The 72,089-nt window shown below is 39.3% G+C and overlaps 1 protein-coding gene across 1 annotated transcript; it reads right to left on the bottom strand.

The window, feature by feature from the left end:
• Positions 1–13,683: 13,683 nt before the first annotated feature.
• On the bottom strand, positions 13,684–69,234 carry CUL3 (cullin 3). The gene is made up of 16 exons (XM_081956371.1): positions 68,809–69,234; positions 44,938–45,135; positions 43,449–43,562; positions 42,165–42,325; positions 40,630–40,744; positions 40,061–40,289; positions 39,648–39,793; positions 32,905–33,081; positions 30,305–30,475; positions 29,149–29,256; positions 20,919–21,043; positions 20,355–20,451; positions 17,419–17,553; positions 15,983–16,169; positions 15,074–15,219; positions 13,684–14,178 (listed from the first exon to the last, which is right to left on the bottom strand). The coding sequence occupies exons 1-16, from the start codon at positions 68,872–68,874 to the stop codon at positions 14,047–14,049; spliced, it is 2,307 nt and encodes a 768-aa protein (XP_081812497.1). The 5' UTR covers positions 68,875–69,234; the 3' UTR covers positions 13,684–14,046.
• Between the last annotated feature and the right edge of the window lie 2,855 nt (positions 69,235–72,089).

Below are 72,089 nucleotides of genomic sequence, written 5' to 3'. Positions count from 1 at the left end.
AGGGCGGCAAACGGGATCCGGGTCTCCCCCCAGGCCTCAAGTGACTGCTCTGCATCAGGTGACTGTCCTCGAACTCGGGATCCTCGTAGTCGGGGCTTGTGTCCTCGTAGTGCACTCTGGTCTGCCTTGGTGCTGGCTGGTTTACGCTGAAACCTCGTTGTATGGTTACCGATGATTTCTCTGCTGACTCTGACGCTCTTGCTTCGTTTAGCGCTATCTGTAGGGTTAAATTCGGGTTTGCCAACAGCTTCTTTTGTAGTGAAATGTCTCTTAACCCACAGATGAGCTGCGCTAAGATGTGCTCGTCCAGATCCCTGAACTCGCAGTGAGTTGCTGCTTTACGCAGGGCTGCAACATATTGATTGATGGATTCTCCCGCCTTCTGGTTCCGCGTGTTGAATTCCTTGCGGCAAACATGGCGGGAAGGTTTTGGCGCATAATGAGTTTGTAGAGCCTGTTGCAACGCCGTCCACGATACTGCCTGTATTGGAGTAGGCGCGGTGAGGTCTCTGGCCGTGTTGAAGACTTCTTTTCCGCAGTAGCCGAGGAAGATGTTTTTCTTCCGGGCGTCGGTGATCCCCGTGTATTCGTTCGCTTCGAGAAAACACTCGAGACGAATCATGAAGGCTTCCCATTCGTCGTTCGCTGGGTCGAATGGAGCGGGGGGAGTGTGCATCGCCATCTTCTCTCGTTTGAATTTTCCGCGCTGCGGTGACCTGAGATGGCTGCCGGAATTTCTGCCGAATTCCTAGGCTGGATCAAATCCGGAGATTCTGGAGGTAGCGTTCTTCGTCCTATCTGTCTCTCGATCCCATCTTCGTCGCCAATGTTAAATCGGGGCAACGAGAGAACAGACTACGGACACGGAGTGACTTATCAGCTCTTTATTAATAGTAGTAGTGATCCAGCTTGCTCTGTGGTCGGAGGGTTCCCCTTTTATAGGGATCGGGTACGCCCCTCGACCAATCAGAACGATACCTGTTTCCCGCTGTAGCAGCGGACCAGAGAGGAGACTTGCCTCGATATATGCTAATATCTAACATATATCATGAAAGTTCTGTTTGTACAGTAGTAGATATTTCAGATATGGCAACCAACTGATTATCAAAGCCTTGAGTAATGACCATGCACATGTAGATTTCTCCAAAAAGAATTAAGTCTCTGCTTTCAATAGTTTATATTAAGTTATAAAACTATTTATATTTAATGCACATTTAATGTAGCCTGACTCTACTTTATCGTACTGTTGGATTATGTGGAAATTAAAAAGCCAAAGCCTCCTAAAGGTTTGGAATGCTAGAGATACATGCCATCATATGAAAAATAACAGCTTTTTATCTTGTTTCTAGAATTTCTGGATTTATTTAGCTGGCCCTCAAGTCATCCATAAGTTAATCAAACTGGATGGATTCATATTACATACAAAGCTAAAATGTGGCTAGCTGTGGGAGACAGGATATTGGGTAAACTAAGTTAGTGGTTTCAATCTTTCATATTCTACAATCTGTTTACTACTTATTTTATTCTGCCTTTATTATGAATCTACATTCAACCAGAATAAACAAAATAAAAGCAATAAACTTTTTCTGCACATGCATATTCTCACATTATTTTTATTATCAGTTATAGGCAGCCTTAAGAATACAATATGTCCTTTTATTATTACAGCTTAAAATGAAAGCTAATTAGGACTGAAGTACTAATAGCTGTTATTGGATCAATTTACATTTAAATGTAAATGACCATTGTCTTACCTGAAGGGTCGTTTTCAGGACGCTGCGAAGGAGAGTCCAAGCAAGGGTTAAATACAGCCAATCTGCCCAGAACTGAATTGAAACTTTAAGCCACGCCTCTGGTGCTGATTATCTTCAAATTTTTTCAATGAAGACGTGGAACTGTTGCGCGCTGAGAAGTCCAACAATGTAAACAAGTCAATAAGAGAAACCAAACCAACTGGAACCGTAAATGTTTGAACTGTCACCAGCGGAGCCAGACTCCAGGGTGGGGTGGACTCTTCTTCACAGCGCCCTGAAAACGACCAGGTAAGACAATGGTCATTTTCCAGGGTGCTGCTCTGGAGAGTCCAAGCAAGGGACATGCCCAAGCTAATTGTCACTAGGGCGGGAAGCAGCAGCATTCAGAGTCTCTCCGCTGGTGTGGATGCCTTGAAGAACTCGCCTCCCGAATGCCCCTTCCGCTGATGCAAAGCTGTCCAACTTATAATTTCGGACAAACGGAGACAACGAAGTCCAGGTAGCCGCCTTGCAAATTTCCTCAATTGGTGCCTGGTGGCGGCGCTCCTAGTCAAATGTGCTGTAATGTGGTGAGGCACAGGTTTGGACTGCAGGACATGAGCAAGGGTGATGCAGGCCCTCAGCCACCCTCCGATTGTAGAGGAGGACACTTTCCTGCCCTGGGAAGCCGGCTGGAATGATATGAAGAGTGATTCAGATCATCAAAACCCCGCTGTGCGCTTGATGTACCTGCGAAGTGTCCTGCGCACATCTAGCAAGTGCCAGCCTTTCTCCCTCGGGTGTCTAGGATGCGGACAAAAGTCCAGGAGAACTACTTCCTGGGCTCGGTGGAACCAGGAGTTGATTTTGTGGATGAACGACGGGTCCAGCCTGAGAATTACCCTGTCTTGTCGAATCAAGCATAAGTCCTCTCTGACGGACAGGGCAGCCAACTCCGAAATACATCGAGCTGAGGTGATGGCAACCAAAAATGCTGTCTTAAATGTCAGATGTTTGAGACTGGCAGTTCTGAATGGCTCAAACGGGGGTGGGGTGGGGCGATAAGGGCATGTAGAACTACATTGCCATCCCAGGATGGATATCTGTGAACCACTGAGGGTCTCAGGTTAGTTGTGCCCCTGAGAAAACTGCAAATGGTAGGATGCCGGCCGAGCGAGGAATGTCCATCGGGAGCCAGAACGGTTGAAATTGCCGCCACCTGACGCCGTTGAGTGTTAGGTGCCAGGCCCTTGTCCAAACCATCTTGCAGGAAGTCCAGGATGACAGGGACCGAGGCTGAGGAGGCTGAAATCCACGAGCAGTGCACCAGCTGGCGAAGGCTCTCCAGGTAGCGTCATAGATCCAGGTCATGGAAGGATGCCTGGACACTTGGATGGTGCTGATCACTTTGGCTGAGAAACTGCCTCTGCTCAGGAGATCCCTCTCAAGTGCCAGACGGCTAGTTGCAGCCACTGGGGCTCCGGATGTTGAAGAGCCCCCTGGCTGAGGGAGATCTCCTGCGGAGGGATCCGCCACGGTGGTTCCCTCCGCAGGAGATCTCCCTCAGCCAGGGGGCTCTTCAACATCCGGAGAGGCTCACCAGGTCCGCAAACCAGGTTCTCCTGGGCCAGAACGGTGCCACCAGCAGTACCTCCTCCGCCTCCGACAGGATCTTCCGGATGACTCTGGGAAGTAGAGGTAACGGAGGGAAGGCGTACAGTAGTCTCCGCGGCCAAGGGCAGTGCAAGGCGTTGACTCCTTTGGCACGCGGGTCGTGGAACCTCGTGAAAAACCTTGGGAGGTGCGTGTTGGATGCGGTCTACCTGCGGACGGGCGAGCCTCTGTGACAATTGCTGGAACAGGTGCGGATGCAGGCACCACTCCGAGTGGTCGACCGTGGCCCTGCTCAGCCAGTCCGCCTGGGTGTTGGTCGTGCCCGACATGTGTTCCGCCTGTAGGGACAGGAGGTGTTTCTCCGCCCACCGTCCTAGGATTTTGGCCTCTGACATCAAGGATCTGGAGCGAGTGCCCCCTCGGCGGTTGATGTGCGTCTTTGTCGCAACATTGTCCATCAGTATCCACACGTGGCGCCCTTGTATGCTGGTCTGGAACTGGCAGAGGGCCAACCTCACTGCCCTCAGCTCCAGCCAGTTGATGCTGTGAGCAGCCTCGGAAGGAGACCACCTGCCCTGCACCAGCTGATTATGGCAATGAGCTACCCAGCCGTAAAGGCTGGCATCCGTCGTCAAGGTGAGATGGACAGATTCTTTGAAGGGGGACCCCTTTGTCAGGGCAGTGGACAACCACCACCTGAGGGAACACCATACCTCTAGGGAGACCAGGATTAGCCTCGTCGAGCTGCTTTCGTTGGCCCTTTGGTAAGGGAGCAGGAGCCACTGGAGCGGACGGGAGTGGAGTCTTGCCTAAGGCACAATGGGCAGGCATGAGATCATCTTGCCTAGAAGCTGAGACAGCTGAACCACCTTGGCCAGGGGCGACCGCTGCACTTGTGTGACCTTCTCCCTGAGGCTGGTCACCCTCTCCGGAGATAGGAAGACCCAGCAGGAGACGGTGTCGATGATGGCCCCTAGATGTTGTAGTCTGGTTGTCGTAAGAAGATGACTTTTCTCCAAGTTTATGGAGAACCCGTGGTCTTGAAGCACCTGGATGGTGTACTCCAGGTCTCTGGTTGCCTGTTGGTGGGATGACGACTGGATGAGGACATTGTCCAGGTAGCAGTGCAGTCTTATTGGATGGGATCCTAGGAAGGCCGCCGCTGCCGCGAGGATCTTCATAAATATCCTGGAGGCCAATGATAGGCCGAATGGTAAGGCTCGATACTGGTAGTGGCGGCCTGCATAAGTGAATCTCAGGTATCGGCGGTGTGCTTTGCGGATGGGTATGTGGAGGTAGGCCTCTTTGAGGTCTATGGATGTCAATATATCCCCCGGCCTGATGCATCCCAGGATGGACTGGAGGGATTTCATTTTGAACCTCCAATAGGTTACATGATAGTTTAATCTTTTTAGGTCCAATATTCCCCTCCACCCCCCGGAATTTTTGGGAACCAGGAACAGGATTGACTAAAATCCTGTCCCCTCCTGATCCGCCAGAACAGCCTCTATGGCCCTGATATCCCTGAGATGCCTGATCTCCTGTTCCATGAGGGACTGTTTGACTGGGCATGAAGGGACGGGGCACCTGATGAAGTGGTGGGGGGAGGGAGAGGAACTCCAAGGTGAGGCCCATGCGGATTGTTTGTAGGACCCACTGGTCTGACGTGATCTGCTCCCACTTGGCGTGAAATAACTGGAGACGCCCTCCTATGGGAGCTGATCGTTGATGGTCATTTGTATCTCCTGAAGGGGCGTGAGTTTGAGTTTGAGTTTTATTAAATTTATATACCGCCCCCCTCTCCCCGCAGGGACTGGGGCGTGAACCAGACCCCCCCTGAAAGGGACGTTTGGAGTAGTGTTGCTGGCCACGTCTGTTGTGAAAGGACTGACAGTCTTGGGACCGATCGGTTTGCTGGGGATACGCACGATGAAATGGGGCGGAGCTAGTGGAAGGCTCAGTGTTCTGAAAGGGCCGCCTCCTGTAGGAGTTGGGACCCTTCCGATCGGACTTCTTAATGACCAATGGCATCACCTTCTTCTTGTCCTTTTTTCTACTAGGACAGGATCCAGGACCTCCCCGAAGAGCTTGTCCCCTTTAAAGGGGGCTGTGACAAGCTTCCACTTGGAGCGCATATCCACGTTCCAGAGTCTCAGCCACAAGAGGCGTCTGGTGGTGACATTAGACGCTAGGGCTCGAGAGGCAAACTTGGCAGCGCTCAGGGTGGTATCGGCAGTGTACCCTGTGGCTGCCATGATCTTGTTGATATCCTGCCTCAACTTGGTGTCCTTGGCTGGACATTTTTCTCAGCAACTGCCTCAACCTAAGCAGGGCTGCCCTGGAAAGGAAGGAGGCTGAGGCAGATGACTTAATCGCCCATGCTGCCGCCTGGTGAGTTTTGTGGCAAGCAGTCTTGGTCCTCTTGTCCTCAGCCTTGAGCCCCTCTAATAAGTCAGGGGGAAGAACAGACGTAGAGGTGAGTACCGCCATGGGAGGATCAATTGGAGGTAGCTTAAGCAAATCCTCCAGGCTGGCATACTGTATAAAGCTTCTTATCATTGTTGCTGGGGGTAGCCATATTAGCAGGCTTCTCCCATTGCTTTTGAACCATGTTGAGGAATAGTTTGGGAACTGGGACTATCTCCTGGGCCGACACAGGTTCTTCAAAAAGGTCCCCAGATAGATCATCTGGGTCTTGGGCCGTCGGAGCCGAGGGGATAGACCCCATGTGGGTTGCTACTTTAGCTTTTTCCAGGATGGTTTTGAAGTTGGTCAATTTAAATAGGCCCGAAAAGGTAGGCTTTTCGGAAGAACCACCTTCATCCTCCGAGAACTCAGGTTCCTGCCTAGGTAATAAGTCTTCCTCCTCCTCCCAGGCTGAATCCTCCGAGGCTAGGGAGGAATGGGGGAACTGAGGAGGCTGGGAGAAGGATGCAATACTGGGAGCTGCCTGGGGCTCCAGATGGCGGGTCTTGCGAGTGTGTTTGCCTCTCTGTTGCATGCCCGCTTCAATGCCCTGGGAAATAGCCCTGTTGATGACCTCTTGCATTTCCACTGAAAGGTTGGGCCCCTGGTCCTCGACTGGGCGAAGCCTGGGGCCGGACCTGGGGGGTGGAAGTTGCGGTGCCAACGGCCCCACGGGGGCTGGCCCCTCCTCCAGGTCCGAAGGACAGGCGAAGAGGTCAGTCTGATCTGCCATTGAGGGGCCTAGTGAAACTGCCATGGCCAAAGAAGCCGTGGGCGAGAATTCCTGGCCTTCCCCCTTGCTATCGGAGATAGGTTGAGCCTGGGCAAGGGCAACCTCTCCGGAGGATTCCTGAGAGTCCACCAACTGGGAAACTGGCCCTGTTGCTGGGCCTTGGAAAATTGTTTTTCTAGGGCCTTCTGACCGCGTATGGCGTCCTTATCCTGCCCCGATCCCTGCTTAGGCCCGGGTTTGGAATAAGGTTTGTTGCCTCTGATGGCCTCCCTGGCAGCCTTGCCAGCCTGCCTAGCGAAGGCTCTGGAGGAAAACCCCATTGCTTCAGGGTTTTCTGGGGTCTGATCTGCCATGGCGTTAATAAAGGGCCTTAAACGAGACAGGTAGGGAACCACCTCCACTCACCACCTCACAGTAGCCCACCGCAAGGCAAAATGGCCAGCAAGAGACACAGAGGGTTGCAGGAAGAGATTCAGCCAGGCAGGGTTATGGCACGAGCAAATCCAGCTCCCAGCGCCTGCAGGAAGGTAAGGGTTGCGATCCAGGCGACAAGCACTTGCTGCTTCAGTCTGAAAGGCTAGGGGCCCAGTTCGCCGATCTGACCGGTCAATGAGGTCTCCACGCGGCTCCTGCTATGAGTCAGGTTCCAGCAGCTGCGGCATGCGGTTAAATCAAAATCGAAACAGGTGGCTCCAAGTGGAGGTCGGAACTCCCTGCCGCCTCTCCAGACGTTTTAAAGTTGCCGCTAATGCTTAGGAGAGCCCTGAGGGGCCGCGCAGAACGCCAGCTTGTAAAAAGCACGGACAACGGAGGTCTCAGTGGGGATTTCCTCCCGCAGCAGGGCTGCTGCAGCGGCGCTGGCGTCAGCAGTCCGACCCACGCGCTTCGCCAACAGCTGTCTGTGACCCTGCAGGGCCCGTGCAAGATCGGGACACCCGGAGGACCAAGGGGTGAGAGAGTAGCCAAATTGGGATTTAAAGTACATTTCTCTCACCAAGCCTGCTCCAAAGTAAAGAACACGATCTTTTCCTTTCAGTAATATAATTGAGAGTCCAAGCAATCTATCTAGAATTGAAGAGAAACTCGAAGCGCGTCCACTGGGCTAGCTGAATTGAAAAAAACTGAAGATAATCAGCACCAGAGGTGTGGTTTAAAGTTTCAATTCAGTTCTGGGCAGATTGGCTGTATTTAACCCTTGCTTGGACTCTCCAGAGCAGCGCCATGGAAAATAATCTTTCTCATGCATACAAACACCAATGCACCAAAACAAATAATGAAAATTAAGCAGTTTAAAACAGTATTTTATTTTGCCTCTTGAATTCAAAACTTTCAGAGTGCACTCGTCTTAGACTACAGAAAACTCAACATTCAGGTTTTACTCTTGAAATACCCTTAAATTGAATTGCTTTATCTTCTTATAAGATCCTCGTGGGAGGAAGTCCAACTATATTAATTTTGCACACTAACAGTAGTATACATACCACTAGTTGAAAAGCACTGAGTTAGAATAGACCTTTTATACTGTTTCCTTTTATAGTGTGCTATTAAAAACAGTTGGTGCAGAGTTGGCCTTTTAGAAATGAGTATCTCTAGTTTTATGGACAAAGTATTAGACCAGAGGAAATTGTGAGAAGGCACATTTTGGCCAATTTTTATTACCATGTGGTAATCGACTCCTGCATGGAAGGATGGATGGATTTTCTGATGATTGGTCCCGAACCCTGTCTTTTAGGTCTTCCAATGGTGGACTCATTATCACTGTAACCGAGTCTATACATCTTACGGCTGGGCATCATCCCCTTCTTCTCTTTCCACCTTTCATAGCAGTCCAGCCTTCTCTCCAGACAGCTTGGTATTTGCAAAAATAGGATAAACAAAAGTGCCTCCAGTGAGAACTTTAGGTTGATTTGATCAATTTTTAGTTTGTTTTTGTAACTGTCCAAGTATTCTCAAGAGTCTTCAAAATCAAAGTTCAAAAGCATTCATACTCTTCCTATCCTACTTTGTCAAAGTTCAACTTGTCCTTCTGGTTGATTCATTCTTCTCCAGATGAACTATTTGGTAAAATTAAGGATCCCTACAATATGACATGTCTATGTGGCATTGGAAAATGAAAATGAGAATAAAACCCTTCATTCCAGTTTTCCTTTGCAGTCAATGATGATTCCCTTCATTAATGGAGGGAAGCCTTCATCTTCACAAAGCACTATGCCTACTGTAGATCCAGTGCAAGGACTTTCAGTTATCATCTGTTAAGAAACAATATATACATTGCATAATTATTTCTCAAATAATTGTTTCTTACATTTATAATCATGTGTTGAGTACTTTACAAAGCAAAGTTTAAAAAAATGGAAAAAGAGTTTATTTTCAGCTGTAAAATTTTAATTTATTTACTCTCCAGAAGGTGAAATTCTTGGAATTTCATAATTACAAGAACATAGTGATAAAATATTCTGGAAATTAATGTACCAACAGATGGCAGTGACATCAGTTGGCAAAAGGTACACTTGAGAATAAAATTTTGTGGTCTTTAAAAATGGTTCGGAAAACAGAACTTTTGTTAAAACATTTTCCCCAAGTGTTTGGATAAATTGATAAATATTGAGTTGCTGAATCAACTTGTTAAAAGTAGAAAAATCCCTTTTCAGGCTAAGACGTTTGTGGGATAAACTAAAAATCCCAACACCATCTCTCTTAATTAGTGGCAGAAAAATAGTTGTTTGACATAAGGCCCAAAGCACTTCTTTGAAATTATTTTGGAAACCCTTAATAGAATAAATGTCCAAATCCAATGTCCTCCTTTTTAGGAACTTATTAATGCAGTAAAACTTACCTTTGTATACAGCTGCTCTGTTTAAAAAGTTAATTAAAATGCAGATCAAGTTAAAATATGAAAATTTCAGTATATTAAAAAAAATTGTAAGAAATTATTTTGCCTCTTATTGAAAAAGGTAGACTCCTAAGGGTCTATACATTACTTGGTTTAATTTTCCCCTTCAGAACAATATTATAGAATGCATGTGTGTGTGTGTGTGTGTGTCCAAATTAATAGGCCACTTATATTTAATCAAGTTGCTGGAAGGATTAAAGTTGGGGGAGAGTTAAAGCACAGTTAGAAAGTGAGAAATTCTGCCTACTGTTAGGTTAAAAATCTCATTAGTTTTATTAATAGATAGCAAACATAATTGTGTGCTAGCAGTGCCTAATTCAATAAGTTTTAAATTACAAGAATCCAAAGTGATTAGCAATTTGTCAGTTTTAACTGTGTGGCAACAGGATCTATATTGCAATAGATTCTGTTTTCCATCTAGGAAACCTGGCTGCTATAAAAAGAAAGATATGCAGGATCAGACCTGGTTACTATTAGTAGTAGTAACCACTATGGATATATGCATCCAGGAATGGAATGGGTAACTATTTTCATGTTGCCTAGAAAACACATGGTTGCCTCCATGTGACCACCAAATTAGAAGTGTTTGTTTTTATATTTAGATATTCAGGATATCAAATTCTAAAAATGCTTTATATAGTTCCTTTTATTGTGAAGACTTTTAGGTAATTACTAGAAAACTCATGGTTTATTGGGTCATTGTTTCAAAGATATTTCCTTACCTAAACAGAAACAGAATGACCACGGGAGTTAAAAAACAAGAGTAACTTTCAACTTCCTGGTGGCTCCCCCATTGAGTTTCTTTGTGGAAAACTGCCAGGAATCAAACAAACCTTCCTCCCTCTGTTTAAATTTTTTCTGCAGACTTTCCACAAAGTAAATGAGGAAGCTGATAGGAATTCAGGAGGGAATCATGGCTCCCAGATTCTGCAAGTTAGCCTATTTGTGGTACCTTGGTTCAAAAATTATTGCCCTATGATGCACCGTTTCACCCTGTTAAAGATCATTACGTGAATTTTAGTAGTATATAACAGTACTGTGCAAAAGTGTTAGGGAGTTGTGCAAAAGTGTTGTAAATTAAGAATACTTTCAGAAATAGAAGTGTTAATAGTTTTTATCCATTAACAAAATACAAAGTAAATGAAGAGAAATCCAAATCAAGTTAATATTTGGTATGACTACCCTTTGGCTTCAAAATGGTATAAATTCTTACACTTGCAAAAAATCAGGGATTTTGTAGAATAAGAGTCAGGTGTACGATTAACCAATTACATCAAGCAGATGCTAATGATTATCAGTTTCATATCTAGGTTGAAACAATCATTAACTGGAACAGAAAGGAGGCTTAAGACTGGGTGAGGAACAACTAAACTGCTACTAAGGTAAGATTGTGAAAGAGTTTTGTGTCATTGTCACTGGTCATACACCATGACAAAACTGAGAACAGGAACAAGACAAAGTGTAGTTTATATCCTACATCTCTCCCAGGCAAAGATTTAAAAGCAGACTGGGGTTTCAAGATGTCTGTTCAAGCTCTTTGAAGCACAAAAACAGGTAATGTTTAGAATTGTAGATGTAGTGGTTGGCCAAGGAAACGTAATGCAACAGATAAGACACATCATGTTTACTTTTTGACATTGGAAGATGTCCAGCAGTGCCATCATCATAGAACTGGTGGAAACCAGTGGGACCCAGGTACACTCATCTGCTGTCTGGAGAAATCTGGCCAGACTTCATGGAATTGTGCCCAAAAAAACCATACCTCCAACGTAGAAACAAAGCTAAGCAACTCAACTACGAACAAAACATAGGAACTGGGGTGCAGAAAAATGGCAGCAGGGGCTCTGGACTGATGAATGAAAATTTGAATTATTTGATGGTAGCAGGAATAAGTTTGTTCGCTGAAGATCGGTACACGGAGTGTCTGCAGGCAACAGTGACACATGGTGGTGATTCCTTGCAAATTTGGTGCTGCATTTCTGCAAATGGATTTGGAGATTTAGTCAAGATCAACAGTGTCCTCAATGCTAAGAAAGACAGGCAGATACTTACCCATCATACCATGCCATCAGGGGGGAGTATGATTGGCCCAAATGTATTCTGCAGGACATATAGCCATTCTTATTAAGATCTTCAGAGTAAAGAAGAACAAGTCCTGGAAGTGATGGTTTGACCGCCAGATCTCTGATATCAACATCATTAAGTCTGTTGGGATTACATTAAGAGACAGAAGGATATGAGGCAGCCTATATCCACAGAAGATCTATGGTTAGTTCTCCAAAATGTTTGGAACAACCTTAAAAGAACCTTGCCAAGTTACTCAAAAAATCTATGTGCAAGTATACCTAGAACAATTGATGCTGTTTTGAAGGCGAAGGGTGGTCACACCAAATATTGATTTGATTTGGATTTCTCTTCTGTTCAATTACTTTCCATTTTGTTAATTGCTAAAACATACTATTAACACTTTTATTTCAGAAAGCATTCTTAATTTATAGCATTTTTGTACAACTCTCTAAAAATTTTGCACAGTACTGTTGATAATAGTCCATAGGTCTTTGGAGAGTTCATCTTTACTTAATCATCATTCTCTGTATATGAAATCTGCAACCAAGGGGGAAGTCTCCATTGTGTTATATAAAGTTCTGTTGTTCCTCATGTGATAATGAGAATGCAGTATTGGCCACTACTTTGAGGTCAGCTGTAAGTCTCCTTGTTCAGTGCCATCATAACTTCAAACGGTCACTGAATGAATGGCCATTAACCAAGTATTACCTACACATATATTTTAAAAAAAATAATATTCTGAATGAAAACAATCACAATATCAAAAAACAATTAAGTACACATTAACGTATTAACATTATTAACATTAGCAACCCCAACTGCAAGAATATTACCTATATTTGTTACAGTTTTTCATATTGCAGACAATAATCTCCATAGCAGGGGGGTGGAGGGAAAACAGAAATCTTTCACATAGTCGGGGGAAACATTCATAACTAATAGCAACCCTGCAATGCAGAACCAGTTTACCACCTTTTAAGCAGGCTATAAATATTTAGTACTGGGAGAAAAAGTATCTGCTATACAAATGTACAAATAAAGTACAGCAATAACACATGAAAAGCTCAGTGAGAGCTTCAACTTTACAGGTTGAAACAGAATTCACCTAGTTTTCTTTCCTGTATACATGCTATACATTTATTTATTTTTTTAAATGTTACTCTGTTACATCCGAAGACTATTTATGAACTTAAGCTAAAAGTAAATTGATCAGCAGAACTTCACAATTTGTGCACAAAAAGATAGAATCTTTGTGAACTCATTGCTGTAAAACTAGGTTATACACTATAGGAGCTACATAAAATTTCATTTGGTGTCAGATTACACAGTAAAATACTATTGCAATTTTTTTTAAATAATCAAAATTTAAAAGCTTTAGTAGTAGTCAAAACTTCATCCTTACCCACCTTGAGAAGGAGAAAATACTTGTTGCAAGAACTGGAGATTTAATAAGATCAAAGTAACAGTATTTATTGCATTTTAAGATTGCATTTTAAAACAGTAAATTAATAGTGCACAGTGGCTTCATTTGACCCTCCTGAAAAGTGAGAAATTAAAAAGGCATAAAATCCCCTTCTACCTCATGAACAGAGCATAGGTTAATGTGCTTCTCCAAGGGGTAGTATTTGGTTTAATAAATTGCCATCCCTGTGCTGTAATACATTTGAATTAGTGCTCTGTGTACACTAAATCCATTTATTTTAAATTTGTTTTGTCTACATTGAGTGAAATAAAAACATTGCTCTGTACAATCCACTATGAGCAGTGAATACAACAGCAAAAAGTATGATACAGTTTATACAGACTAATGTTTTCCCATTTCTCCTATAAAGGAATCAGAACAAACCTAATTAGTATGCAATTTCATTTGGAAGATCTCAAATGACAAATAGGAAGGCCAAATATTACAGCCCATAATTGTGCCAAAAAAAGGTTCTTCCTCAGATTAACTGGAATATGAATGAGTGTAGATGGAAAGAAAAACCAAGCCAAGATCATCAGGCTTTTATAAATTTACCAAATAGTAAATTAAACACTTTTTTTAAAGAAATGTCCAAACAGAGCAGTATATTTGAAATTCAATCTTACCATCGTGTGTTTTTCTTGTAACCCAACGTATACAATGCACAAAGTGCTAAGCAACACTACAGAAAACACATTTACATCAACACTGAAGATTCGGGGAAATGAAATTTCAACAATTTTATTTTTTTTAATGAGCTGTATTTTCTAAATTTGTTTTTATTTATTTTTTCCTGTTTTCATACAGTATTGAAAACAAAAACGCGGCACATTCACATTTTCCCGAGGAAACTGTAAGGATGATCTCTACAGGGATAAATGCTGAGAAGCTTGAAGCTCAATCATTTTGATGTTGAAAAACTTTCTGAAGGAGTAAAGGCTTGATCTGACTGGTCTAGAACATGTATTGTAATTTAATAGAAGATATGGTCGTCTTAATATTTAATGATTTTTAAAAGAACTTCTCAGTTCATGCGAAGAATATAGTCCAAGAATAAATCATAGTTGTGGGACACGTTTTATGCTACGTAAGTGTATACTTTGCGGTCCTCAGGTGTTCGTGCCAAATATTCTCGCTCAATAAGTCCTTCAATACGCTTTTTAATAACAACTGGACTTGGGAGAAATCGTGCCTTCAGTTGTTGAGTTACCTGGAACAAAAGGTACAGTATTTTAATATTATTTATATTAGCAAGTAAGCAGGCCTGGATATGACTTTGAAAAACAAAACATGTAGAATGCTTTTTCAATTATTAATGCTTTCATAAATTTCATAAACTGAAAAACTAATTCTGTATTTTGGGGGGTCCTATGGTAAACATCACTGACTATAAGCAAATATATGGCAGCTGAAGCTAGGACTGTGTTGTAAGTAAGTGCAAGCACTGGGTTTGGAAGGTAATCAGAGATGGATGTGTTAATATTTACCAGGGCAGTAAATTAAACTCAAAAATATCCTAAAATGTGATGATGACCAGCAATCTCACCATTGTTGTCCAAAAAAATGCATGATTGCATCCATACAGTGAAATATTGAGATATATTTACTTTTTTCCTATCCATGTCAGCTGTAACTGTGTTTATGAAAAGCCTGCTTACACTTATACATGCTATATCACATCAAGACTAGACTGACTATAATACACTATATGGAAGCTAGTGTTTCTACAGCCAACTCAAGGGATGAGTTTTGAGCCTGAAGTGGCCCGAGTCTAAATTATTTACTTACAGGTGGAAAAAAGGTCAGTGTGTAAGTTTTTTTTTAAAAAAAAAACAAGGATCACTAGCTTTGGTGGTCAAACTACTTTTATGGTTATTATTAAGATTATAAACTGGGGCTAGAACTAGAGTACCACCCAATCCTACAGAGAGGTCCGTCCTCAGGGATATGTACCTACCTCCATTTGTGAGTACTTTTAAAGAATTGCTTTAACTCACTTTAATTGGGAGAGTTTTCATAAATCCTTTAACTGTGAAATTTTAATTTAAAATTGTTTAGAAACTTAAATACTTTAATTTCAATGTTTCAGTGATTAATTAAATTACCTCTGCTACTAGCACATTATGTTGCATCTTCTTTCTGGATTTCATTATCCGCACTATAGCAGCTTCTATCTCATGCTTTCTGTCATCATCTACTTTCTGTCTTGTTTCTTTTCTTTCGGGGTCTGACTCTCCTTGTTTGGCAGCAACTGAAAGAATAGAAGAGACCCACACAATTAAAATAAAAGTAGCATTTTTTAAAATAGTAATCATTTGACAATTTGAAAATACAGTCAAAGTGATCCAGTAGTGTAATAATGAAACCTGTTTATTTTCATTCCTTAAACAAGCTGATGTTCTTATGCTCTTCTCAGATAAAATTCCCAGCATCTTTAATTGATTATGCACCCAGAAAATGTTGGAAATTGTCTTTTGGCAATATCTGGAATATCATCCTTTAAAAGAGGACTTATATTTTTCATAAAGAAATACTTTAATGAAAGACATTTTGTTTAAGTCTCCCTGGGAAATATACTAACAGACAAAAATAGACAAAAGGATGAGCCTTGGCAGAAACCCTCACCCAGAAAAAGAGGAATTTGAAAGAATGATTAGACAGAGAATTATATGATATAGAATCACAGAGATCTAACTGATAAATAACAAAACGAATCAAATGGGACTGGATCCATAAATATGAGAATGAAAACTTTTAGATTTGGCATCTTCAGTGGAATGTCTAAGAGAAACTATCAATTCTAGAAAGGAGAATGATATTAGAACGGAAAATAAACTAAGAATCCCCCCTCCTTTTTGTGTGATACAGGACAGTGAAATATTTGAAATTGTTGGATAAGAAGCCAGAGAAGAGGAGTTGTAATGAAGAGTGAGAGTGAGAGTGAGAGTGAGAGAGAGAGAGCAATCAGGAATCAATAAACAGTGAAACTGACAGCTAGCTGAAAGTGAATATACCTGTTTGAATCTTGACTCTGTGCAGTTTGGATGTGAATTGATCATTCACTGTAAATATATGTCCATTTTCTATTTCTTTTGATTTTGGCTCTTTTGTAAGAACCCGTTGTGTAGGTTTGCCACATGCAAGGGACTGCAGCGCTCGTACAAGCTCTCTTTCAGGAATATCTGTCTCTTGTTGTATCTCCTATATATCAAATTGAATAAAAAAATTTACACAGAAAAGCAAAATTTTTAAAAGAGCCCTTGGGGCCCTATCATTCAATCTCCTGATCAAACAGAGGTCATAAAATAGAATCTGTGTTGTGATGTCACCAAAAGGCATTACGGAAACTTCAATCTATATTTAGCATTTTTAAGGGTCTTAGAACTGGGAATGACAAAGAAGCTGCAAGTAGCTGGGGTGAAATGGTTTTCTCTTCAGAGATTTAAGATTCCCATTCTCACTGTTATTGGAAAAAAAATAAAACCCAATCAAAATTGGTCACTTAGTGGTTGAATTTATGTGGTGTGTACTTAAGATTGGACGACCAATTAAAATTGGGGATTTGTATACAGTCTGTATATTTTGTACAAGGGCCTGGTATATTTTTAACACAGATAATAACAGTAATTCTTCCTCACTCTTTTGTCCTTTACCACTTCAGAAAATAGGACACTGAAAATAACCTGTGATATCCATTGTTTCTCAAAATAAAGATGTTTTAAACAAAAATCTGAAAGTGCATTCAAAAACACAATTCTGAATTTCAAGTTCCAAATTTCTAAATTCAGAGAAAGTTTTGTTTTCACTTGCCTAATAATTAGCATTATTCTTAGCAAGATTTTTCACAAAATATTTTAAATAACAAACTAAAACAATATTAAATATTTATACAACAAAATCAACTGATTTAAAATATAATTTTTTTAAAAAAAGTTTTAACTGACCTGCCAATATACTAAATATTCACTTTTAAGATAGCTTTGTTCTTAATTTCATACTGAATTTCAATGCCATGTATGGTGACATTTAAATGCAATCATCTAACTGTTTACACCCATGTCACCTGCATTTTACAGCTTGGCAAAAAAAAGTGAACATTACAGAAAAAATATACAGCATGAAAATGGTAATAGTATCACTAAATACTCTAAATAAAAATAATGGAAGGGAGAATTGTAGCATATCAATTTTATTTACAATGGTGTAATATAACTTCAAGATTATAACAAATGATGTAAAGCATAACAAATACTGCATTCTTAGATTTAATTAACAAGTGCAAATGGTTAGTAAGATTAATTAGTTTACTAGATATTAATATTGTATATTGCATATAGGAATTTGCTATGCAATTGCTCAAGGATATGAAGGATTCCATTGTACCATGATTTGTGAAAATAAAAGCACATTCAAGAGATAAAGGAAAGTGTATAGCTAACAAAGCTCATACCTCAAAAGTGTATTTTTCTCTGTTATTAAAAAGCATGAGTATTGTCATCTGGAAAGTAGACACTTGCAGTATGTGCTTCCTTGTATTAGAGCCAGTTACTTGGGCACCTCCTACACCAACCTCTGAACCATCTTCCTGTTTTAATTATAAAAAAATCAAATGTCATTCTAGGAATATTTTCATTTACTTAGAGATTAGTTATTTAGTGTACTTACTAAAAAGCTTAAGTTGTTACATACTTTTCATTTAAAGGTATTTATTTTTGCTTTTTTGTCACAGGACTTAAATTATTTTGCATTTAATAGTTGGCCTATTTTTAACAAGCTATTGGAAAATCAAAGTTACCAGTATATCTTTTAAAAAAACATTTCAAACTGTAGCTGAAAGCATGAAATGCAAAAGTATCTACATATTAAGCCAAACCATAGTTTGTTGACAAATAATGTAATCTGTTGAACAAGCATAGCAAAAAACTCTCTTTTTTGTCTTAGCTAATGATATCTTGCATGTCTCTGGGTGGTTTTGAGAAAAGAGCAGAAACAAACCACAAAGAAGCCACAAATAAACCATACAGTGCTGCTATCAGTTAAGTTCCCAACAGATCATACTGTCAAGCTGTGCCTTGTTACTCTAAAGCAAAGTAGAAATATACAATTTACAGCTGTGACCTCTACGATGCTATTTGTGGACCTAGAATGCTGTAAAATCACACTATGAAAATTATGAAGTTGTGGGTGGTATAAGGTTTCCTGCTTGAGCAGAGGGTTGAAGTTCTCCAATGTCCCTTCCAACACTGTTATTCTGTTATTTTGTGGCCAATGATAAATATATTTTAAAATAAAGTCAAACAAGATGGGCATGTCAAGCCTGGAAGAAATAACGTATCTGAGACTATGAAACCACCATATAACCTAATGGCCATAAGCACCCAAGACAAGCAAACAAACAAATGTGCAATCCCTGGCTACTGACAGACTATCCTGTGCCAAGAAACAAAACATAACATATAGCTTCTTATAATGGCTGCATTAAAAAGATATAAACAGAATAATTCCATTTGGCACCTTCCAGCTATGCTATATTAGAACCTCCAGCATATCTTTGAAAATAGCTGGCAACTGCAACACAATACATCTGGACACATTTAGCTTTGGGAAGGCTGCTATCCCCATAAAGACACTATGAGGGAGAACAGGTAGTCCTTGCTTAATAACCACAAGTATGGCCAGCAACTCCATCACTAAGCACTGTTGTTGTTAAGCAAGATATTACAGGACCATAATGAACCTACCATATGACTTCCCACTTGATTGTTAAGCAAATCACATGACCACAACTTATGATTTCACTAACTCTGCTTGTTAGAAGCTGGCTGTGAATCTCACAAATTGTGATCATGTGGCCTCAGGGATGCTGTGGCACTTATAAGCATGCGGACCAATTGTAAAGTTATTTTTTCAGTGCCATTGTAACTTTAAACAGTTGCTAAATGGGGCAGAGTTAATTGAGGACTACATCTACTATAGAGAGAAATTTGAAGTTTATGTGATTCTGATTCTCTGAGAATTTTGGCAGAAAAACTAGATGCCTCTGTTATATCACACTGTAAGTTTATCCGCCCATTAGCGATACTTCATATAATAAATCTCCCAAAATATAACTTTGTGTAACATATGATTAACAATGACAGTCTGTGGCACAAATTAAAGGCCTAATTTCTTTACAAGTTTTGCATTTTTTTCTAATTTAAGTGTGATTCACTGTACTTCTATATCTTTTTATAATTTTGATTTAACAGAATACATTAAAATGTCTTCCATTTATGCATATTTTGTATGCAGGTTTCCTAATATACATTTTAAAAATATATTTAAAATATATTTCTTTAATATATGCATTTTTATTACTTTAATAATATGTTCATGTTTATGTCAATTATTTCATAGTCACATTTGTATGCATTTTTTGCTTAAAGCACATGTGAAATTTGGAAAGTGGCTATTCTGAATGATAAATGAATGCCAAATTAAACCTTTTTTGGAAAGTACAAATATAGTAAATTGTCATTAAAAGATGACTCAGACCACATTATTTATACCGCATATACTTGAGTATAAGCCGAATTTTTCAGCCCACTTTTTGGGCTGAAAAATCCACTTCGGCTTATACTCCAGTGAACAAAAAAAAGGAGGGAAGCTTCTGCAAAGGCGAGTGACAACAAGTCTCCCAGGCTTTAATTTGCCGAGCTGTGCGCACGCGCCTGTTTTCCACGGCGTGGAGCAGCGGCGAGATTCTGGGCGGCGAGTGATGATTCCGGGGGCCATCAGTGGGGGGGGGCAGGGTCCCCCCTCGCGTTCCTCATCTTCCCGGATGGCCCCTGGAATCATCGCTCGCTGCACAGAATCTCGCCGCTGCTCCACACCGTGGAAAACAGGCGCGTGCGCACAGCTCGGCAAATTAAAGCCTGGGAGACTTGTTGTCACTCGCCTTTGCAGAAGCTTCCCTCCGAAACGTACCGAGGGAGGGCTGTAAACTTCCCTCCGAAGTCTTGGGATATTCTGAGGAGTCCCCCAAGGCAAAACGCCGCTGCCAGGTAGTTAAAAGTACGTCTCTGATTCACTCAACAAGGTGACCACAGTGTGTGTGTGTGTGTGTGTGTGTGAATGAGACAGACAGACAGAGAGAGAAACAGAGAGAGGGAGTGAGGGAGGGAATCAGAGAGAGACTGACACATACACACACACAATTAAAGCAATTTTATTGTTATCTACCCGTATTTTTATTTTTGAAATTTACCGTGAGCTGCTGCATTTCCCAGCCTCGGCTTATACTCGAGTCAATAACTTTTTCCAGTTTTTTGGGGGTAAAATTAGGGGTCTCGGCTTATACTCGAGTCGGCTTATACTCAAGTATATACGGTAAGCAACGGCACTTACTTTTTTTACAGGGCCATAGAAGGTCGCATTAAGATCTGCAGAACCCATGTGATGTTGGAGTGTTAGCTGCCGTCCACTGTGTTTGGCTAAATAAAACCTACAAAATTCAAAAAAAACCAATCAACAGTTGCCTAACTGTATTGCAAATTTCCAACAAAAAGTTTTTTGAAGCCCACATAAACATAACAATATTTATTACAAAGCATCTTATATTTTGAAAAATTCATTCAAAAACTATAGTTCAAATATTATGTTATCTTAAACATTACATACTCATTATAATCTTAGAATTGTGAACCAATCAGAGTCCACATATATAAGATGAGTAGGTACACAAATCTAATAAATAAATAAGAACTTATTAAAGCAACTGCATGCAATCCAAATAATGTTTCTAAGCCTTCAATGTCTACAATTTTTTCAAAAAAATCTTGCAATAGTAGAATACTATTTTTGAAATATCTAGTGGAAATGCAGAATAATTTAGCACATAAACACTGACAAAAATCTGGGCATTATGTTTTAAAACAAATTCCAAGGAAAAAAATATGAAGAATTCCTTACCTCCTAAATATTTCAAAAGCATGCCTGGGGGCTGGGGGAATGTTGCACTTTGGTGTGGCCGACTGAGTGGGCCAGTAACCCGTTGTGAGAACCCGCACTGTCAGATCAACACCGCCTAGTGAGACCTATAAAAATAAAGGCAAACCATTCATTGTATTTTCTTGAAAATAGGGAAAATCAATTTCATTTGATACTCCAAACATTGGGACTATAATTGTAAATCAAAGTTTAAATATAAAATCCCTTTGAAGCTTTCAGAACTGATAGCCATTCTTAACAGTTTTCCATATAGGTAGTCCTTGATTTATGATCATAATTAAGCCCATAATTTTTGTTATAATTCATTCAGGTTGTAAGCTGAATCACTATGTGACTGGATTTAATTTGACCACAGTTGTTAAATTAGTCACAACAGTTTTTTTTTTTTTTTGTGCTGGAAAATGACAAAAAAGTTACAATCTGTGATCACATGATGCTGCAACCAATTGTAAATATGAGCCAGTTGCCAAGTGCCTGAAATGTGATCATGATGACTGTGGAGGTGGTACGCCAGTCATAACTTTGAGGACAAGTTATAAGTAACTTTTTTCACCTTTTCTGTCATACCTTCGAATGTCATTAAGCAACTGATTATAAATTGAGTACTACCTGTATATTTTTCTTACCTTTCCATGCAATTTTGCTCCAGAGTTTGCCATCAGTATTAACTACTAAACATTAGCTAAATTTCACCTGTTCATAATGCTAAAAATATAACTATTATATATGAAAGCTAACCTTTCACAAATAGCATATCCACCTTAATAGCTGATAAAACAATAGAGGAGATTGAATATAACAATGTGCAAAATATTCTGCATGCCATCTATTTTGTGAAGGAAAAACTGGTTTTGAGTGGTCCATTTTCAAAGTGAAACATGTACATATTGAGTATTTTGTCCACATAAGAAGCAAAATAGAGCTGTTCTGTCCCAGAAGTAGTTTGGGGCAGAAGGAATAGAGAGAAATGCAAGAAGGTAGGTAGCTGATGGGAAGGAGGGAAAGTGCACAGAAAGAACACAGATGGGTCAATGGGAAATGACACACAAATAACTGCTGAAAAGAGAAAGGGAGCAATATACAAGTAGTCCTCAACTTAAGACCACAATGCAGATAAAAATTTATGTTGCTAAATATTTGTTAAATGAGTTTTGCCCCATTTATGACCTTTCTAGCCACAATTGTTAAGTGAATCACTTCTGTTGTTAAGTTAGTAACATGGTTGTTAAGTGAATCTGGCTTCCCATTGACTTTGCTGGTCACAAGGTTGCAAAAGGAAGATCACATGACCCGGTGTAACTGTCATGTATGAGTCAGCTGCCAAGCATCTGAATTTTGATCATGGGGACACTGCAATGGTCGTAAGTGCGGAAAACAATCATAAGTCACTTCTTTCAGGGATGATGCAACTTTGCAGTCACTACATGAACTGTTGTAATATAAGGACTTCCTGTACATTAACCTTGCCCTCTTCATGTTGCCTACATTTTGTTTAATCCCAAATCCAGAACAAGATGAGAAGGTCCTTATATCGCAGTTAGGTAACTTTCAAGTTATTGTAATCTATAAGAGATTTTGTTATATTTTTAAAATGTATGAATTACAAAAAGCTTTCAATGCAACACAGTGCTGCCCTAACTACTATCAGATCTTAAATTATTCAATTAGTTTTCATTACCAAAATCAAAATCTGCCATCTGTTGGTGAAGCAATTCAGTTAGATTTTTGAAATATATATCTAAACAAGGTTTTACATGTAAGGAAAGAGTGACCAATTATATGCAAATTAATGAATACTAATTATGTGTACAACACCCTGTCCCTAAAACCCCCAGAACCACAGCAAGCATTTCTTTTGTAGAATCCAATATGCAACAAGTTATTTTTAGAATGAAGCACTGGACTAACAGAAATTGATTTCTCTTGCTAGAATTATGTACTGCTTTCAGTTGTAGAATTACAGGATTATGAGACTCTTTCGTATCTGGTGTCTTTTGACTTTACAAGATAACAAGCCTTGGGACCATTGATACATAATACTATGGATACTATGGAAATATAGCCTTCAGTATTTTGTTTCTGGAGAATCTTATTTCTTAGCTGATCCAATTCTAATTTAATATTATTCAGCTTTTGAGTTGGTTATTCTAGCTTAGTTCAAAGAATATCATTTTAAATATATGTATGTGGTTGTAATATTGACCAACATATTCCTTTGTCTTGTAAAGCAAATGGCAGCAGCATTCATTTCTAAGTATTTAGAGAAACAGTGTAAAGGAAAAATGTAAGGACCCCAAATTGCAAGCATTGGAAAAGAGAGAAATGAATGATATAATGTACATTGAAAAAGTTACACACAGCAAATATAAGGTGACTCCCAGCTATTATTAATCACAATAAACTGAGATATATTTATTTTAAAATAAATCTGATTTTAAAAAATGGGATCATCAGTATACCATGATTTAAACATGCTGGGTAAATCATATGCATTGAACATATGAATCATTCATATGATAGTCCTGATATAGCACTGATAATGTTACCCAGTTTGGATAATGAAATGTCTGCAAGAAAGCTAAGAGAGGAGCAAGGACAGCTCTGTTACAAATATTATCTTATATTGATATGAATCATTCTTCCACCTGAATCTTTCTTAAGGGATTTAAGCCGTATTACAATTATAGGGTCTCAAAGGAAAAGTGCAGTTATTTTAAATTGGCATTTAGTATTGAACTGTATTTTTATAGCTTGTTTCAGTGACTCTCAAAGACTGTCTAAATGAATAAAGAAAATCTCCTGAAAAAGGTACCAGGTGCACGAAATGAAACACGCTCAAATCAGAGAAGAGATGGAGCAATAACAATAATGTGGGATTGGTTTAATGGTAATTGAAAAATAAGGATTTAGACAAAGAATTTTCATTCTGTTTGCCAGAATGATTTACTTTGCTTTTATTATTAATAAAATAAGTAATTTTGTTATTAACTTTTTAAAGCCTATTAATACATTGTATTTTTCCTTTGTATCTTCTAAAGAAGCAGATGCATGGATATTAATTTCCTATGCAGGAAGATAAATGTAGAAATAGATCGTGGTGTTATGATAAATTTTGCAGTTTTTCTTTAGATGTGTGCAACACCTTGAATACAACCATAACAAGGATTAAACTAACAGAATATTGAATCCACTTCTATTATTTATGTATTCTTTAAAAATGTTAGCTGGCTGAGAATATATTGCAGGAAGTTATGAGAAGAACAGAGTATTACTTTGAAAATTAGTTCTTAGAGAACTAGGTTTTTCATGGGCATGCTAGTCAAAGAGCTATTTTTGATCTTTAAACCTCTAATACATATAGGAAAGGAATATGTCTGAAGGATTCAGACATATAAAGCTGTCTGAATCTAGCCAGCAGCTGGGATTTTCAGCCAAATCCTTTTTCAAGTTATCATTCCTGTGGAAATTAAGTAAGCATCACAATAGGGAAACAACACTTAGTTTTGTTATCCTCCAATTTTAGAATTTAATTCTCAAGATGGACCTTTTTAGTACTTTTATTATCTTTAAAGAATCATATTATTCATATTTTATTTTTTAGGGCCAAAATACAGATAATTTAGGATCAAAGTGGTGAAGACATTTATTTTCTGAGAAAAGAATTAGTGTTGTGTTGTGTGTTTTAAGTGATACAACTGTACACAATAATTTAGGAATCGGAAAGAGAAGTGTTTTGATTCTTAGAGATGTAAATAGTTTTCCCCAAATATTGACAAATCTGGTTCATATAAATGCTAAAAATATTTCAGAATACATATCATTATTCTTTTTGAGACGTAAGGAGTAATAAATATTCTCTAGAGAAAAAATATACTTATTGCTCCACTAATTATATTAGTGGTCCATTGGATTTAAAATTAGTGGTCCATTGAGAAGATCACAGAATACTCATTAATTGGCAAAGTCTACAAGACTGAGAAAAAAAAGGAAAAAGCCAGAAGCATTGCGGTGAGACCGGGTGGAAAAAAGCGGGCTCTACTGAGCCCCATGGAAATCCAGCCAGACAAACCGCTGTCAGGAGGTCTTCGGAGCTGAATCACTATGTGACTGGATTTAATTTGACCACAGTTGTTAAATTAGTCACAACAGGGGTTTTTTTTGCGCTGGAAAATGACAAAAAAGTTGCAATCTGTGATCACATGATGCTGCAACCAATTGTAAATATGAGCCAGTTGCCAAGTGCCTGAAATGTGATCATGTTGACTGTGGAGGTGGTACGCCAGTCATAACTTTGAGGACAAGTTATAAGTAACTTTTTTTCACCTTTTCTGTCATACCTTCGAATGTCATTAAGCAACTGATTATAAATTGAGTACTACCTGTATATTTTATACTACCTGTGGAAATTAGGTAAGCATCACAATAGGGAAACAACATTTAATTTTGTTATCCTCCAATTTTAGAATTTAATTCTCAAGGTGGACCTTTTTAGTACTTTTATTATCTTTAAAGAATTATATTATTCATATTTTATTTTTTAGGGCCAAAATACAGATAATTTAGGATCAAAGTGGTGAAGACATTTATTTTCTGAGAAAAGAATTGGCGTTGTTTTGTGTGTTTTAAGTGATACAACTGTACACAATAATTTAGGAATTGGAAAGAGAAGTGTTTTGATTCTTAGAGATGTAAATAGTTTTCCCCAAATATTGACAAATCTGGTTCATATAAATGCTAAAAATATTTCAGAATACATATCATTATTCTTTTTGAGACGTAAGGAGTAATAAATATTCTCTAGAGAAAAAATATACTTATTGCTCCTCTCTTCATAAAATGTATTGAAGAATAGACATATTGTATGTCAGTGGTCACCAACTGGTGGGCCATGAGAAAATTTTGGTGGTCCGCAGAAGAATTATTTGCATTTTTTATATTGCACTAAATACTGTTTATCTTTTAAAAAAAATTATATTAGTGGTCCATGAGATTTAAAATTATGAATTTAGTGGTTCCTGAGGTATGGAAGGTTGGTGACCCCTAATGTATGTTGCATGTCCACTTTATTATTTATTAAACTTAAAGGTGTGAAATCTGCAGCTGTTACCCCCAAATTTATAAGAATGCAGAAAAGAACACAGTTCTTTGTCCATGGTAAGATATTCTAGCAATTATTTTATTTTGGTGTGTGGGTGTCTGGTTGTATTTTTAAATATCTGCTTTTTTAAAAAAAGGGTGTATAGCAAATTCTGGAACCTTATTACAAGAAGTTGTATCACTTCATTTTGTAGAAATAACAGCTTTTCAAACATTACTGCTGTCAGCTTTCAGTTCTTTTTTTACTCTTACTTTTTCAAATGAGTTATAAAGCTGAAAAAATTGGGTGGGAATTATCATTGAAAATCTATGGGAAATAATAAACATACAGTCCATCTGAGAAGATCACAGAATACTCATTAATTGGCAAAGTCTACAAGACTGAGAAAAAAAGGGAAAAGCCGGAAGCATTGCGGTGAGACCGGGTGGAAAAAAGCGGTCTCTGCTGAGCCCCATGGAAATCCAGCCAGACAAACCGCTGTCAGGAGGTCTTCGGACCAAAACCTATCCTGGAAGAACGGAGAAAAAGAAGAAGAGATGACTCGGACAACCAAGAGAAACCGGCAGTTCCTTGGTAGGTCAGAGAAAAGCCCTTCAAACTGGCAGCGGCCATAATTAAATGACCGCTACAAAAATGGAAAATCCAGACTAAGCTTTTTGTGCTGGAGTGGTGTTGGAACGGAGTGGGGAAACCGGGTAAATGATTGACCAACTCACAGAGAAAAAGAAAAATTGATTTTGATCTTAAAAAAGGGTCCCGGAGCAGAATTAGCAGCTAACTGGCTTTCGTGGAATTTTATTAAAGAAAAAAGAGGCAGCGGAGGTTAAAATACCATAGTCTCCGAGGATTTTGTCTTCTGCAGTTTGCAAGTGAAGAAATTAACTAACCACAAAAACAGCTCAGGGGGAAGTCCTTTTTTTTCTTATTTTATTTTGTTTTTTGTGGAATTAATGTGTTTTTAACAGCTATTGACATATCTACAGCTGTGGAAGAGAAAGAAAACTTCAATTTGGACTGGACTGATTTTAAAATTGAGTAATAGAATTTGGAAGATTTGCAGTTAAATGTGGTATAACCCAAGAATTTAAAAATCTGTTAAAATAGTTAAACGTATAATGGAGATTGGATGTATGATAAATTATTTGGGATGCTGAAAAGTGCGTTTGAAACGTTAATTGGTAAAAAAAAAAAGGCCAGAAAATCAAAGGGAACATACAGAAAAAGAAATAGGAGAAGAGGAGGTGAAAGAGGGCATAAATGAGGTATAGGAAGATAATGTGGAAGAAAGAAAAATTGAAAATAAAGTGCAGATAGAAGATTTCACTAAGATTTACAGTCACAAAGAAAAAACAGATAAGGGGGGTGATCCCCCCAAAAAGAAACCACAAAACAGTAAAGAAGGGAGGAGTACAGGGAAAACCCTGGGGAAAGTTACTAGAATAATAAATGTAAATACTCTGAAGAAAAGATACAATAACCACAAAAAATTGGAAAAAGAAAAAGAAGAAATTAGGAGAAAGGGGGAGAAGAAAAAGAATTAAAAGTGGAATATTTGAGAGCCCAAGAGAAAATGGTTAAAAGAGAAAGAAAGTGGAAAAGAGATACATAAGTAGACCAAAGAGAATAGTAGTGAGATTGTTATTGCTATGTAATTAATTAAGAAATAAAGAAATTATAGTATATTGTTAATGGTAGAAAAATTGAAAGAAATCCTCTCCATGCTTAAATTGAATTAGAAGATATATGTTGCTTATAGTAAAATATATAAATGGAGGAAATAAGAAATGAAAATTTGGTGTAACTTTGAAGGGGCAATTGTAGATATTGTTTATATATTAAGAAAGATGAAAATAATAGAAGAGAATAAATTGGCTGAAAGTGCAAACAAAACTATGATGTAAATTTGACTTTGTAAATGAGAGGGTGTAAAAGAAAAGACCTGGGCAACGCTTTGTTCCTATAGTATGTATAATTATTATTTAAAAAATAAAAAATATTGAATTAAAAAAAAAGACTGAGAAAAAAAAATCCAAACTCCTGTACCTGCCAAATTCATTTTTTAAAATTTTTGACTTCACTGCCTTCAGTTATTTGTAAAAAAAAAATAAAAGCATACCACCAAGCAAGTTCAATAAATCAACATCTGGATCCAGAAAAAGACTTAAGTTCCAGAATTACCACACGATTGGGGGGATTATATGAAATAGATGGCCACAGCACAGAGCCTACTTTTGAAATGTATCTGTTCAGAAAGATAAGTATTTATGACAGAAGTATCAAATATATAGAATAGTGTACAGCTGTGATGGCGAATCTATGGCATGAGGTGGTAAGCAGAGCCCTCTCTACTCTTTTAGTTTCTGGCATGCATATGCGCGTTGGCCACTGGTCTTTGTGGGTGTCAGAGCATCAGAAAATGGCCTGAAAACAGCCCAAAAACTAGCCCGTTTTTCAGGCCATTTCTCGGGCCATTTTTTCCTGAAAAACGGCCCCAAAACAACCTGAAAAACAGCCAAAAAATAGATATGTGCGCGTCAGCCAGCTGGTCTTCGGATTTCCGGCGTGTGCATGCACATGCATGCACAAACGTTCTGGTTTTGGCACTCGGTGCTGAAAAGGTTCGCAATCACTGGTATATATACTCCTGGAAACTGGTGCTCTGAAATGTGTCTGCCCCACACTTAGAGTAGCCATTCTGCAAAATAGTTATTAAGAGACACTTCTCATACAGTCAGAAGAAAGTAATCTAGTATTAAATCTGGGCCAAAACAAGATATAATTGGAACTCTAGCCGCATGCCCAAAGGAGAGGCCTCTCCAGCCTATTGCATAGCTCAGGCAAAAAGAAAGGCACTAAAATAAACATTTTGATTTTGCTATGTAAATGATGCACTTTTCATACCAAGTGGTTGTAGGAATTCCTTTGCAAGATTTCTTAAGATCCTCCCCCCCACCCCCCAATACATTATTTGCTATGCCTTAGCAGGGTCACACCTGACAAAGGCTCAGAGACCTTCTTCTCAAAATTTGAAATGTGATCACCAGGTCAAAAAGTCTGTGAATCCTTAAAATAAGTCAAAAATTTGCATCTTACCCCTGTGGCCTGTAGATGTTGCCTAAATTCATCCATTGTTGTGTTTGAGATGCTCATGTCCCTGAACATTCCTTCTAATTTTGATGTGAACTGACATCCACATTCAGTCTGCAAAATAAAGAATTATTTATAACATGATTTAAACAGAGAGAAACCTTTTAGGTTATTTAGAATGTCAATATAAATATTTAAGTAAATTTAAGAAAGTTCTGAAAAAAAATAACACATTCTATTTGGTTCCAGGCACTAATTAATTAGCAGTAAATATCAACAGGCAATTATGCTAATTTATACCTTGATTATCAGACATCTAATTATTCTAATAAATTTTACTGAAAATAAGAATTTACTATTCCAATCTTTTAAAATTCAACATGGAATTGAGATTGGAAATATTCCCATTAAATCTCTCTAAATTAATGTATTAACTATTCACTTTGCCCTTTAAAAGGATAAATTATCCTTAAAATATCATTGCAGGTACATATTAATTCAAACACATACTAAAAGCAGGAATGTAAAATTTTATGGTTGGGGGATAGAGTAGGAATTTTCCCTTTTAGGAGAGTTATTTTTAGGGGTGGGGAGAAGCATGGCCTATGGATACGGAGGTTACTTGCAGCTTGAAGAAAAAATACTTCCCTATCCACTAGGATTCCCTCAATAGTTTACTATGACTACTCTTGCAACATTTCTCATCTTTCAAGTGTAAATGCATATTCAACATTCATAGGAAGCAAATATATTAATTTTATCAGCTTTAGATTTTTAATGTAGTATTGATATTTGATTTATATTCTGCATTTTTACTGGAGTGCACATGGGCTTATGTAAAGACTACCCACAATAGCCTTGGGAGGTAAGGTGAACTGAGAAAGTGTGACTAGTACAATGCATTGAGATTTCACAGCTGAAAATGGATTTGAACTTGGATCCTCAGTCTTAGTATAACCTCTTAGCCACTCCACCACAATGGCTTAATAATTCTTTGCTGACAAAAACAAAATGTTTCAACTAAATATAGCTTGCTTAGTATTGTATAACATTTACAATTAACTGAAACAACTAATTACACTTCAATTTATCCCACTCAATAGATGTTATAAAATTAAAGCTAAGTGGAAAAGTCACTGAGAAATTGTTACACTGCTCTTACCTTTAGCTTAGATATCATATTTTTCTCTGAGTCATCTGAAACACTCTTGTTTGTCAGAAGCCTCCTTGCTAAGTGCTGCTTATAATATCGCTCAAATACATCTTTTTCTTGCATAAATCTAAACAAAACCATCGCCTTGTCCAATATAGTCTCCACCTCTTGCTCTGTTAGCTATAAAGATAAAAACAATAGGTAATATATTAATTATTAGAATAGTCAAAAGAATAATTTTTATAGAAAATATTTCTCAAAACTAAATTATCTTGCTGTTTATTTAGCAGGGATTGAAAAACTAGGAATGGATTATCTGATCCATTCTATTTATGAACAAAACAAAAATCAAAACTTATAGATACCATATATGACGGCAAGATTTACAAGGTTCATTTTAATAAAATAATGTTTTAGTTTTGAATTTTTAAAAGTAACAGCTTAAACAACTATGATGCCATAAGTACCTTATTGCTGCCCCCCCCCGCAGCACTCTTATAAGCTTCCTAAAGACTATCCATGCCCTTTTAAAAAACGTTTTTGCTCGATTTTGACCCCCCACTCCCCCCAGGAGCACTCTGCAAGCTCCCTAAAGGCTATTAATGCCTTTTTTGGGGGAATAAACAGGACCATTTTTGCAAAAACCGGACCATTTTTGTGAGATTTGCATAATACAAAAACTTTTTTTTTTAAATTTTCCTGTTCAAAACCTTGCTACATCTTATACTCTGGTGTGTCTTATACTCTGAAAAATACGGTAGTCTAATTTTGTTTTCATGAAAGGGTTTATAGGTAAGAACCAGCACCTTAAATTATACCTAGAATCAAATGGTTATTAGTGCAGCCCACAATTAGAAGTACATGTAAGTGAGAAATCAGCTAGCGCTTCCGAATAGTCACCAAGGGCAGCTTCATGTAGAGTGCATTGTATTCATCCAATTATGATGTAAGTAAGGCAGAAGTGACTGTAAGCAGGGCCTCCCAATTCAGAAGTGGATATAACTGGTGCATATGGCAAAGCTGTAGAAAAGGTCACAGCTGCTACTTGTTCTTCAAATAGGAGCCATGAAATTGTGCACTGGATCTGTTTGCAGCAGTACTATTCCATCAAGGACCAAAGATAAAAAATCTCCATACCCTTGGGGTTCCTCAATCCACAACATTACAAGAGATGAATCTGAGCCTTTTTTTCTCCATCTAAATCCCTACAGATCCCAGAACCACATCAGCATTGGAGGGTCTGGAACTGAGCTGTACAACCGAGAATCATCAGCATATTGATGATATGTAGCTCTGTGCCAATGAACATAAGTGTTAACGTGGAGCAGGGAAACAAACCCTGATGCATTCTGCAAAGCAATGATAGATCTCTGCGCCCTCCCTCCCAACTCCAAATCAATAATAATCCTGAACCAACATCGGAGGAAGGAGGAGAATCACCATGCCTCCCACCCATGAAAAAAGCATCATCAGTGCTGCTTTCGTAAAGTATTACGGATCTGAAAACTAACTGAAAGGGTTCTAAATAATGTAATTCTTTCAAAATGTGATAGCGAAGAGAAAGATATGAGGATGGAGTAACTGAAGGGCAAATGATTTACATCAGTCTTCAAATCCTGAGTCTCCCACAATTGATTAAGACCTCATAAGTGACCTCGCCATGCCTAGTTTAATATCTATATATGGTTTTTATATAAACATATTATTAACTTATTAGTAATCTCTATATATAAACATGAAAACACTCACGCAGGAATCACAAAATTTCCAGAACTGTAAAGTCTACAAACTTGAAATTTGGCACATATGTTGCTCTTGGCTTTTAGGTGCTTGGTAACAAAGGATTTTTCGAAATGATCATCAGAGCATTAGTATTTTATTATTATTATTATTATTATTATTATTATTATTATTATTATTATTATTATTATTATTATTATTATTATTATTATTATTATTATTATTATTAACATGCTCTGTTGCTAAGGAGTTAGACGTTCTACTCCACCTCCCCAACCTGGAAACTTGGACGTCGGCATGGCCAGTGCGTGACTCATCCAGCCTGCTGGTTGGGTGTTTGGAGAGGAGTCTGAGGGAGAGAAGGTGATAAGATAGGTGGGACTTCTGTGGGGCAAATCTGAGGGAGACAAGGTGATAGGATAGGTGGGGCTTCTCTGGGGCAAGCCTGAAGAAGAGAAGGGGATAGGATACAGGAGGCTTCTGTGGGGCAAGGCTAAGGGAGAGAAGGGGAGAGGAGAGGTTGATGGTAACTACTCATTAATTTTCAAGGTGTCAATTTATAATATCAATCATATAGTTTCGTAGCGGAGCACGGCTATTCAGCTATTTTCTATATACATACTTAATTGTGACAATGGAATATATTTATGGAAGCCTGAATTCCCTGTTTCAATATGGTTTTGCAGAGGTTTACAGTCCTAAAAGGAACTTATTCAGTCCAGTTTTTTTAAAATCCACATTTTTAAATATTCACATTAATTTGTAAAAATTATAATTGCACAATGGAAATAAATTAGCATATAGAAATGTATATCTTTGTAGCTGTTTTGTGAGAAAAACTGCATAGTTGTAATAGAAAGTATACTTACTCCCTTGACTCCTTTTTTTAGCTTATCATCAATAAATAATGAGAGATATTCTGGAGATCTAGAGTTGAGGTTAAGGAAATATTCAAAATCACCCGCAATTGTTTGTTTGAAGAGCCTGTCATTATTAAAAGATTCTTGAAGGAAGCGGTCAAACCTACTCTTCAAATCCAGTAAGCCCTTAGAATAACAAAGCATATTATTTGTTTAGATTTCTACTACATTTTAAATAAAAATCACTATTATTTTGGAACTTATAGGACTGATAACGTATTGTCGCCAAAATTCTTTAACTTGGATGCTGAAATTTCCCTGCCTGTTATCCTGTCACATCTTATATTCTCACAGATATGTTGCTCTTGCGGTACCATGATAAAACGAATTAAGGCTTGATAAGATTCTCTTAAGACAATTTATGTTCATCTCAGACTTTTCTTGGGATGACGACTTGGGGTTCATTCTCATGAATTGAATCTCAAATGCACTCTACTTCATGCCATTTTTACAATCACAATTATTCCAGCTGAGTTCTTGGGAATAGGAATCCAATAAAACCATTATTAATTTATCATGTAGAGGTAAATTATGTGACTGATATTTGCAGAAAATAATGCAAGATCTTGTTCTTCAGAGTGAGACTTTAACAAACTAGTTAAGAGAAAGGTTTCAGAGGAAGGAAAATGGGAGATATGTAGAGATTTTTGACTGAGGTATTTTGTGCACCTAACATGAACCATATTAGGAAGCTGTCTAGAGAAGGAAAACTGGTACTTATTTTCTCTGTTTCAGATACGCTGATCTGGATGCCAGATAGAATGATCTATGAAGGAGATGTCTTGCTATACTGTTTACTTTACTGAAAGTGAAAATATTTTTCCTTTGTCTCAAAGGTGCATTTCCAAAAATTGGACTTTGTTTTTTTTTTCTTTGAAAACATTTTGCTTCTCATCCAAGAAGCTTTTTCATTCTGACTGGTGGAGAATTGAAGCATTTATATTCTTTGCAGACATCTGTTGTTAGCACTCTAAGGGTGCTATAGATAATGTTGACATCTATGTCAAAATTGAACAGGCCTCCCTCAATGGAGGGGGAGGGATAAGTGCGTTGGTACTTACCTGATACGCCTCTTCTCATAGTGGGGGAGGAGTATCCAGGATGGGTTGACCTTGTCCTCTCTTGATTGGACTGAGTCAGATAAGCTCTTTTAGCCACGCCTTTTAGTTTAGTGAAACTTTTAGTTTCAAACCTTTATCTATTACTTCAACAGAACAGTTCAACAAACGACATAACAATTTCGCAACGTACCCATATCAGGGAGGGGCTGGATACTCCTTCCCCACTATGAGAAGAGGCGTATCAGGTAAGTACCAACGCCCTTTCTCCATAGTGAGGGGGAGGAGTCTCCAGGATGGGACGTACCAAAGCCTACACGTCCCTAGGGAGGATTACACATTTGAGTATATGGCCAAACTTATGCCTGGTGAGACCTCCCCCGCCTTGTGAACAGCCTGCAACACCCTACGTCCGAATGAGGCTTCTGCAGAAGCAAAGGAGTCCAACTTGTAATGCCTCACGAATGGTGAGGGGGAGGACCCCGTGGCTGCCCTACAGATCTCTGATAGTGAGGCCTGCATGGCTCAGGCCGCCAAAGTGGCCGCACTCTGTGTAGAACGCGCTGTGATAGAACTTGGTGTTTGCCGACCCCGTGCCTGATAGGCAGAGGCCGTACAAGATCTTAACCACCTGCCTATTGTGGTGGAGGTCACCTTGTTCCCCAGGGACCCCCACTGGAAGGAAGCAAAAGGGACTTCCGACTTCCTGTTCGGCCTGGTTCTTCTGAGGTAAATCCTCAGAGCCCTCCTCATGTCCAAGGTGTGCCACTTCCTCTCTAATGGGTGAGAAGGGTCCAGGCAGAAATGTGCAATATCAGCTCCTGCGAGCGATGGAAACAAGAGCGTAACTTGGGAATGAAGGAGGCATCCAACCTGGTACTACCCTGTCCTGGTGGAACATGCAGAGATCTTCCCTGGTAGACAGAGCCTGCAGTTCAGATATCCTCCTGGTGGAGGTGATGTCCACAAAAAAGGCCATCTTAAGTGTCCGGAACTTCAGAGACGTAATGGTTCGAACGAAGGACCTGTCAGAGCGTCCAACACCCTGTGTAAGTCCCAGGAAGGGTACCTGTGCACCGTATGCGGTTTAAGATTGGAGGCCCCCTTGAGGAACCGCCTGACCATCGGATGGTGAGTCCGTGCCTGAGATCTACCACCCAGGAGTACCGAAGAAATGGCCGAGACCTGTCTCCTAAATGTGTTGGGAGCCAACCCTCTGTCCAGCCCCGCCTGGAGGAAGTTCAGAACTTGTGCAACAGTGGCCTGGACCGGATCAAGGCCCCTAGAGATGCACCATGTTGAAAGGACCCGCCATGTAGTGCCGTAAATGCGCTCCGTGGAGGGTCTGCTAGCTGCCTGGATAGTCTGTATAACCCTGGGGGAGGAAGATCTTCCCTCAGGGTGTTCCAGTGACCCCTGACTGAGGGAGACCCTCTACTGGGAGGTTCTCCAGGGCCTGTCCACCAAGAGGAATTGGAGATCGGCAAACCAAGGCCTTCGAGGCCAGTGTGTGGCAATCAGCACCACCTCCGCCCCCTCCTGCAAGATTCCTTGTATGACCCTAGGGATCAGGGGTAAGGATGGATAGGCATAGAGGAGCCCCCGGGGCCAAGGGCATCGGAGAGCGTCTACCCCCTCCGCCCCCCATGTCCTGTACCTGGAGTAAAACCTCGGGAGCTGGACGTTGAAAGGGGTGGCAAATAGGTCGACCTTGGGGCGTCCTAATCGCTCTGCCAGCTCCTCAACGATTGCTGGCTGCAGCTTCCACTCCGAATTGTCCACCTCGGTCTGGCTGAGCCAGTCGGCTCTGATGTTCTCCACCCCTGCTATATGTTCTGCCCTCAGCAAATGCTGTCTAAGATTATAGGCCATCTGAGGTGCTACTGCGATTTCTCATAGTCGGACCTCCATTCTGAGTTTGTGGTGGGTTCCGGCATGGGGACCGGCCTGTCTGACCCTTCTGCCATGACTAGAAGCGTGCTATGATTTTATGACTAGGATTAGCTTGATTTTTTTTTTAAAGTATTATGAATTCTTTGAGTTCAAAAACTTGTCAGCCTCTAGAGTGCATAGCAAAACTTTGTAGATGCAGACACAGTTCGCTGGTCAGCCACTAGACTGTGTGTAAAGTTGACATGAGGAAAGCTAAGGTTCACAATGAAGAAAGGCTTGCCCCAAAGGTAAAAAAAATTAACAAAGAAAGGCTTCTTCCAACATGTTAAAAACCAGAAAAAGGTTAGGGGAACAATAGGTCCATTGCTGACAGAAGGTGGAAAAAAGGTGACCAGCAATAGGGAGAAAGCAGACTATTTAACTCTTGATTGGCATCTGTCTTTATACAAGGGATAAAACAGTGCAACCTATCAAAAACAGCACTACAAAAATCAGATTAGGAACACAAGTTGAAATAGGGAAGAAAATGGTAAGTGAGCACCTGTCTACCCTAGAAGAGTTCCAATCACCAGGACCGGATGGATTACACCCCAGAGTTCTGAAGGAACTGGCAGACGAGATCTCCGAACAACTGAACTATATCTTTCAGAGATCCTGGCGCACCGGGGAACTACCAGAGGATTGCTGATGTGGTTCCCATCTTCAGAAAGGGAGAAAAACAGATCCAGAGAACTACAGACCTATCAGCCTGACCTCACTACCAGGAAGATTCTGGAAAGGATAATCAAGTAACGAAGTAGCGAACACTTAGAAGCAAACAAAGTAATAGCCAAAAGCCAACGTGGGTTTGTCAAAACCAGATCATGCCAGCCTAATCTTATTGCATTCTTTGGTAATGTGACAAATTTAGTGGACCAAGGGAATGCCGTCGATATAGTACTTGGACTTCAGTAAGGCCTCTGATAAGGTAGACCATAACCTACTACTAGATAAAGTAGAAGAATGTGGGTTAGACAGCATCACACCAGATGGATTTGCAACTTGTTGACCAACCGCCCTCAACGTGTAGTCCTCAATGGAACTGCAACTTCATGGAGGGAAGTATGCAGTGGAGTACCCCAAGGCTCTGTTTTGGGCCCAGTACTTTTCAACATCTTCATCAATGATTTGGATGAGGGTGTTAGGTATGTAAGCTAACAGTTGGGTTAGCAATATATAAGCCATGATAGTAGTACTGTTTCTTTAAGTACCGCTGTAAATGTGATTGGATGCTGTTACCTCAAGCGGCCATAATATGCAGCCAGAATGACTGTTAGCTCTCTGTTTGCTGATTTGTGGGGGAACTCATCAAACTGCAGCTGACACCCAGCTGGAAGGGATAGCCAACACTCCAGAAGATAGGCTAAAGATACAGAAGGATCTTGACCCACTTGAACATTGGGCACTATCTAATAAAATGAAATTCACTGGTGAAATGAGTCAGGTTCTACATCTAGGCCACAAAAACAAAATGCACAGGTACAGTATAGGTGGTACCTTGCTCAACAGTAGTAACTATGAAAGGGATCTTGGAGTCCTAGTGGACAACCATTTAAATATGAGCCAGCAGTGTGCAGCAGCTGGCAAAAAAGCCAACACAATTCTAGGCTGCATAAACAGAGGGATAGAATCAAGATCATGTGAAGTGTTAATACCACTTTATAATGCCTTGTAAGGCCACACTTGGAAAACTGCATCCAGCGTTGGTCATCACGATGTAGAAAGGATGTGGAGACTCTAGAAAAAGTGCAGAAAAGGGCCACAAGGATGATTAGGGGACTGGAGACTAAAACATATGAAGAACGGTTGCAGGAAATGGGTATGTCTAGTTTGATGAAAAGAAGGACTAGGGGAGACATGATAGCAGTGTTCCAATATCTCAGGAGTTGCCACAAAGAAGAGGGAGCCAAACTATTCTCCAAGGCACCTGAGGGTACAACAAGAAGCAGTGGGTGGAAACTAATCAAGGAGAGAAAGCAACTTAGAACTGAGGAGAAACTTCCTGACAGTTAGAACAATTAATCAGTGGAACAGCTTGCCTCCAGAAGTTGTGAATGCCCCAATACTGGAAGTCTTTAAGAAGATATTGGATAGCCATTTGTTTGAAATGGTATAGGGTTTTCTGCTTAGGCAGGGGGTTGGGCTAGAAGACCTCCAAGGTCCCTTCCAACTCTGCTATTGTATTGTATTGAATAGAGATTTTGCATCTTTGCTTACAAAATTACATAATGCCAGTTTGGAGACTCTTCAGCCCCTCCAGTGGGGCTGCCTGCTTTAGAAGGGAGGACTTGATTCCTGCCTGTGTCCTCCAAGCTTCAGGGGGCCGCCATCTTGGGCCAGGTGGGGCCTCTCCTGCCCCTTCTTTTCAAACGGCTCTGCGGGGCAAATACAATAGCCCTGCCCTCAGGACTTTTAAACAAAAAACATGGAAGTGGCTTGTGCCTTTGTAGCTGCCACGCGGCTTCCGCTGCCGCTGGGGGGTCTCTCTCTCGCCTCCCCCTGCCTCCTGCAGCTCTTTCTGAGCTTCTCCTGCTCTCACCTTGTTCTCTGGTGATCGCTGCCAGTGCAGGCACTCCGGGGCGTTTTAAAACACAGCGGTTCATCGCTCCACCCGCGGGAAGCGCTACGGCGCCCTTAGAGCCTCCTTGGGCGTTGCCCATGCTGCAGGGGCCTCTGCGGAGCTCGCTTGCCTGTCTTTGGTGAGAGTCCTCATTTAGCACCCTGGGTCTCACTCTGTGACCTGGGCTGCGTGCTGCCTTAGCAGTTGCTCCACGGGCTTTCTACCCCCACAGGGGGTTTCCTCAGCCTCTGGTGATTGATCAGGCAGCGTGGAGGCAATTCCGATCGCTTTTGCAGCAATTTAAAATTTCCTTTAAGTTTCTTCAGGATCTCATGATGAACACAGCTGTCCATAGATAGACTGAGTCGATAACTGGGTGGAGCCTGGTGACCAAGGCATGGCTAAAAGAGCTTATCTGACTCAGTCCAATCAAGAGAGGACAAGGTCAACCCATCCTGGAGACTCCTCCCCCTCACTATGGAGAACGACACCATCTATCTCCTGTTTACAACAAAGTCCTTTCAGCAGTCCCAAGACATTCCACATCCATTTACACTCTGATTGAGGTGACTCAGAGGATACAGAGAAACCTCAAGTGGCCCCAATGATTCTCAGAGTTAACAAGCAGATGACTGAAAGAATATAAATCCTTCCATTCCCCACCAGTCAGTTAGAACTGAAGAAATTTCTTGGATGAGAAGTAAAATGTTTTCAAAGAAAAAAATCAAGAAAGTCCACTTGACCTGGATGATTGAGATTCTCCATTGGTATTTTGTTTTGTGAATACTTTTCAAAATTGCTCTTGTAAATTGAAAGTTTATTCAAAATGCCTCCTTCAGATTAAAATTATAAGCCTTCTAGAATTTGAGAGGAAATAATTTTTCTGAGAAATATCTGTTTACAGTCATGAAAAATCTAGCTTACCTCATGAAAAAATGAGCTAATTTGAGAAGCCAATAAAATGTATTAATATGTAAATACATATTTAAATTTTAGGGAGAAAATGATTCTCAATAATTTCTCTTTGCTTACCTCTACTATGAAACATTGTTAAAGCAGTACTTGAATTATGTAAGTACACTTCTGCTAAAAGAAACATTTCCATCACAAGAAAAAAATTAGTATTTAAAGGCTTTGATTACCTGAATATAGTCCACTGGGTTCTTTCCTTCACCTTCTTCAGATACAAGTGCTTTACCTTGTTCTCTCAAATAGGTACTCATACATTCGCACATTGTCTTTAAACCATTTGGGACACGACTAAATAATTTGTACATACACGCAAGATCTGCAGTAAATATATACATACATTTTATATTATCTACTACTAATATATTTGTAACATTACACAGCAAACAATCCAAATATGGCATTTCTGATAGTTCATTAAAATTTTCAATTTTCCAGGAGCAGGTTTTCTTGATTATAGCCCTCTCCATCTGAAATCAGCTTGCTTTGCTTCTTTTTTCGGTATCATTTTGAAATCACCTGGAATGTCTCAATTAGCACCACATGGGACTTCACTATTGTTGCAGATAGCACTGCACAGACTTACCTTCTGTTTTTCCATTTTTCAACATGTGAACTAGACCAGAATTTTCCATTTCCACTATGGTCTTCATATGCTTGGAAATAAGCTCCCTCTCAACAACTTTGACAATTGGCTCTTCAGTTGATTTATCAAGACAGTGCATCACACGTTCTATTTCTTCATTAATTCTAGCTTCTACTTTCTTTATATAAACTGAAGCACTATTTTCTGCTAAAAATTTCTGACTTTCCATCTATAATAAAATAAAGAGAAATAGAACACTACATGAAACACTACAGAAAGTAAAACAAAACCCATTCAGTTGCACTTAGCAGTAATTGCTTAAGGGACTAAATAATGTTAACCCTTGTATCTGCTATGCATTAAAATCCAATAATATAATCTAAGGCCAATGCTGAATGAACACAGGCTCGTGTTCAGAGCAAAGGGAAAATCTGAAGCAAATCTACCTTAGGGAGCAATAACAATTCAAACTGGTGTTTATTAATCTGGAATTAATTAACTGGAATTTGCAAATTTGGGGTGTTGGTGTTCTTATTCCCATTTGTAAATACGGAAAAGCAGCATTGTACCTGAAAGAATTCTGCTGACATCTCCAGAAATGGAGCTTCAAAGTCTTCTTCATAGACTGATCTTCCTTCAAGACCTAGAATCATTAACATCTGGCAAGCATTTCTTATTGCTCCTCTGTCAAAACAGTAGAATTTGCAGATTAGGTTAATTTTAGTGAAATTAATATTTGCTAACTATTCAATAAGTGTTTCCTGTAATATTTCCAAATCTAGTCAATGTTTCACACGAAAGTAAATGCTATCTGTACAACAGCTCTCAAGAAATGAAATAGCTAGAAGTAGTACTGAGAAAGGTCTTTTTTATTATCACCCAAAGGTATACAATCATTGCCAAAGCCAAAAAAGAAAGAAAGAAAAAGAAAAAAGAAACCAGTGTCAGTTTTTAGAAAATTGTTTACCCCAACATTTATTGGTGAGCATTTTGGAAATAACTTCATTTTATTCCTGAACAATAAATTGACAAGAAGTTTCTGGGTGCAATTCAAGGCACTGGTCTTCATCTTTACAACCCTATATGACAGTGATGGCGAACCTCTTTTGGCTCGCGTGCCACAAGTGGGGGGAGCGCAGGGGGGTCGAGTGCGGGCGTGCCGCACCCATAATGCAACGCGCGACCCCCCCCATTTTTACATTTTTTTTGCCCTCCCCAGGCTCCAGGGGCTTTATAGGAGCCTGGGGAGGGCGAAAAGAGCCTCCCCTGACCCCACGGAGGCCCTCCGGAGGCTTCAGGGACTGTCCAGAGGCTTCCCTGAAGCCTTCGGAGCGCTTAAAACCACCCTCCGAGCAAACCAGAAGTGACATGCGCGCTGGCCAGCTGACAGGGCAGCGCCTCGCGTGCCCTGACAAATGGCTCCGTGTGCCACTTGTGGCACGCGTGCCATAGGTTCGCCATCACGGCTATATGACATCAGGCCAAGTTCCATGCAGCATTGCTATCCCCAATGGTTTCTGCACATCCCACCAGATCTTGCAGAGTGGGCAAACTGAGTTCACTCAATGAAGCACTGTCATCTGGTACTTTGGAAGCATGCCCTTCTCTCTTTCATAGCAACTGCCTTATGGAACAGCCTCCTTTCATGGATACCAATAGCCATGACTTGTTGGCTTTTTGTAACTGGGTGTTAATTTAATGGAACAATGAGGTGTATACATGTGAATTGTTTGAAAAGAGATTTCTATGGGGTTGTTGTTTCTTTTCAACCGATTGGTCATTATTTTATTCTTTTGCTGTCCAGAATTCCACTAGTTTGATAGCCATATAAGATAAGGTACAGCTGTGATTATATGTTCAACTACCTTTGTTGCTGTAGGTACTGTGAACTGTATAGATACTAAATTGATCTCCCTCAAAATAGGCCAAAAAACCTAAAATTTGAGACTTGAAAAATGTAAAATGAAATATGAGATTGAACAAAAAAAAAAAAAAACCAATAAAACCTAATAGCAAAAAAGTGATTGAGAAGTAAAGCAAAAAAGCTCCAAACCATAGATTTATCCAAAATGATGTAAAATGTAATTTATTTGTGGAGACATACCTATCCACCACTTCTCCTTTCCGTTCCCTTGCAATCATGTCTAACAAAGTCTGTCGGAGATGATCTCTAATGCACCCGTACCGTACAACTTGATCTCGAAAAATTATCAATCCCAAATTGTAGACATTTTCCACATTGTTTTGTTGCACATACACACGGTCCTAAAAGCAAAATACAAATGCAAAGCATCTATATAATATATATTATCTATAGTAGAATCACTTACATCTGCCTCAGCATCTCTAAAATACGCTTTTATTCAGTTTATTACTAAAATATTGCATTCAATATTATCAAAATTACTATTACATTTATTTAAAAAAGTATCCAGTATTTCACTAATTGGAACTACTAATGCAATACAAATGTGGAAAGTTTCTCCAATATATTCAAACCTTCCAGGCTAGGAATAATAAAAAACTTAACACTAAATAAATAAAATAGGCTTAGCAAAACGTGTTGTTTTTGCAATCCTTAAAGTAGTATTCTTTTAAATGAAAACAAAAAAGGACAAGACTTAACCCAGGATGATTAAAACTGAACAGATAAGATTTTTCATTATTATATGCTGCCTTTAGGGTTGGAATTAGGGTAGATAAAAATCGATGCTTTAAAAAAATGATTTTTTAAAATTTAAATTGGATTTTTTTATTTTTATCAAATTTATTTTAATAAGATGCTTTTGGAATAAAAATCTATCTAAAGATAGTTTTTTTATTTAAGATACTTTAATAATTTAGTTTATTCAGCATGAAATGGAGCTTAGTTATGTAGCATGAGGCTATATAATCTGCAATATTCTGAAGTGGTATAGGATTTCCTGCCTAGGCAGGGGGTTGGACTAGAAGACCTCGAAGGTCCCTCCCAACTCTGTTATTCTATTTCTATTTCAATATTGGAACTGTCGGTAAGTCAACAGTGGGTCAGAAGAGATGACAGTTGCACTTTAAAAATTATTATTCAAATCGAGTTGATTTAAATGAAGCCTTTTTACTAGTGATTTAAATCAACTTGATTTAAATCAAATCTACCCTGGTTGGCAAATACAAAAATAGATTAAAAATATAAATTCAGAAAACAAAACAATATGTAATAATGAGGAAGAATATAAAAGCATGTGCCAAATAATATTTTTTTAAAGCCAGATAGACTATAGAAACAAAAGTTTTTTTCCTCTGTGCATCAGTTAATTATGTTACTTTGAATCAATCTTTCCAACAGTATGGAGTATATATTTTTTGCATTTTGACCATTTTTGTAACCAGAATTTCAGATTTTACTTACCATATACATGAGAATATCTCTAATCATCACCATTGCTGTCTGGTGATCATTCCATGCTTGGTTTAATGTTTGGAGAAAATTGTTATTTAATGAGTTTAATACATCTTCTCGCACCTGCAACAAAATATTTAATTAAATAAATTGCTTAATATAGATCAGAGATGGGCATTATCTAGAATGAATGAGGTGAAACACTGATTTTTGGGAAGTGGGACTTAAGGGACAAAATATAGGGAACACTGAATTCTTTAAGTAGTTGCATAGAGGAAGCAAATTAATAGCATCCCCTTTATTTTCTGAAGCAGGTCAATGCTAATGACCTGAAGGACTCTGCTTTCCGACAAATAGACGAATGAAGTTTGAAACTACTATAGGACTCCATCAGACATTTCATTTTTCCTATTACTATCCCTCTGAATATGAACAGATGAAGTGAAATTTCAAAATTCCCTGAGATGTGATTACTTTGTGAGAATACCATGTGCCAATCATTTGAAAAAGATTGGTAACTTTTCATTACAGTTTGGAAGGGTTTATATTCTTTGCAGTCATCTGGTCATTAGTATTCTGAGAGTCATTGGGATCAATTGGGAGTTTATCTGTATCCTCAGCGGCACCTGAATAAGAGTGTAACAGGTGTGGAACCTGCTTGGGATGGCTGAAAAGGCAGGTTGCAGTCCCAAGAAGGTTCCACACCCATTTACACTCTGATTTAGGTGACTCAGAAGATACAAATAAACTCCCAAATGGCCCCAATGACTCCCAGAGAACTAACAAGCAGATGACTGCAAAGAATATAAATCCTTCCATTTCCCACCTGTCAGTTAGAATTGAAGAAACTTCTTGGATAACAAGTGAAATGTTTTCAAAGAAAAAAACCCTAAGAAAGTCCAGTTGCCTTTTGGAAAAAGCACTTTTGGGATGATCATGACTTAGATGATTTAGAATCTCCATTTTTCTCTTTCATCAGCTACAATCACCAATCTTCTTTCATTCGATAAATCACCAATAGGACAACCCACCGGATAAATAAAACATGCTGAAGCCAGCATCTCATCCCAAGGCCCTAATGTCCCACTGGATTGTATTGTGCCCCAAAAGCAATATTTCTGTTGTATTTTAAGATGTTAAAAGGGGTAAAACAGGCAATTTAAATTATGCAGAAATTTAAATATGCATAGAGGCTCTTTAAAAAACCTAAACCTTATAAACTGGGCCTTTTTCGCATTTTATGGAGACTAATGTATCAATTTTATCCTTTACATTTTCTCCAAAGCAAAATAAAAAAATCAACAAAAAGCCAGATCCCAAAGTTTGAGTTCCTCAATCCAGCAACATTACACTGTCATAAGTCATGTTCTGCATTCTCCAGGCAGGCAAAAAATGTACCAAAGCCAAAGTATACCCGTCTCTGTTCTAAAGATAGCAAAATGTTCAAAGAAGGTATCACTTTCTATGTTTTTAATACATTATTATTGCATTCAGGTACCTTATTTATAAGATGCTCTGTAACCACTTCTCGTAATCCAGTGTATAATTTTTCTCCATGTTTATGTAATACCATAGTATATGCATTTCTGTACAGTTCTTCAAAACTGAGACCACTGTTGTTCTTACGCTGAATTTCTTGGATTGCATTTTTCAAGAGATCCCAAATGCTGTTAACATATTTTTCATCCATGGTCATCTGTATGTGGGCATAAAAAAGTACAGTTAAGATAAGAGTTTATTGGTGACAGGTTTTCAAAACATATTTCCTTTAAAACAGATTAAGGACCAAATTTACCTAAAAGGTAGATGCTACTGCATTTAAGAAGATTCCCCCCCCCCCAAAGAAAGATAGAATGTGTGTGTGTGTGTGTGTGTGTGTGTGTGTGTGTGTGTGTAGATAAATACAGACAAAATTCCTATAATACTGCTCAGCTTCCCTGTCTCTTCAATCATGATTCTCAAAACCACTAAACCCAATCTTACAAACAATGTATGCTGCTTTCTTGCATGAGCATATGTAAGTATACAAGAAAGAGCACAATCAGGACAAAATTTTAATATACTATTATATAAAATTGCCCATAAAATTATCCATCTCATTTTCATATCCAGATATTCCATTCTCTCAACATATAGCTATGCATTCTACAGAGAAAAAATATTGCAGAAATATGGATTCGGGTAGCATAAAATAGAAATGTCTTCTGTGTCATAAATTCCAATGAAAAATCATCCTAGAAATAAAATGGCAAACGTCCACATATGTAGAAAATTATGTAGTATATTCAGTGGTGGGATTCAAATAATTTACAACCGGTTCTCTGCCCTAATGACCAGCTGGGTAGGCATGGCTTGGTGGTCATGTGACTGTGTGGGCATGACCAACTCAACGTCACTCAAGTCAATGTTTCTTGAGTCCCGTAAAGTGGGGGAAAAAACAAAATAAGATTTCTTCCAACAACTGGTTCTCCAAACCGCTTAGAAAGTTAACAACCAGTTCTCCCAAATAGGTGCAAACTGGCTGAATCCCACCACTATGTATATTCATGAAAGCCCTAGGAATCAAGCTTTACTTGGAGGAGATTTTATATTTTTAACTGGGAAGAATGGGGATAAGTATTGGCAACAGAGGAATGGTGTGAGTAAAGGGGATCTAAAGGCCATCTGCTGGAAAACTAGTGGGTTTTCTTGTACAGTTGGTTGATCACTATGAGAACAAACTGCGAATCCACCCCCCTCCCCATCTATTTCCCTGTCTCTTGTCTTTTTGGCTGTTCTGCCCTTGCAGTTCCTCACTTTTTCCAACTGACCTTCACCGACTTCTTTCTCCTGCTGCTGATGAGGTGAGCTGCTGGCAGTGGTATCTCCCTGAGATCTTGGAAAGGTCACACACAGCCAGTAGCTGCCTCATGAAGGGGGGGGGGGAACGTCTTATCAAGAGCAGAAAGAAGATGGCAGCAAAGGTCAGCTGGGGGTAGCAGAGGGCAGGGTGACAGGAAAGGAGGATTGTAAGCGGACATAAACAGCAGAGATGGCAGGGGAGACAGGCGGATGGCGTAGCTGAAGAGGTGAGCACAGCAGGGCAGAAGTGTCAGGTCCTCACCTAACAATGTTGGAGTAATGAGCACAACGGGGATTACTGCTAGTAGAGTGGCAGAACTGCTGTCACTAAGTGGTCAGGTTATGTGATGTCTCTGGGCATCACTAGCAACTCCAGTCCCAAGTCAGATTCACTTAAAAACCATGTTACTAACTTAACACTGCAGTGATTCACTTAACTGAGGCCAAAAAAAGTCATAAAATGGGGCAAAATTCACTTAACCACTATCATGCTTAGTAACAGAATTTTGGGATTCCATTATGGTTATAAGTCAAGGACTATCTATATACTGTTGTTATAATACATAAATGAATATAGTGGCTGTTTTATTTTTAGTTCCCTATCTAATGATCTCAAAGTGTAATTTGCCTTTTTATATATTTCCTACTACAATCAGTTAGATACAACCCATGTATGGATGCAATATATATATATATGTATGTATGTATGTATGTATGTATGTATGTATGTATGTATATATATATATATATATATATTTGCTTCTTCTACAAGCACACAATCTCTTCACTTCAGTTTTTCTGTAACTGAGATTAACCAAAGAATATCTGTACATTTCCCTTAGTTCAATTTCAATCGAAAGAGGAAAGTCTGGTTCCTGACATTAAAACAGAGAAGGATCTAATCAACTTTTGAACGGGTTGAAAACTGACAAATAGTTTCAATTGAAGTGACAGGGAATTTAGCAATAGCACAAAGAAAGAAACAAAAGAGCTACATTTAAAAAAATGGGAGGTGATGTTTATTCACATTAATGGGAGATGCAATCACACAAACCTTGCTACAGAATCAATGCTGAATAAATTGTTGTTAAGGATATATTCTTTTTAGATCTACTATTCAAATAGGTTTACACTTCAAGAAAATTATAAAGACAAATTATGTGCTGAATACAGAAACTCATAGCAGCACACTCTGCTGGCACTGAAAGGCTATTGGGATAACTTCCTAAAATTCAGGAAAGACAATGTAGCTGTTTTAATTATTTGATGTTACTAGATATATATTTAATGCAGTGCTGGGTTGCTAACCGGTTTACTACTGGTTTGCTCGTGCTCGCACACTCGGGCAATGCTTCTGTGCATGCGCAGAAAGATCCGGGCGGATGGGCGGAGCCTCCCGCCACTGCCACTATCGGTTCGGCTGAACCGGGAGCAACCCACCTCTGATTTAATGTCTACATAAGTCAAGAAGGAGCAGGCTGTCAATGGTTAAAGTCAACAAGCGCACACACTCTCTCACTAGTTCTTCACTGCCAAGTTGATAGCTACTTCACAGTCTATTTTCTTAAGACATGGAACATAATGCTTCAATCTTGATTTAAGATAATTCAAAATCATGTTGAACTTGGCCAACTCAACTAATTTTCTATATTAAATCTCAAACATTGAGTATTTCAGCAAAATCAATATGATAGAAAGATGGGGAAAGTTTGTTTTAATTCAGGCTGAATTTTTGGGACTATTTGCTTCTTATTTAAAAATTTTCTTCAGGAATTTTGTTAAATGTATTTTACAAAGCTAATAATGTTTTAAATGGACAAATGCAAGAGATAGCATGCAAAGGGGTTCCTCAAAAATAGAATTTCAAAGATAATACCATATGCTAAAGCATATGCTATTGTGAACTTTAATTAACGGTAACACTAAAATGTAATATGTGTGTATGGCATAGAAAGGATTGAAGCAAAAAGGAATTGAAGGTAAATTAACTAAGGTGAATAAAAATAGTAGGCTAGCTGATATGTATTAATAATGGAAGGTGAAATGATTATGCTGGATTACAAATAAGAAAAATATTAGTTGGGAAAGTTATCAGAGGAGGAGGAAAAAATGGAGGGAAAATTTAGAAATATGCCTAATAATATATAGTTAAAATTACAAGATGAGACAAAATATGGGCGCTTAATGATGTAAAAATATGTAACAATATTATGAGGATAGCGGGAAATTTGAATCTGTCTTACACTGCGTCCAAAAAAGAGATTGTTACGGGGGGGGGGGCATACGGGGGCAATATGGAAAATATTTTTCTTTTTTCTTTGGGAATATAATTATTAATGCCATTGATATTAAATGGGGTTTGCTAAAAGGAGGAAATGCACCACATAAAATAGAGAATGGAAGGGAGATAAAGAGAGGGAAAGAGAGAGAAAAGAGACAGGAGAGAGGGAGGTAGAAGGGAGGGAAAGAGTATGAGAGAGGGAAGGTGTGGAAAGAGAGGAGAGGAGAGGGAGAGAGGAAGGGGAAGTAGAGAAAAGAGAGAGGGTAGAGGGAAGAAAGAAGGTAGGGAGGAAGAGAGGGAGAGGAGGAGAGTTGAAGATGAAATAGACCATAATATGGTGTATGGAAAGAGAAGAGCAAATAAAAATTGAAGAGGCTTAATGGCAAGAGGAATTGATATATTATTGAATACTCAAAAATGTTTGTTAAGATGCATTGGTATACTTTGGATTATAGTATCTGTATGTTAAAAAATAAAAAACCTGGCCAAAAAAAAAGATAATACCAAATTCTTCTGTTCATAATGACATATGAATTATGGATAAAGAAAGACTGAAGTCAGAGTTCAGTTTTGATATCTACCTTTGTATAAAATGGCTTAAGGAAAATCAGAACTATTTTCACCATGTTTTTTTGAAGAAGCCATAGTAGTTGGTTCTTCCACTAAATCACAATGAGCAGGTTCATACATCAGAGTAAATTCAAATAAAGAACATGATGATGATCAGAATTAATTTCAAATGCATGCATGGATATATTATTTGTATATATTTAAATGTCAAAAGAAAAATACAACATATTCCATTAATGTGCAAACATCAGTGATAATAGTGATCAAGGAATAAATTGCTTTTAATGTTAACAAACTATACAATGCAAAATATAGTATCAGTTGCTAGTGTGCTATTCGCTAGCATAGCCACAGGATATCAAAAACATTTGCTCCCTTTTTTACTCAAGCATACTTTATTTATAACCAAATTGGGAGAAAATAGTGTGTGTGTGTGTGTCTAAGAATGAAAATTTCAAATCAGTTTTGTAACCTTAATCTGGTTGCACAAAGCTAAATGCAATTTCTTTTTTCAGACAATATGTTAATCTGTGATTAGTTGAAAATGGAAGAAAATGTAAGTGTTATTCTCTTATGATTATGCCAATAGAAGAAATGGATGGACGATCAGGATAAAGGAAGTAATAGCTTACTGGCTTACTGTTCTTTCTCAAATACTCCTAAAATTTATCCTGAAGATAAATTACCAATCAGATTCAATCTGATAAATGTATTTCAGAAAGAAATTATATAAACAGCTGACATTACAACATGGAACAACCTTAACAAATATATTATTAAACCAAAGATTCGAAAGAATCAAGCTATATGTTATGTACATGTCTATGTTTATTTTACAATTGTACTACCTAGAAAATATTTGTGGAAGACATTGCAACAATTCACTTTATAAACATGAAACCGCTTCTCTTTTAGCAAACAGAAGTTAACAATAATATTACAAAATGTAAGTTTCATGCACTATTATTTCCTAAATAATTTCTCACAATCTGAATCAACTGTATGTCTAACAGAATAGAGATATTCAAAACTAAATCAAGATTTTGTTCTAACTGAAAGTATCTTAATATAGCTTTATAGATCCTAATTGTTTAGTAACCATAAATATTGATGATTGCTATTTGTACAGTGATAGATATATATCAGCACAAAAGCAACATAGATAGATAGATAGATAGATAGATAGATAGATAGATAGATAAATAGACTGAGACTAGTATAGATCTATTGCAAGCTATTTAGCTCTCATTAGCTAGCCATACACTTACCGGGATTCGAACCTGGGCTATATTACATATTAGGCAGATGCATTAGCCACTAAGCCACAGGCTCTCCTCCTTATCAGCTCAACACAAATACACACACACGCATGCATATATACATACACACACACACACACAAGCATATACATACAGACAGACAGACAGACACGCATATATATACACCGTGTTTTCCTTGGCCTTATTTTCCTTGGCCTTATTTTTGGGGTGGTCTTATTATTTTTGAGGTGCAGAAGGCAGCGATCAGGGTCACTTCATATTTTTAAGGAGGGCTTATTTTCAGGGAAACAGGTTATACACACATATTCAGAAATAGTTCTAATATTTAATGTTGTATTATTGATGGTTAGATATATCCACACAGAATGAATAGAAACACTTACTCAGCAATTTAAGAGTCTAATCGGTTACCAAAGTTCCATTTCAGATCAACTGATTTCCAATTCTGTCCATAAACATGAATTACCTTCAAGAACCCAGAAGTTACACATAGAATGACCTATCAGCGTTGCTGAGACATACACAACAGGCTGGGTGAAGCACAAAATTGAACTTCAAAGAATATACTAAACTTAAGAATACGAGCAACTGCAAAGTTAAGGTACAGCAATTAAAGTAACTAAGGATCACACCAAATAATGGACCACCTAAGGCCATAAAATTTATAGGCAATATGCATATTGAATAGATTTTTCTCCAAATCAAGCATTGGTAATAATGTATTACCTCTGAAGTGTTTTCTTTACAATCATTTTCTAGAAATCCTTTAAAAGGATTGTTTTCAAGTATTTCAGATAGTTTTATAAAAACCGTCTTCATTAAACATGTATACACCATTCATACAGAAACTCAAAGTTCTAATTTGGTTACTAAGAGGCATAAGACAGTCTGTGACGTCATTAGAATGTTGAGGTAGCTCTTAATGAAATGTGTTAGACTATACATGGCTACTTGTTACAGTACCATTGAAGCAGAAGACTTTATTAAACTCTGAATATTTTGATGTAAGATGAAGAAAGTTCAGATATATTTGGAATAACCAGGTATGTCAATCAGATATTAGCCATCTGAAGAAATAAAGCAATTTTAAAGATAAATAAGCTCATGGGGTTATCAGTGCATGTAACATAGATGTTTGTGTGGGTAAGATTATCACTCCTGCTGTCAAGCAAAACCAAACATTTAATAGTGAGTGCCATACCATGTGCATGAATCATACAAGTGGCAAGAAAATAGGGGCAGTCAGGCATAACACAGGCTATGTAGACAGTAAACACAGGGTCAATCAAAATGGACTCAAATGTCTATACACCAATGCACAGAGTATGAGGAATAAACAGGGTGAATTAGAAATTCAAGTAAATGAGGGCAAATACGATATTGTTGCCATTACAGAAACTTGGTGGGATGAAACCCACAAATGGAACATACAGCTAGAAGGATTTAAATTATTTAAAAGAAATAGACCAAATAAAAGAGGAGGTGGAGTTGCACTATACATAAGAAAGAACTACATCTTTACAGAAATAGAGCACAATAATGATGAAAACTATCTTAAATGCATTTGGGTCAATATTAAAGGTTGTGTGTGTGGGGGGGAATGACTTTGCCATAGGTCTATACTACAGGCCACCCAACCAAGCAGAGGAAGTAGATGAACTTTTTGCTAGTCAGCTAACTAAGGTATGTAGGAAGCACACCACAATAGTAATGGGGGATTTTAACTACCCCAACATCAACTGGGAAACAAACTGCACCAAGTCGAAGATCCAACAGGTTCCTAACGAACCTACCAGACAACTTTGTTTCCCAAAAAGTAGAGAAGGGAACGAGAGGATCGGCCATATTAGACTTAATTCTCACTAACAGAGAGGAAATGATAGAAGGTGTTGAAGCCACAGGAACCCTGGGGGCAAGTGACCATGCAATATTGGAATTCAACATTATGCAAACACAAGTAGTAGAACAAAGTCAAACTAGAGTCTTGGACTTTAAGAAAGCTAATTTCAATAAACTTAGAGGGAGCTTGGGAAGAATTCCATGGGTGAGAATCCTCAAGGGGAAAACAACTCAAGAAGCTTGGGATATTTTGAAAAATGAGATTACAAAAGCTCAGTCTAGCACAATACCAACAAAGAAGAAAAATAACAGCTCCCAAAAGAAACCAGCATGGCTGCATAAAGAACTCTCTGACAAATAGAAAGACAAAAAAGTTAAGTATAAAAAGTGGAAAGAGGGGGACATAACTAAGGTACAATATCAGCAAATAGCCTGAGCCTGTAAAGATGAAGTAAGGAAAGCTAAGGCTCACAATGAAGAAAGGCTTGCCACAAAAGTAAAAATTAACAAAAAAGCTTCTTCCAACATGTTAAAAACAAGAAAAGGGTTAAGGAAACAATTGATCCATTGCTAGGAGAAAGTGGCAAGAAGGTGACAAGCAACAAGGAGAAAGCAGAACTATTTAACTCATTTTTTGCATCTGTCTTTACACAAAGGGATAAAGCAGTCCAACCTATCAAAAACAGCACCACAAAAATCAGATTAGGAACACAAAGAGAAATAGGAAAGAAAATGGTAAGTGAGCACCTGTCTACCCTAGACAAGTTCAAATCACCAGGACCGGATGGATTACACCCCAGGGTTCTGAAGGAACTGACAGGTGAGATGTCAGAAATACTGAACTATATCTTTCAGAGATCCTGGAGCACCGGGGAACTGCCAGAGGACTGGAAAAGAGTTGATGTGCTTCCCATCTTCAAAAAGGGGGGAAAGATAGATCCAGGAAACTATAGACCTATCAGCCTGACCTCAATACCAGGAAATATTCTGGAAAAGATAATCAAGCAACACATTAGCAAACACCTAGAAGTAAACAAAGCAATAGCCAAAAGTCAACATGGGTTTGTCAAAAACAGATCATGCCAGACTAATCTTATTGCATTATTTGACAAAGTGGCAAAATTAGTGGACCAGAGGAATGCCGTCGATATAGCTTACTTGGACTTCAGTAAGGCATTTGATAAGGTAGACCATAACCTATTACTAGATAAAGTAGAAGAATGTGGGTTGGACAGCATCACCACCATATCGATTTGTAACTGGCTGACCAACTGCACTCAACGTGTAGTCCTCAATGGAACTGCATCTACATGGAGGGAAGTATGCAGTGGAGTACCACAAGGCTCTGTTTTAGGCCCAGTACACTTCAACATCTTCATCAATGATTTGGATGAGGGAATAAATGGGGAAGTCATCAAATTTGCAGATGACACCAAGCTGGCAGGAATAGCCAATACTCCAGAGGACAGGCTTAAGATACAGAAGGATCTTGACAAACTTGAACATTTGGAACTATCTAATAAAATGAAATTCAATGGTGAAAAGAGTAAGGTTCTACATTTACTCAACAAAAACAAAATACACAGGTACAGTATAGGTGGTACCTTGCTCAATAGTAGTAACTGTGAGAGAGATCTTGGAGTCCTAGTGGACAACCATTTCAAAAGAGCCAGCAGTGTGCAGTAGCTGTCAAAAAGCCAACACAGTACTAGGCTACATAAACAGAGGGATAGAATCAAATCACGTGAAGTGTTAATACCACTTTATAATGCCTTGGTAAGGCCACACTTAGAATACTGCATCCAGTTTTGGTCGCCCCAATGTAGAAAAGATGTGGAGACTCTAGAAAGAGTGCAGAGAAGAGCAACAAAAATGATTAGGGGACTGGAGACTAAAACATATGAAGAACGGTTGCAGGAACTGGGTATGTCTAGTTTAATGAAAAGAAGGACTAGGGGACACACGATAGCAGTGTTCCAATATCTCAGGGGTTGCCACAAAGAAGAGGGAGTCAAACTATTCTCCAAGGCACCTGAGGGTAGAACAAGAAGCAATGGGTGGAAACCAATCAAGGAGAGAAGCAACTTAGAACTGAGGAGAAATTTCCTGACAGTTAGAACAATTAATCAGTGGAACAGCTTGCCTCCAGAAGTTGTGAATGCCCCAACACTGGAAGTCTTTAAGAAGATGTTGGATAGCTATTTGTTTGAAACAGCATAGGTTTCTTGCCTAGGCAGGGGGTTGGACTAGAAGATCTCCAAGGTCCCTTCCAACTCTGCTATTGTATTGTATTGTATTGTATTGTTTTGTATTGTATAAGGCTGTGATGGCGAACCTATGGCACACGTGCCACAAGTGGCACGGGGAGCCATTTGTCAGGGCACGCGAGGAGCTGCCATCAGCTGGCCAGCGTGCATGCATGCGCTGGCCAGCTGAGTTCACCTTTTTAAAAGCTATTTTTCGCCTTCCCCAGGCTCCAGAGGCTTTATAGGAGCCTGGGGAGGGCGAAAAGAGCCTCCCCCGCCCCCCCCGGAGGCTTCAGGGACCGTCCGGAGGCTTCCCTGACGTCTTCGGAGCGCTTAAAACCACCCTCCGAGCAAACCGGAAGTGACTTCCGGGTTGCTCGGAGGGTGGTTTTAAGCGTTCCGAAGGCTTCAGGGACTGTCTGGACGGCAGAGGGAGGGGGGACTCTATACCCTTCCTGCCATGCGTCCCGCACAGGAATCCGTCCCCTCGGGGCTTTGCTCGGGCGTCGCAAGGGTTAAGCCGAAAGGGAGGGGAAGGGGGAGGGGCTTTGTTGTCCTCCTTCTCCTCCTTTCCCCCTCCGGCTCGAACGCGGCGCCGGGGCCTGGCAGGCAGCGAACAAGTCAGAACCTGCCGAGCGGAGGAAGAGGGCAAGAGGCGGGTCCCGTGAACGGCGGCAACAGCAGCGGCGGCGGCAATAGTTGCAACTCGGCAGCGGGCCGCCCCCGCTGGGAAACAAAGGAGGGGAAAGGTGGCAGGCAGCCTAGCTCCGAGGACGGAGCCGCCCGCTGGGCTGAGCATGATGCGGTGCGGGGCCGCTCGAGGCCGGGATCGAGGCGGCTGTGCGGCCTGCCAGGCGTGGCGCAGCTAGAGGAGGAGGAGGCGGTGGCGAGGGCGGCGCGGCCATGGCCCGACGGACTTCCCTTCGGCTGAGCCCGTCCTTGGGGCGGCGGCGGCGGCGATTTGAAGGCCGGGCCCTGGCAAGTGCGCCGAGGCTGGGAGGAGCGGCGCAAGGATGCCGGGCCCGAGGCGCCGTGCGGCGGAGGCAATCCGGGCCCGGGCGATGGAGACACACGTCTCCTGCCTGTTCAGGGACCGTCCCGAGCCTTCCCTGAAGCCTTCGTAGCGCTTAAAACCGCCCTCCGAGCAACTGTTGCTCGGAGGGTGGTTTTAAGCGTTCCGAAGGCTTCAGGGAAGTCTCCGGACATTCCCTGAAGCCTCCGGAGGGCCTCCGGGGGGCGGGGGAGGCTCTTTTCGCCCTCCCCTAGCTCCTATAAAGCCTCTGGAGCCTGGGGAGGGCGAAAAAAGCATGTAAAAATTGGGAGCGTTGTGCGTGCATGCGCACTGGGGGGGTGCATTGCATTATGGGTGCGGCACACCCGCACACGACCCCACCACGCTCCCCCTTGTGGCACGCGAGCCAAAAAAGGTTTGCCATCGCTGGTATAAGGTATGGATATCTCTATGACTACTCTCTGCCTCTATCCATCCAATAAGAGCTGAGAGAGAAGGTTTGCTGAAAACCACACCAGCAGGGAAACATCATCTTCAGGGACCTGATCTCACGTCTTCTCAGTGCTGGCTTCCTCCTATGGAAAAGCTTCCCACAATATATATATCATCCTCATACATCCGCATTTTCAGACCACTCTTAAATCATATATCTTCTAAAAGATATATAGCTATGAGTAAGATCATGGTATTATCACTGATGGAAATTTCTGAATCCTGCAAGCCAATAATAGAAACCAAAGAAAGCTGTCTTACCCATGTACTTTTATACTGATCAAAAATACAGATTCAAAAATACAGACACTTTATCTTCTCTGGGTCTTTATTACTGACATAACTGGTTTTTAGCAAAACCAGAACTTTTGGGCCAGTTTTTGACCTCCAGAGCTTTCAGAGAAGGCTCCGGAGGGTGAAAAAACGGCACTACGAGAAAACCGGAAGTCTATTCCTGAACTTCCGCTTTGCCCGTAGGGGCATTTTTTTGTGCTCCAGAGGGCGAAAAATGGCCTCAAAAGAAGGCCAAAGTCAGCTGGCCAGCGTGAGCATGCACTCTACAGCAGACAGGGCAACGCCTCACGTGTCCTAACAAATGGCTCCACTTGTCACCTGTGGTACGCGTGCCATAGGTTCGCCATCACGGTCCTAGCCTTTCAGGACTCTCAAAGGCATTGAAACTAACCTTACAGCACTAAAACCCGAGAGATCCCAAAACCAGTCTCAGAATAATTCAGAAACTGAAGGAAGGTTGTTGTCAAGTAGCAGGACAAGTAAGAATCCATAGAAGTCCTGTTTTGTCCTGACGGCACACCAAGACACAATTTTTCATCATTCATCTCTGGAACAATGATATTGGTCACTGCCAAGGGACTGAACCTTGGTATCCCTTTCCTATCCTTGGTATAGCAGCTACTGCAATAAATCGTGAACCCAAGTGGATAGACCCTCAACAGAACAACATCATCATCACTGCACAATCAAGTCTCTTAATGCAATGTCAAGCCTACATCTGAATTCATCTCTACACTGTGAATAGATATAGTCTGGCTTCATATGGACTTGGTATTTACCAAGACAGCCTAATAGTCAACCACTCAGGTGGAACTACTAAGTTAGAAGAAGGGCCCTGTATCTCTGTATGAGACCCTCTTCTGCAATGGCCACTCAGAACCATATTTCTTCTGTGTTTGTCATTGGCTCACTGACTATAGTCACAACACACATACATCCTTTGCTTTCCAGTAATTAATTCAGTTCTGACACAACCTTATGTATTCTCAGTGATGAAATACATCAACCACTCAAACCCACTTTCTCCAACTGTCCCACTAGTAGCTACATAATAAAAACACATACTCATATTCAACTAATTCCAGTCCTCCTAAACCTATCATCAAAATCATTCACTTGCCTCAATAGATTTTTACATGCATAACTCCTCCTCCTCCTCTATTTGTGGAGCTGCAACTTTGACACTACTGAGAAGCTTCAGAGTACATTACATAAACATAGTAAACATTTATACTACCCTTCTCCACTATTTATTAAATTTATATGCTGCACTGTTAGTGACTCTGGGCAGTCTGCAGCATAAGATAAAAATATAATACAAAACATTTAAAAATTAGTAATATTAATTTTTCTTCTAACTATTCCATCCTTGGCATCCTTCCATATCTTAACAACATTCTCACTTCAGCCTAAGGAAAGAAATAACCTGCCCCTCTATGTTCTCGCTGTCCTTGCCTCTCCTTATATTCTTTTCTTTCATCCAGGATGCAAGCCCAGTCCTCTATTCTACAGCAGCAGATCATTGTGATTCAATACTGAATCTTCCTGTTATTAGATACTCCTCTCTTTCCTCACCTTCAAATTTAATGGACATTTTGAGTTAACAGAATCCTGTCTTCTAAATAGTCTGTTAAATTCAGATTTGGCTGTAATGCTCTTCCACATTCCTTCTTTTTACAGTTCCTTTTTCCCATTTGACCCTTGCCAGGCATAAAATCACATACTTTATCCTGGGTTTGGAAACTGTGAGGTTAACAATCAATTTTATAATGTGATCCCATAGCATTATAAATTGATAATAAATCTGACTTGTCAGATTTCATTCAACCATTTCTTATATTTGATATATGTACATAATTGAGTGTCAAATATGATTATACAAACTGAAGTACCCAACAGCCATTTTGCAGTTGACAATATGGCAAGGATGAAAACATTTTGAATTATGAACTTCTATTTCTAAGAATTTTTTCACAATCATAGCCAATAGATAAACTGACTCATCTAGAAGTAGTATTACATTCTTTATTAAAATATGTATGATCAACAAATTATTTCAATTTACAGATGGTATATTTCATTCATTAAAGTACTACATGGCACTTGTTCTTGATATTTTTATTCTGTTAACATATACTGTATGTCCAACCTAATCACTAAGTAGAAAAAAAATTGATTTTTTTCCTACCTTTTTAAGAACTTACGATTCTCCTGCAGGTTTTTTAAAAATTATACAAAAGTTTTCATACTATTTATGCTAATGAACAATCAATTTCTGTGTCATAACATGTTGGGTTGACTCAGAGAAGAAGGAAGAGCAGTGTTTCTCAAACTTGGCGACTTTAAGTCCTGTGGACTTCAACTCCCAGAATCCCCCAGCCAGCATAGCTGGCTGGGGAATTCTGGAAGTTGAAGTCCACAGGACTTAAAGTCGCCAAGTTTGAGAAACACTGAGGAAGAGAATGCCAAGCTGTTAGAAGAAACATATCTGAATCTCTGAAAAATAGAAAATATAAGAAACGTATCTCTGCCATGATTGGAATAACTATAAACTGAAGCGGAGAGGGGTTCTCACAAGTTTTCAATATTCTGTTACTATACTCTAACAATATTAAAGTATATTCCAAGACTTTTTAGTGACTTCCATTTCTTGACTTTCCCATCGTAAAAAGCTGACACCCTGCTCTTAACAATCTATTGTTGGCAGATTTTATTAATTATCTCTTTTCAATACATCGTATACATAATTTAAAAAATACAAAAATATATTTACATGCAAAATTATGTAATTCCTATATTTGTCTGATCTATTATACCAATCAAATCAGTTAATAGTTTCTAAATAAAAGTTATACCAATTTCTAGTCATAATTAACTTTCCATTTGGAAATATATTCACTATTTGAGGTATTTTATTTTGTTTGTGCTCTAATATTTTTTATAAACATAGAGAAGTTTATAACTTTTTCTTTTTGCATTTACATTTCATTATTTCATGACTCAGAAATACAATATTTAGTAAATGGTTTACATTTAATGTTGTCAAATAATATTAATTTAAATGTTTTCACCCTATCCAAAAATTCCCATACAAATTTTCTTGATCTGGAACGGTTTCCTTCTTCATCAGCAATAGGCAACCTATATTTATTACTGCTAAAATTCAGCAGCACAGTTTGCCTGAAGCACTGTACATACAATTCTATACTTCAGAAAACAAATATTTAAGGTCATTACCCTGAAGAAAGAAACAGAATTATCAACAACAATAATTTCAGATTAAGCCTAAATTCTTGTACTGTTTTCCAAAGTGTCACTTATAAATTAATTTTAAAAAACAGCAAAATAAATGCTTCCAGGAAGCAAAGTCCTTCTTTTGCTTTTGCAAGTCTTTTTTTTTTACAAAAAGTATAAAGCTTTTCCTTTTCCCATACAAAAAAACAACAACAATTAGCTAAGCGAATATAACAAATGTCAGCAATAAAATGTAAAACAACTACACTTCTATACAAGCAATTAGGGAAGTGTTTGGATATTTGGGCTTATAAATGAACTTTCACATTATACCTTTGTAAGCTTGGTAACAATGTCCTTCATTCCAAAACTACAGTTCTGATTTTGCTGATTTTACACCAATAATAGCAATAGCATTTAGATTTATATCCCACTTTACAGAGCTTTACAGCCCTCTTTAAGCGGTTTACAGAGGCAGCAATATTGCCCCCAACAATTTGGGTCCTCATTTTACCCAACTCAGAAGGATGTCAAGCTTGAGGCTGATGAGATTTGAACTGCCAAATTTCAGGCAGCCTACAGTCAGCAATACCAATGTCTAGTTCAGTCATGGCAAACCTTTTAGACACCAAGTGCCCAAACTGTGTATATGTGTATGCCCAAACTGAAAGGTAAGCGTAGGCATGGGCGGACATGCACGCGCAAGCACAGCAGAGACCCAAAGACTGACTGGCTGGCTGGAGACAGGTCATCCCAACACCAGCAGTGCAGCAAGAGGCAAGATCTTTTTCTTTCGTGAGCTTCTGTTTCGTCGTTTGCAGGGAAACAGAAGCTCACAAAAGAAATGCCAGATATCTGAAATGGTACGATGGTGCGCATGCCAGCAGAGAGGGCTCTGTGTGCCATCTCTGGCACACGTGCTCTAGGTTTGCTATCACGGGTCTAGGTCATCTAACCATCAAAGTGCAGCATTGTTTACATTTTTAAAAAATCACATGCAGCTACTCCACCACTTATGACCACAATTGAGCCCAAAATTTGTTATCAAATGAGACATTTGGTGAGTTCTGCCCCATTTTACGAGTTATTTATCAACTTCCGAGAGTCACTGAAGTTGTTAAATTAGTAACCCAGTTGTTAAGTGAATCTGGCTTCCCCATTAACTTTGCTTGTCAGAAGGTCGCAAATGATGATCACATGACCCCGGAACACTGCAACAGTCATAAATATGGATCAGTTGCCAAGTATTGGAATTTTGGTCATATGATCATGGGGATGCTGTAAAGGTCATATCTGTGGAAAACATTCATAAGTCACACTTTCAATGCTGTTGCAATTTTCATCAGTCACTGGTTGAAAGTCAAGGAGTACCTGTACTGAACCAGTATATGCCCTCAGCTTACAGCCGGTCATGATCTATAGTTTAATATTGGACCCGCACCACTCTGAGGGGAGGATTCTACGCCCCACCTATATAAAAAGTCCTGGCAGATGTATGTGGTGTCAATAGGAGTGAATTGTTCATAATTTTTCTGTATTCTCTCACTAGTGCATCTTGCCTTCCTGCAGCTGGTGATGCTACCACGTTTCCCTGAAAATACAACAGGGTCTTATATTTTTTGACCCACGAAATATGGCCTTGGGCTTATTAGAGGGGGAGGGCTTATTATTTTGGGGTTGCCAGGCAGCTGCTCCCTTGCGAGCGGGCTCCCAAAGAGCCAGGCACAGCCTCAGGGGCGAAGCAGCCATGAGGTGACCATGCTCACAAGGCAAACCCCCTCTCCAACCAGGCAGAGCACCATTTACTGACCTAGGGAGTATCCCTAAGGTGCCATTCTTCCAGCAACGGCCGCTCTAGGAGTGTGCTGTATGGTTATGGGCAGGCTGCCGGAAGACTTTGTCCAGCAGCCTGCCCATAACCATAGAAAACACTCCTAGAGCGGCCGCTGCTGGAACAATCAGAAGCTGAGTTGCGGAGTTTGGAAGCCGGACAAGAAGTTTTGCTCGGAGCTCAGCAGCAGCTGCAAAGACTGCTGGCCCAGGGCATGGTGAGGCTAGGAGGCATGAGAGCTGGAAGCGGAGCGGGCGCTCACGCAACCCCCCTCTCCAGCCGGGCAGAGCTCCATGCACTGACCTAGAGGATATCCCGAATGTGCCAAGCAGCGGGAGCTGGCGGTCGGGCAAAGCACCACATGGCTTGGCACCTTAGGGATACTACCTAGGTCAGTGAATGGTGCTGCGCCTGGCTGGAGAAAGGGTTTTCTGGGTGGCTGCTTGTGAGCATGGTCACCTCATGGCTGCTTCGCCCCTGAGGCTGTGCCCAGCTCTTTGGGAGCCCATTCGCAAGGGAGCAGCCACCCGGCAACTCCCCCCCCCCCCAGCCAGGCAGAATGCCACTCCCCAACCTAGCGGTATCCCGAAGGTGCCAAGCAACGTGAGTGCCTTTCTTCTGCCCCCCCCGGCTCCCGTGGCTTGGAGCCTTTGGGATATCGCTATGTCGGTGAGCGGTGCTCTGCGTCGCCAGAAGGGGTGTGTCTAGGGGGCTTATTTTCGGGGTGGGGGCTTATATTTTTGCCCACTTGAAAAATGTGGCAAGGCTTTAGTTTCAGGACACGCATTTTCGGGGAAACACAGTATATAGCTCAGAACAGGAAGCTAGCAAGTCAAAGTGGTTTTAATACATCTACTTATAATCCTCATGGTATTGTTGAGTCTGGGATTTAACTTATTAGTATGATAGCTGTTAAGCTATATAGGGGCACAGTATTCTGCTTCAGAATAGACCAACCCTAGCACTGATGACCTGAGGGTGACAGCTGAAACTCCCTATTTAGTTACACATAATTTCTTGAGTATGTTACACCTAATATTTATTTTTGCTGCCGTAGATGTATCTTATAGAAGAGAGTCGTAATCTTACCTTACTTTTGTTATCCCCCATTATTATCTGAAAGGACCTATCAGGATGTTATTAGTCAACAGATATTTTTGCAGGGGATAGTATGGCACAATTTGTATAACAGCCCATCCTTCCAAACTGTGCTTTATGCTGCAGTTAGGTATATGAACACAGCTGTGGTTTTTGGGCCTTGTTGGAATTATGTTTCAATATAACCTGTGTGAAGGGGTGTGAAGCTCCTCGTGGTGCACTCTGGATATTCACTGGTGTGAACTATACGAACTAGTAACTGCTGGCAGCCAGGGTACTCTGTAGACTTTCTAGCTCTCAAAATACATGGCAAGGAAGACAATTGAAAAAGAGAATATGAGATGGCTAAATATTATCACCAATATCACAATCATGACCTTACAATAACTCACTGTAGTAGTTACTGACAGACAATCCAGGCAACTAATGTCTATCAGAGCTTGATAACTCTGAAGTGAATGACTGACAAATACAGATAATCCTTATTTAGCAACCACAACTGAAAAGGAAATTTTGTTGTTAAGTGAACTGGTTGCTAAGCAACATTGCAACTGTGCTTATACTCTCCTCAGCTTTCTTTGCTTTGCAGACTTGTGAAGGTCATAAATGTGGGCACTGATCACAAAGTCACTGTCGCAACACTATTGTAACTGTAACAATCATTGTAGGATGCATTTGGTAAACAAAAAATACTTGTACTACACTTGCACTGTATTTTTCAGAAGGACCATAAGTCATTAAATACAATCTAGAAAACAACCTCAGTCTTTTCTTGAGTTTGTCAAAAGTTGATCCATATTTTAACAGTTCTTAATTCACTTCCTGAATAAAAACTTTCAACAAATCACCCAATGGGAAACATTGGTATTATATTTGCAGTATTACATTTGATTGTAATACTTTCCAGGAGAAAACTAACCATATTGATTTTTTGCAAGAAAATACAAAATAATCTGATGGCAGTATGAGTCAAACAAACTTTAATATATAACAACCTGATTATTTTTCAGGTTTTATACAACTTTCTGCCTTATATTTGAGAATCACTGTTTTTATTCCAGGTCAAACATGAGCAGTGGCAATCATGGTGAGGGCTAAGAGAGGTGTGTGTATGTGACAGAACAAGCAAAATGTCATAAAAAGAGAGTTTTATTGACATCATATACATGTACAAACAGGCACACTGTTTAACCACACTGCTGCAACCACCATCATGCCTATTTTAACCCCAACCCCCCCAAATGCAGATATCGCCAAATATGGCATTAGCAGAGTGAATCAGAATTTATAGATCCATGTTAACAGCTGCAAACAAGATAATCATGTTTCTTCTCAACCACCAAATTACTTTAAATTAGTGATAAGTTTCATAAGTGATAATTATATTAAAAAGTAGATCAAAGTTTGAACCATCCTTTCTCTAATATCTTGTCTTGGATGTAATTACTTCAGATGTTTTTTCACAAACTTGCAACTAATACCAGAGGCAAAATACTTTGAAGTAGAAAAAATATAAGATTCCTTATCACCCACATATCCCTGTTTGGGTAGCATTTGAACAATTAATTATGTCTGGTTGGATACTGGAAACATTTTATAATCTTAGTCCAAAGACACAGAAAGCAGTTTAGGGAACTTAAACACATACAAATGTGAATTTAAAGAATAACTGTTTTCTGAAGGACTTTAACATGAATTTGTATAAACAATTGAAACTTATATTAAACTTAATTTCAAATTTCATACTTTATATAATTGATCTTTTATATAACAATGAGTAAAATGTTACCTTAAATTATTCGTACTTCAAAACAATTGGTTATGTTTTCAGTGTAATGTGAGAATGCTACTAGTAGTTGCTTTAGGTAACCACAAACCATAGTTTGTAAACTATAATAGCTTTCATTTTGATTAAAAAAAACTAGCACACCAAAAATATTTCTATATATAAATATGAAAATGATCAGAAGTGGGTTCCTACCAGTTCAGCTGAACTGGTTGTGGTATGGCAGTCTGGGTCGCTGGAACTGGCAGCGACTCAGGCCTGCCACACCCCCGAACTGGTTCCCTGGTCGCCGCTGTGGCTGCCACCATCTTGTTTTTAAGCTCTGAGTATGCACAGAACAATTTTAATTGAACTGTGCATGCGCACGCAGCGTGCATCCAGTGCGCGTGTGTACACGCAAAGCATGCACACAAGCGAACCGGCAGTAAAGCCATCCGGAACCCACCCCTGGGAATGATGACCTACATTTTGATCAGGTGCCACATTCTGAAAACCTAAAAATTAAGATAAGAACACTTTAGGCCAAAACCGGCAAATCAATAAATGAAACAAAGCAGCATAGAATATTACAATATAATTCAAACTGCTGTACTCTGTTTCTTCCTCCATTATGCTAAGAAAAATAATATAATTAATCTGGGATCCCTCTGAAATCCACTGAAATCTAGAAAGGCTCTTTGCAAAGAACATTGGTGTTCTTGGTGAACAATATGCAATATACTCATGCAATATAATCATATGTGCATAGGTATAAACAACACTGTTGCTTATACCTATGCACATAGCACTGTGATTACTAAGGAAACAACTATGTATGTCTGTATACCAAGTTTTATAGAGGATGAAGGTGTTTTAATACTTAAAGAACAGGTGATTTTGGAGGCGGGGGCAACTTGCTTCATGAAGCATCTTTACTGAATGCTTTGTGCAGCATTATCTAGTCATCATAAATAGAATTATTCAGCAAACATTTATTGGAATTTTATTTAGGAATTGACAAAACTATGCCTGGTCTGATTTCCTTTGAGTGAGTCAAACTGAAAGTCTCCCAATGAAACCCAATGCTGTATACTTGAGAACTCCTGGTTTACAAGGCAGAAGTGCACTAAAATAAGCTAAATGTATTGATCACAGAGAATGGCAAAAATGTTATCTGTGAATACAGTCATCAACAACCCTTATGTAATCTACATGATTTTATGATGCAAATTACAAATTATTTAGGACAGAATAATGCAATGGATGAAGCATTTTGCATATTTGAAATGTTAAAGTCCAAGTCAGAATAAAGAACGTTTTCATAAATGGCTAACCATCGGAAATGTGAAATTTTAAGATATCACAAGAATCTGTCTAGTCTTTTTTTGATACAACGTAATATCTAGACTGAAATCAGTTAATAGTTAATCATCTTTTCTTCTATTATTCATATTATTAAATTTCTAAGTGTTTTTCAAAGAGGGACAGAATAACCAAATACATTAATCTACCTTTTTGTGTATGTTATCTACACCAGAGGTTGCTTACAATTTCTAAACTACAGAAGTCTAAAGTGAGCCTTCCACAGCCTTTCAAAAGATGCTAATAAGGTGTAATTTTTAACTGATTTCAAGAGAAAATTATGAAATGGATACTAAACTACAATATGATTGTACCGTAATCATATTAACTATATTTAATTAAATGTGAACAAGTTTTTGTATTTTCAACACTATTATATTTTTGCACTGCTAAGACACAAAACTCTCAACCCTGAAAAAGTGTTAAATCCACATCTGAATATAAAGAAAATTGACACATAAACAATTAGAGACTGACTCCATGTATTAAACATGAAGGAATTACGTGAATAAAATGCAAAGCTAAAGAAATATGATTCAAAGAATGCTGAAAATATAACACTATATCTGAGAGTAGACACTCAAAGAATACATGTTATATACAGTATTTGTCAATGGCATATAATTAAAGGCAATGTGACATTTCCACTTTTGTTCACATTACATTTTTTAAATGTATGCCCACTCATAATCCCCCCACAGTGGTTTTTCCTTTCAGGGAAAATATGTTCTTAAGAATTCATCACAAGTTGGAGGGGGGGGAGGCAGATGGAAAAAAGGCCAACAGGATTTGCACAAAACATACAATGTATGCTCCTTTTCCAAAGAAAACAGGTATAAAAAATAGCATACACATGGACTAAGGAAGGTTTCTAACAAAAATTTAGGAGAGCAGCAGGTTAATCTCATCAGAATAACACATTAAGAACCTCTTCAAATAACTGGTAATAAAGATCACAAACTCATAAATTAATTTAGTGCCTAATCATATGTTCATACTAGTAAGTGACCAATATAAATAATCTGCTCTTAAATCCTATGCAGATCAACTCATCATAAGGTAGGTTTGTCAATTTGTATATATAATTAGATAACTGATACTGATATTATATCCAAATTGCACAATTTATAGTTACTGTATTGTTCTATGCAAAACCAGAAAAATTAGAACTATTTCAAAAATGTCCATGCTATTATACAAAAAAAATCATGTTTCTCCACTCAATTAATACATTAAACTTGACTCAAACTTTTTAAAATTAAAATGTCAGAACTAGTACATATTCTAGTAATGTGACGTTACTGATGAAGCCAATTAAAATGCATATTGCATTACGCCATGAGATCCAGTTTTAGTTTAGCATAACCTGCAGACCTACCTACATTTCTTTATTGATATTTGGGGTTTTTTTGTGGGGTGACCTGTATGCTGCCTAAGCAAAACATACCATGCTGAGGTTCAGTGTTACATATACATCAGAAAAAATAACTGATTTTTACTATTCTCTAAACATTCTCTATTATGAGAAATAATTTGATATATTAATTTTAATATTCTTTGCACACAGAATCGCTGACTTTTATATGGGGCATCCATAAACTCTCTCTATGCATGTTGTAACAGTTCTAAGCCTGTTACCATCAGAAAAGTTTTAAATATTAGCTAATATGAAACAATTTCATGGGAACAGTAATACTCTGTGAACAATGTTCACCCACCAACATTTTACAGGCTCATCTGTAAGAAAGTAAGCAGAATGAAGAATATTTATCCTGACTACAAACTTTGTTTCTCTTGTTCAAGTTAACTTTTGTATACACTAAAGTATTTGCTGCATAGCTCTCATTTACCAAACTTATCAGGTGACTAGAACATCCAGTGATCACTTTCCTCATAAGATATTAAAACAATGTGTTATTAATATGATTAGACATATTGATTACAGTAAAAAATAACAAAACTTCCTTTAAAAGAGTAACTTTTTATCCCTGAAAAAATCCCACTGGTTGTATAGTGACTTCAAAATCAACTAAATTAATCGAAAAATACTATTGTATTTCACTGGTTGTTAAGAAGCGTCTACTCAAATACAGTTAAAATGCAACAATAATTAAAGGTATTTTAAAAGCATATCTAGTAAAATAGGCAGAAAATAAATGTATTTTTTTTAAAAAAGCTGACATGTTAAAATTGTGAATTTTATGAACTCAGGCAAAACTACAGAAAACCACTAAATTTCTATGTAAACTGGTGTGGATACTAAGATTTTATTTTTAATCTAGGTACTGCTTCAAAATGTATTTTTGATAAGGAATTGTAGACTCTACTGTTGTCAGCGACAGTTGCCAAATTATTTGTTAAATGGGCAAAGTTTCTATCTTTACGAAGGCCAACTATTATTTGTCATTATATTCCTTAAGCAATAGGGAACCTTTTGCTTAGGTCAAAAAGAAAAGCTATTGCCTTTCAAATTTATAGATATGTGTACAGCAAGATTCAACAACTGAAAATCCCCAAGTCTTCATGTCACGAAAATCCCTGAGAGAATGCCCTTATGTTTGTGTTTTCAACCTTCCAGTTGAAGCAACTGTCAACTGAAATCATCACACAGTATGAAGCAATTATGGAAGAAATCATCCCCAAAATTCCTCCCAAATGACAACTATGTCCTACTTCAGAACTAGGTTGTTTTTGCCTTCTGGTTTCAAACGGTGTGCAGTTTCGGCTATCGATACTGGCTCCAAAAACCAACTTTGCAAACATCCCAGGTGGGTCCGCTGACTTGAGGCGCGACAGGTACGAGGCCGATTCCCTGTGAGTTAATTTATTCTTCTAGGTTAAAAAAAAAAAGAGGCTCGGCCACTTAAGCAGCGAAATTAAAAGGAACAACAGATCCCTCACAAAGGCCTGGGAGAAGCGTCCTTCCCTGGGGCAAATGACGGCCCCTCCAACCTCCCTCTTCGTTTCCTGTGACGGAAACTTGGGCTCTCCATTGCTCGTCAAACCGCGGCAGCCGGGCTTGCTGTGTCCCTCAGCTGCAAGGCCCACTTCCTCCCCCACCACCCCCGGCCTTAAGAGTCAGTGACAGCCCGGGTCGAAGGAGCGAGAGAAAGAGCGCGACGAGGCTCTCGGGCAAATTAGCCAGGAGAGGCCGGCGTCTCGTCCCTTCGCCAGGCCGAGCCAAGCCAGGCCCTGCGCAACCGACGCAGCCTCAGTTCACTCACCGGGAATGCTCGGATCCGCATTTTGGTGTCCCTTCGGCTGCCCGTCCCCTTGCTCAGGTTCGACATTTTGGGGCTCGGCGAGAGCGGAGCCCCTTCCTGGGGACCAGGAGGAAGCGGTGAGGGAAAGGGATCGGGGAGAAGCTCCCTCCGGCGACAACAACAGAGGCGCCGGCGACCTTTACTCAGACAGTAGACAGTAAAAAGCCGAGCCGTGGCAGGCCTAGGCGGCCGTCTCTTCTCGCTCAGCGGAGGCGGTAGTAAGCAGCGGCGGCGGCGGCGACTCCCTCAGCCTCCTGCGCCTCCTCTTCCCCCGCCGCGATGGCGGCCAAACATCGCTCAGTGCGCAGGGCCGAGAAGGCCCCCTCCCCTCTCCCCGAGACACAGACACAGACAGATCAGGCGGGGGCGGCGGTGCAAGAGAGAGAGGGGGGGAAGGGAGGAGAAAGGGGAGGAGCACAGCCGGCGGGGAGGAGGGATGAGGGGGAGTGGCGTGGAAACCCAACGAGGAGGGGGAAGATTCGGCAAGTCTCGCGAGAGCTCCAAACGGCTGCCGCGGTAAACGAAAAGTGGGGTGGGGGGAGGAAGTATTGTCTTTCCCCTCGACTGCCGCTGGGGGCGCGCGAGCGAACGGGGCTGGTAATTGGACGACGGCAGCGCGGTGGCGACAGGATGTCGTTGTCACGCGGTAAAAGCTCAGAAAGAGGAGGGTTGATTCATACGTAGCGTTGCTCGACTGGTTCCCCCCCCCCACCGCCCCCCCTTTTTTTGTTTGCCTGACACGTACATCAATACCTAGTTCTGGCAATCCACACATCTTTTGTGATCTATTTGGTTTCTTCTTGTCTGAGAAGAAACAAAAATGACACCGTTTTTAATGGACTTCAAACTATGGAAATTGGTGGCTTTCATAAATCTAATCCAGTAAATGACACACGCGTATGTTTTACATCGCAAAACCAGTTTCAGAACCAGTTCAGGCTTCTAATGAAGTAATTTACAGCAAATCAAAACTCAGGTTGATTTTAGACAGATCCATATGAAAATTGTAAAGAGTAGCTTTCATCCTAACTGCCGTCCCAACTTAAAACCATACGTGTTTTGAGAACTCTGTAAAATAACAAAAAGTAGATTGCATATACAGCTAGTCTTTGCCTTATGACCATAATTGAGTCCAGAATGTCTGTTGTTAAGTGAGACATTTGTTAAGTGAGTTTTGCCCCATTTTATGACCTTGCTTGGCACAGTTGTTAAGTGAATCACCAGTTAAGTTAGTAACCCGGTTGTTAAGTAAATCTGTCTTCCCCATTGACTTTTGATCACATGATCCTGGGAATGCTGCAAAGATTGTAACTGGGAAACACGGTCATAACTTAAGGCACATTTTTCAGAGCTGTTATAACTTTGAATGGTCACTAAAGGAACTGTTGTAAGTGGAGGACTACCTGTATTAAGGCAAAATGTATGTATTGTCAACCAACAGGCATACCAAACTGCTTTCTGCCTGAACACACACCTGAACTCAAGCCTTCATTTTAAGACCAATTTTTTTTCCGTCACTGTGAAACTAAATCAGGATATGCATATTTAATTTCTATGTCTACTGTTTTACCCACTATGTCTTTGTAATCCCTACATGTGCCCAGAATTCTGTGCTTCTCCTACAAGATAACAGGAGACAAATCTTTAGTATTTTCAATGACAATATAAATCCAGAAAGAGACGTATTAAACAGTGCATGCTATTATTTATCAGAGTAGAATTGTGTCTTTAAGATCAACCATAATAAGCAACTGCAAAAAGATATTTGGGAAACCTGTAAATGTGCCTTGATATAAGAGCTATATATAGAAAGAAGCATTATATTTAGATGAACGGAACACATTTCTTTGTCAAAAGAAATACAAAATCATAGCAGAAACTTTTGTTTACTTTTTTATGAACATAACTTAACGCCTTCATTTACAATTGTTTCAAACTAGCAATAATATTATCCTGTGCCCAGTCAACTTTTGAGTAGAAATGTATAAGATTGATCTGCATATCTCATTTGAGATCTCAAATTACTTCCAGAGTTTATTCCAGTAAGGTAAAATGATTTATTTAACTATATCTAAGGTATAATGTTTGCTTGGTCAAAAACAGACCTGAAATTAAATCATTGCAAGTTGTCCTTGACTTACGACCAATGTTAAGCCAAAAATTTATGTTGTTAAGTGAGACATTTGTTAAGTAAGTTTTGCCCCATTTTATGACCTTGATTGGCACAGTTGTTAAGTGAATCACTGCAATTGATAAGTTAGTAAAATGGTTGTTAAGTGAATCTGGCTTCCCCATTGACTTTGCTTGTCAAAAGGTTGCAAAAAGTGATCACATGACCTTGGGACACAGCAATGGTCAGTCATAAGTATGAATTAGCCGCCAAGCATCTGAATATTGATCATGTGATCATGGGGATGCTACAAAGGTTGCAAGTGTGAAAAATGGCCATAAGTCACTTTTTTTCAGTGCAGTTGTAACTTTGAACCATCACTGAATGAACTGTTGTAAGTCGAGGACTACCTGTATTGGCTGAGAATCGTAATATGTTCAACCCTGTACATCTTGTTCAACATGTGAAAGAACCATATTTTACAAACCACAGTGTGGGAGCTTATCATACAAATGCTAAGCGTGAGCAAAACCACCCACAATAAGGCTATCACTGTGAGTGAATTCTGTTACATTACATTTTTAGTGGAATAAAAAGATATAACAAATACACTTTCAAGTAGCCAATGTGACGGACAACAGTACATTGGCATGTACATCTTCACATTAAATAACATGTTCGGGGTCCATCTGAGGGACATAAACAAATGAGTATTTTGCTTCTTCAGAGATTCATGGATTAAGTGCTGAGGGATTTTTTTCTCTTAAAACTTTCAAATTGGCTAAAGAACATGTTGGAGAAATGAAAATACTGCTTCACAGTAGAAAGCTAAAATGCAAGTCATAAACATAAGGTCATAACAGTAAGGAAGGACATTTCATGAAAACAGCGTTTAACAAACCAATGATAGGTGTGTCCATTCATTATGCAAGTTTCCTATTAAAGGTTTAAGATTGAATGACACACCAGGAAATGAATTGCTTATGTCAAAATTAAACAACAGCATATATTTCTTGTTACATTTTTACTAGCTATCGGTATTCTTTTAATAGGAAACAAAAGTATCTTTTATAAATGAGTAGTGCTGGAATATGTTGAATTTAACTATGCCACTGTAAATATATTGCATTTC

Source organism: Natrix helvetica (genome assembly GCF_964273705.1).
Source record: "Natrix helvetica genome assembly, chromosome: 5".
Lineage (NCBI taxonomy): Eukaryota > Metazoa > Chordata > Lepidosauria > Squamata > Natricidae > Natrix > Natrix helvetica.
This window is presented reverse-complemented; position numbering and strand designations above follow the sequence as displayed.

Coding starts and splice junctions, on each gene's coding strand:
- CUL3 (XM_081956371.1), bottom strand. CDS start 68,874: ATGTCGAACCTGAGCAAGGGGACGGGCAGCCGAAGGGACACCAAAATG. Junction 30,476..32,904: donor TAAAAAAAGGAGTCAAGGGA/GTAAGTATACTT, acceptor TTATCTTTATAG/CTAACAGAGCAAGAGGTGGA. Junction 16,170..17,418: donor GAGAAAAATACACTTTTGAG/GTATGAGCTTTG, acceptor TTTGATATATAG/GAGATACAACAAGAGACAGA.